General features: G+C 31.3%; 3 protein-coding genes and 1 non-coding gene across 4 annotated transcripts; 1 reads left to right on the top strand and 3 right to left on the bottom strand.

Annotated features, from left to right (window-relative positions):
• The first annotated feature begins 7,832 nt into the window (after positions 1 to 7,832).
• On the top strand, positions 7,833 to 12,477 carry LOC110640542 (laccase-15-like). The gene is made up of 6 exons (XM_021791878.2): positions 7,833 to 7,972; positions 8,191 to 8,342; positions 8,500 to 8,744; positions 8,996 to 9,124; positions 10,738 to 11,685; positions 12,074 to 12,477. The coding sequence occupies exons 1-6, from the start codon at positions 7,874 to 7,876 to the stop codon at positions 12,202 to 12,204; spliced, it is 1,704 nt and encodes a 567-aa protein (XP_021647570.2). The 5' UTR covers positions 7,833 to 7,873; the 3' UTR covers positions 12,205 to 12,477.
• A 7,413-nt stretch (positions 12,478 to 19,890) lies between these two features.
• On the bottom strand, positions 19,891 to 22,286 carry LOC110640545 ((S)-hydroxynitrile lyase-like). The gene is made up of 3 exons (XM_021791889.2): positions 21,877 to 22,286; positions 21,594 to 21,725; positions 19,891 to 20,435 (listed from the first exon to the last, which is right to left on the bottom strand). The coding sequence occupies exons 1-3, from the start codon at positions 22,234 to 22,236 to the stop codon at positions 20,154 to 20,156; spliced, it is 774 nt and encodes a 257-aa protein (XP_021647581.2). The 5' UTR covers positions 22,237 to 22,286; the 3' UTR covers positions 19,891 to 20,153.
• Positions 22,287 to 29,665: 7,379 nt separating this feature from the next.
• On the bottom strand, positions 29,666 to 29,773 carry LOC131171509 (small nucleolar RNA R71). The gene has a single exon (XR_009142169.1). It is a non-coding gene; the product is annotated as a small nucleolar RNA R71 (small nucleolar RNA).
• Positions 29,774 to 48,296: 18,523 nt separating this feature from the next.
• Positions 48,297 to 50,730, bottom strand: LOC131171339 ((S)-hydroxynitrile lyase-like). The gene is made up of 3 exons (XM_058131189.1): positions 50,301 to 50,730; positions 50,020 to 50,151; positions 48,297 to 48,855 (listed from the first exon to the last, which is right to left on the bottom strand). Exons 1-3 carry the CDS (start codon positions 50,658 to 50,660, stop codon positions 48,574 to 48,576), a joined length of 774 nt encoding a protein of 257 aa, XP_057987172.1. The 5' UTR covers positions 50,661 to 50,730; the 3' UTR covers positions 48,297 to 48,573.
• Between the last annotated feature and the right edge of the window lie 14,935 nt (positions 50,731 to 65,665).

Here is a 65,665-nt window from a genome sequence, read left to right as displayed (position 1 = left end):
GCGGTTGCTCTTCTACTTGAGCAGCTCTAGGTCTCCTACCCTGCCTCCTCGGGGCAGGCGCCTCATCCTGTGCCGACACCTCATCAAGCACATCCGGTTCTGGTGCAGTGGCAGCTCTTCTGCTTCTACGCATTTTCCTGAAATTCAGCAGCATTAGCCCACAAAATTTCAAAATAGCATGTTACACAGCTCTATAGACTTATATTTACACACAATTATATAAAGCAGAAACTAGAAGCAAAGATGACAATGCAAGACGAATATGGACCCTATTCTCCGCATGTGACTCCTATTAGACTCTTCCCAACACTTTAGACAAATATTCCCTATGAAACTGGAGCCTAAGCTCTGGTACCACATTTGTCACAACCCAACCTATGGACCAGACCGGCACTAGGATCTGGGCCAGCCTAAAGCCTCCAAGGCCTGTAGTAAGCCTAACTCTTCCTCAACCCAATCTAAGGCCCATTTGGGCCCAATTTCATGAATTCAACTGAACAGAGTCCGACCATAAAATGGACCGTTCAATGGGGAGTTTTTGACTCGCCCGACCTGTAAACACAATATATAATAAATTGGGGAGCTCAGCTCACCCTCCACATGCTCATGATATCAAAAGTCCAATGGGAGCTTAGCTCCCTCATCCAATCCAGTCATACATGCAGTTAATAATTTTATAGGTCCAACATAACTTTTATAATACAGGCCCAAAATAAAAATAAGTACTTCCAGCACATGCAGAGTCTAAAATTTAACTCAATTGTACAAAGTATATTAAATACTATCAATAGACCTGCGAAGAAGAAGAGCAGGTTAGCCATAGTAAATAATCTTCCTGTAGCCTGGAAATATAGATGAACAGGAGTGAGCGTTCGACTCAGAGAGTAAAATACCAATTTTAATCATAATCTTTATAACTATCTAAAGCTAATGGACCCTGTGGAGTGAAATGCAATATCGTCATAATTTTCACATCATAGTAGCAAAAAGGTAAATTTGAAGCACTCACACACCCAACACTGTCAAGCAATACATATATGGGAGCTGATCTCCTATACAGCCCTCTTAATCCAACCTTTGCCAGCGAGTGTCTCTCAAGCCGGACTTTCGCTTAATAAACCAAATGCGGGGTCCCAGTGAGTGTCTCTCAAGCTGTGTCTACCCCGAAGGATCGGGTCCCAACGAGTGTCTCTCAAGCTGTGTCTACCCATCCTGTCCATATCCAATACCATACCACACGCATGCCAACGCACGCACACTGCTCCAAATTACCACAAACAACATCCATAACACTTCATCAATTTAAAAATGCAATATAAATCATGTCTAGTATTTAACTAATGGATATATTTATAAGTGATGCATGGACATGCTTAAACATATAATAATATCAAAATTACAATTAAAATTAATATTTTACTCACAAACTTAACCGAAGTCACTATGGCAGCTGGGCGGAGGAGGAAGGCTGTCCCGGCTCACCTGATAATTTTATTATAATTATTTAATACATTTGACTCAATACAAACTAAGAAAAGACCAAAGATGTCCTAAGTCGTACCAAAAATCCAACAGAGTCTCCCCTGTACCTAGGACCTACTCAACTTGCAAAAGGGCTTAAAATGAACTTCTATATCCACAAACCATACATCCAAAACTCAATCACATCACATAGGCCCTCCTGGGCCCATCCAAACAGTCAACAATCATAATATGAAAAATTACAGTTTAGTCCTTATTATTAACCATTTTGCAAAAACTACCCAAATAAGCTCTAAAAATTCTAAAACTTTTCCCTGCAGTCCTTAGCAATATTACTAAGCTAATGCAAAAGGAATTTTAACTTTCTAAGCTACCACGAATATTCTATGGATTTTTAATCCAATTCAAGCACTAGATAATTAAGAAAAAGTAAGGTTCGGGTTTACCTATGCCGATTCCGACCCCTGAAACGAGTTTGAGATGTCTGAAAATGGTGGGATACCTAAAATCTCAACCCAATTCTGAGACTTTTTCAGTAGCCTATCTACCTGGCCTGAAATTTACAGACCCGGGCAACCGTTGAATTTCCACGAATTGAAGGTACCTACATGAAGCCCACAACACGGGGTTTAGTACATAATTTTTACGGAATTTTCTAAGCTCATTTAGTGCTCGGAAAAACACTACGAAGTTTCGCGGGACCCACCGAAAAATGGTGTCAGAAAATTTTGAAATTGGTATTGCTGCGAAGCTCTCGACGAGTGGAGCACTCCGGTACTCTTGGTTTTCTCTTGGGTTCACAGTTTGCGAGAAATTTAGCCCAAAAGTCAAAATGGGCTAAAACTTCCCGAACAAAAATTGAGTAAACTGCTCGATAGATTTTGGTGTTCTTGGTGTCTATGGAAAGCTCTCGAGGTGTAGATGGGTTTTGGCACAAGACCCGATCCGATTAGTGACCGGATTGGCCGGAATCTATCCGGGAAGACGAAACGACTTGAGCGCGCACGCGGGACTTTGTGCGACTTTTTCGGTCGCCTGGAGCATCGATCGGCAGTGGGGAGGTTGCCTGGAGGTGCGCCTGCGTGTGGGGGAGGCTGGGGAGGTGGCTGGCCGGCGAGGGGTGGAGGGAGGAGAGAGAAAAAGGGAAAAGAAGTGGGAGTGTCAGGGCGCGTGGGGAAGAAAAAGAGAAGAGAAAGAGGGCCGGTCTGATTCGACAGGTCCGACTCGGTTCGATTCGATTCGGCCGATCCGATTCAGGATATAATATTTTGAATTTTTACTCTGCCTTGGGACCGAAAACGAGGCCCAAAAATTTCAAAAAAAATTTCAGAAAACTCAGAAAAATTCATAGAGTCCAAATATATTTTTAGTTTTACCATGTGGTCTTTAAATTAATTTTTAAAAATCATCCAAATTTTATATTTTTGAAAAATCGAACCCGATTTCTAAAATCCGAAAAATTTTAAATAATTTCCTAAAATTTAAATAAAAATAAAATATTAATACCACAAAATAATAAATTTAAAAATTAGGATTTTACATGCTAAATTAATTACAAATAGTAATAAAAAAAAGAAAACTATTGCTAAAATGCTTAATTAAATACTCTCAAAATTAGCAACCAATTATGCTATCCGTTGCTATTAGCAACGGATTTATGTTGGTAAATCGATGTTACTAGCAAAGAATTTTTTTTTTTTTTGTTAATATTTTTTAAAATTAATTAAATCGACATTAGTCATTATCCGTCTCTAATAGCAACATAAATTACAATTTGTTACTAATTGAATTAGAAACGAGTCTCACTGCAACTAGTAGAAATCGGTTGCAATGGATTTTGATGGATTAGCAATGAAAAAAAATATTTTGGTAATCCGCATTATTTTTGTAGTGTAATGAGTTTTAATTTAATAGTATTCAGGTCGTCTTAAGGTCAGTGAGATTTTGAATTTGAACCTGGAATTTAAAAAAAAAAAAAAAGAAATGAAAAAAGACTAAAAGCATTTTTTTGCGAAATGTCACTTTAAACTCTGGCCTTTAATTGTGTTTCATTTGACACTTGAGTTTTATAAAAGTCTAACTATTTAATCTTTGTGAATAATGAATGTGCAAGTGTGACTTGCACGCAGATTTATTTTTCATTTTATCTTCATAAAATTTAAGAGTTTAGCGGTTATACTTTTAAAAGCTCAGGTTTAATAATTACATTTTATAAAAAAAAATATATTAAATGAGATGCCATTAAAATTGAGGATGAAAACTAATTTTTTGTGCAAAACTAAAGCCCTGTTTGGCATTGAGTTTCAGAGCCTGAAACTGTTTTTTTGAATAAAAATATCATTTTAGATGCTATTGAGAAAAGCAGTTTGGAAAAAAGCTGTTTTGTTATTTTAGAATTTTTATGACTAAAACTGATCAAATTTAATTTTTAATTATTTTTTAATACCCTTTAACTAGTATATTTAAAAAAGTAATTTTCTCAATAGCAGTTTCAATAGTAATGCCAAACAGGCCCTAAGAGTTAAGAAGATATATTAAAAAAAATAAAATTCATCTTTATTAGTTATTGTAAAAACTAATTGGGTAATAATATTTATGGTCCTCAGTTTTATATTTATATTTCATATTATTTTTCATTTTAAATGATAAAAAAGAATCCTTTCTCTAAGTTTATATATATTTTATTAGATTATTTTTAATTTACATTCCATTTAATTTTATAATTCAAATGAACGTAATTAACCATTTATTAGCATAACAGCTGTTAAATCATTTTAGAAAAGTATATACCTGTCCTCTTTTAATGTAAAATTTTAATATTTTTTATTCTAAAAGCTTAACCATTGTACAATAAAAGGGAAAAAAGTCTTAACATTTGATTTAATTTTTCTTCTCAATAATTTGTTAGTTGCTATTTTAAAAGCCTAAATATTATATTTTTCTTACTTAATGTTTTGCATGGAATGAAAAATATTATCAATTGCATTGTAAGAAAACATAGAAAATTTTCTTTAAGAAAAAAGAAACTTAGAAGCTGAATTACTAGCTAATGCTAATGGTGTGGTGTGTGCTTTGTATAAATATCTTTCCTATTGTTTCATAAAAAATTAAAAAAAAAAAAAAAGTGGAGATTTTATTTTTTAAAAACATTGCTTCATAAAAAATATCTTTCGTTTTCATATTTTATCAATTTTATTTAAAATTTTCAATTTTGACAATTTATTTAAATTGTTAAAGATTATTGCAGTTTTATTCAATTTTTGCCGATCAAATCATCAACTCTATTATTTGACTTGTTTACGGTTACTAATGAAGAGCTAACCTTACAAGTATCACTAACATCTCTAAAACTTCATTTGGATACCCATAGATCATGCATCAAATAGAGACAAGATTTAATAGTGGTGAATAAAGAGAGTAAGCCCAGAAAAAAAAATTGATAAAATAGCTAATGATTTTGATACAATAGATGTCAAAATAGGTGTCTTCTGGTAGTTATTTACATAGTAAGTTTTAGGATAAATTATAGTTTAGTCTCTGTAGTTTTATATTAAATAATTTAATTTTTGATATTCTAATAAATTTATAAGTTAGTTCTTGTCATTAAAATTTCAGTTAAGTTATCATTAATTCTAGAAAAAAAAAAACCAAAATGCCTTAATTTAATTTTCAAGTTGAAAATAATTTAGTCCTTGAGGTGTTATTTTTATTAACAATTTGCATCCAAATTTATATTTATTTTTCTTTTTTATATATATAACAATATAATATATATATATATATATATATATATATCTAAAATCACAAATAGAATTTTACAAAATTATAATGACTTATTTGTAAATAGTTATAATATTTAAGGATCAATTTATAAAATATATGAATAATTTTGTAGTTAACCAAAATTTGTAAGGACCTTAAAGTAATTAATTAATATTAATAATTATAATTTAAATTTATAATTTTTTAATTTAATGAGACCCATAATTTAATTTAAAAATATAGAGACTAAATTATTAATAAAACAAAATCTCATAGACTAAATTATGGATAAAATAAAACCTTAGGCACTAAATTATTTTCAAATTGCAAAAAAAAATTAAAGACATTTTGATATTTTTACTAAAATTAACGGTAACTTATTTGAAATTCTAATGATAGGGGTTATTTATTAATTTATTAAAATATCAGGAATTAAATTAATTAATTTTAAAGTATAAGTACTAAATTATAGATTTAATCAAATTTGAGAGACTAAATTATAGTTACTCTAAATTTTGCTTTGTTAAACACAAGTAATCATAGATAAAACTTGAAAAAGTATAAATAGCAGTAGTGGGATTGGATCATTGTTAATGGCTATATATCAATCAAAAAATTGAGTTAAAAAATTGATAGGAAAAAGAAATTAGATAGAATTTCAATATTTTTTAGCAATTTATATTATTAAAATTAAAAAATTGTATATAAAATTAAAAAAAATAATTTTTTTGTTATTTTTTTATAAGATTTTTTTTATTCCTTTATAAGACTTGTTCTTCTTATTATTCTGTTCTCTGTCTGCCTAGCTAGAAATTATTATTATTATTATTATTATTATTATTATTATTATTACGAAGGAAGTTCATGAGAAGTTCATGCAAACTAGTAAATGAAGCGTATATAATGGAGGTCCAATGGGTCATCCAGAAACCAATAAGGGACTAAGGGCTATTCTCGTCCCATCCCCTGTTAGACATATAAATCTGTTTCAAATGGGCCTAATAAACAGACTGATATTGGGCCTTCTCAATATTAATGTTTTTATTTTTTTTAATTTTTTTAATAAAAAACTAAATCTGTTAAATGGGTGATTCACCTTCACTTTCAACTACTGAACAAGTGAGCTACGCATATTACTTTTTTTAATATACTTGGAAAAAAAAAAAAACATAAATATCTGTCGTTAGCAATGCAGTCCACTGTTTTAAAAATTCATAGTTTATGATTTCTTTAAAAATTTATAATTTTTTTAATTGAGATCAAATATTTTGTTGAAAGTGTAATAATTTAGTAGTTTGAGTGTTTATTTTTTAATACATAAAATGAAATTATTGTTTAATATTTTCCATGTAAAAGAAAAAACCTGTCCAGAATAAGACTCACAACTTGATGAGGTTTGCCTGCAAGAGTTAATTTTCATCACATATTGAGATAGGATTTTGGCTGATGAGCTAGGCAAAGAATGGGGTAGATATTATTGGATGTCCCACTTTTACAATAAACAAGAAAAAACAAGAAATACATGGCGTGAAAAAATTAAATTAAATTTACTTAAATGATTTTAATGGAAGTAATTCTAAATTTAATATATGAAATTTTATATAATATTAGAGAATATTATATTTTAAAAATCAATAAACGTAATAAATAATACAGTAACGAATCAGATCCAAATGAATCCGTAAGCTAATAAAAAGAATAAGACTGGTAGGTGTGTGTGTATATATATATATATTCATGTCTTGTCTTGCGTAGCTGCTATGTAAAATTCCAAAAGGTCCCTTTCTATTGTTTCTTGTGATTCACTCATTTTTACCATTGAAACTTTGACAAAATTAGGCAAGAAGAAGAAAAATAATTATAACTTAACCCACCACAGAAATTTGATTTTTGGCTCACAAGTGGCCTTCTTCAGATATAACTAATTAAAAGTGGGAATGTAATTTGAAAAATTGACCTTAATTGTCATTAATATTTTTTTATAGGAAAAATATAATTTTGGCCTCTGTGATTTTCAAGATTGTCTAATAAGTCTTCATTATTTAATTGTGTGCTATTGGGCTATTGGCCTATAAGTTTCACTTCCATAAAACTTTCAATTTAAGAACATTCATTGCTTATTTAACAAGAAAAATTTTAAAAATAAAAAAATGAGAAACTTATTAAAGTGCATCACTTTCTCAATAAACAAAATTCCAAATTCCACAGCTAATAAACACTTAAAAATTTCATTGGGAAAAAAGCAATATATACATAGCTTGCACACAATTAGGAAACAAAAGTTAATTAATTAATTAATTAAACAAAATTCGAACAATTAGGGCTTAGAAATAGATTTTTCCTTTAAAATAAGCCTGGAAAGTTATTGTCCATATCCTGATGAAAAAGAATGATGAATTTGACTGGAAATGGTATCAATTTGCAGGAAGATGCATAGGTGATTTCATGTGATTGCTGACAATGACAATATAAATATAAGTTTTGTGACTTCCAAGAGTTAATGCCTTAAATAATTATTTTATTTCTACTTCCCACGACCACACTTATATATAAATATATATGCATGTGGTTTATCCTGGTTAATTAATTGGAAAAGGAAGAAGAAAACAAACGCCCTTCTTGCTAAGAAATGTGGTTCGTCGTCAAGACCTTTGGCTTACCAGTTTTAGGGTTTATCCTGTTTGCCAGCGTCCTCCATGGCCAAGCCTTGGTTCGTTATAAATTCGTGGTCAGTATATAAATTTGAACTTCAGATCTTTTAATGACAGTCTGAATCTTATCAAAATCTATAATTAGTTTCTTTTTTTTTTCTTTATCAATCACTTGTTAATTCAGAAAATTTATGAATTTTAATACTTGTACGATATATATATATATATATATATATATATATATATATATATATATATATATATATATATATATGCAACTTAATCACCGTTGTAGCTGGAAGAAACTCCATATACAAGACTTTGCAGCACGAAGAACATCTTGACTGTAAATGGACAGTTTCCAGGACCGACACTCAATGTTACTAAAGGGGATACCATCATAGTTGATGTGTACAACAAAGGCCACTATAATGTAACCATTCACTGGTAATTCTCTCTACTCATGCATGTCTACGCGAGAGGGAATTTATTTTCGTTTATCGACAGGACTCGAACTAGAAATTTTACTGTCTGAAAACTACTATATTAAGTTAAAGCTCTTTTCTAGAGAGTTGTGTAATTTCACTAGATACAAATGTTACAGGCATGGAGTGAAACTGCCTAGAAACCCATGGGCAGACGGTCCCGAATACGTGACGCAGTGTCCAATTCAACCAGGAGCTAATTTTAGCCATAAGGTGATATTTTCTACAGAAGAAGGGACTCTATGGTGGCATGCTCACAGTAACTGGACGAGAGCAACAGTCCATGGAGCTATAATTGTTTATCCTAAGACGCCAACTAGCTACCCTTTTCCCAAACCTCATGCAGAAGTGCCCATCATAATAGGTAAACGAAACTTTCCATGTATATATAGAGCTTTTAATTAATTTAAATAGTTTGTGTTCTAAATTTAATGGGTTTGGACAAATGAATCCCTTTGACTCAACGATATATACAGACGATTAGTCTCCAAAATATGAGAAATTCCCAAAATATGAGGTTATTATAGGTTCGGAACTCAATACAAACCCATTTAACTTTAGGCCGCAGGTGATATTTGAAATGTTTGTAGCCTCTGAAAAAGAAAATTCTTGCAGGAGAGTGGTGGAAAGAAGGAATAATGGAGCTTTACGATGCATTTCTTCAGTCAGGTGGAGACCCTAATGTTTCCGACGCTTATACGATCAATGGTCAACCTGGTGATCTTTATCCTTGCTCAAAACCAGGTAACAAATTTTATACATAGAGAGCTTTTATACGTGGGTTTCATTTTATACGTTCTATCTCGAATCTTGAATTTTTCTTATACACCTAATAACGATCCATGTTTGATTTGTTCAAATATAATTTTTAAATACGAAATTGTTTCTAGTTTTTTTTTTTTTCATCAATTCATAATGCTTGCGTATAAAAATAAATTCATTTTGCTAAATACAATAATTTGGTATTTTACGGTTGAATTTTTCCTTTTCTAAACAGGCTATGAACTTGTAGCATTTTCATGCCTACTAATACTCAATTATAGATGTAGATTATGAATTTAGTATCTACTCCCTACCTATTATGAATTTAGTGTCTGCTTCCTACCTGCCTCGAAAGTGTTTATTGAAAAGGAAAGTTAAGCTCAATATTGGACAATTTTCCTTTCACAAAAGAAACTTGAAAATCATTGGGTAGTGATGTGTTTCTTAATTGTTGATTGGGAGTAACGTATCAGCATCATGAGGTGGTACTCTAAGATTATCTGAATAATTTTTCAAAAAGAGAAACTTTTTTTTTTTTTTAATGAAAACATGATGTTGTAGATCATCAACTTATTGAACCCCTAAGAGACGTGAAGAAAAACACCTAAAACAGTGGATAAAATATATATGCGTGGTACTTTTATATTTTATTTACTTTTTATTTGTATTTTATTATTTTTAATTTACTTAATAATGACTCACCATAACTTAAAATATAAAATATATAGTGAGAGATATTTATTAAATATAATAATAAAATAAAAAAAATAGTTTACGCATAAAAATAATATTATATATTATTAAAAATTAAAAACATAATATTAATATCTTATTATTAGATTCAACGCAATCTAATACTTAAAACTTATATAAAAAACACATTATCAAATAACTTAATTATAAAAGTTATTTATTAATTTATCACACGTACAATTATACCATTTTACCTCAATAAAGTTTATTTTTAAAAAGTTACTATAGAATTTTAATACTTTGAATGTACAATATACTTTTTTAATTAATTTTAAATTTAAAAAATATTTAATAATTAAATTTATAAAGAGTTAGCGTGCCTGTATATATATACACACACAAAAAAGGGTCAATTGACCCCTCATTTAGTAGTATATATTTACCGCTAATTAAATATATGGATGTCATATATTTTAACATTATTTACATATAAATTAAGTCTATATAAGAATTTTCATAAAAATGCATAATAAAATATTTTAATTATCATTAAATTAAACATTCTTATAAAAATACTCAAATTGGTCATCTAATTTTAATTTTGATATACGATTAAGGTAATCTCATATGATTTCGATAAAAATCTCATAAAAATTTTAGCATAAAATCAGCATCTTATATTATAACAATAAAAATGAGATGTAAACCAAAAATCAAATTGAGAAAGCCTTATTTTATTTTCTTTTTCTCTTTAAAAATCATACTCGAATTGAATGTTACCTCAAAATTTCACTTAATTTTCACAATATCCAGGTAAAAATACCCAATAAAAATTACAATTTAATGACTTATAAATTGCTAGGAACTGATCAATTTCTCTGGAAATGACTACTTGATTGCAGAAACTTTCAAGCTTATGGTTGATTATGGTAGGACTTATCTACTTCGAATTATCAATGCTGTAGTGCAAGATATGGTCTTCCTCTCCATTGCAGGACATAATTTTACAGTAGTTGGAACAGACGCCAGCTACACAAAGCCATTAACAGCTGATTATATCACAATATCCCCTGGACAAACCATTGATGTCTTATTAGAAGCTAACCAGCCACCTAACCATTACTACATGGCTGCCAGAGTATACTCCGCCGTCAATGGCCTCCCCATTGATAATACAACCACCACCGCCATCATCCAATACAATGGAAATTACACCCCATTCTCACCCCCTTTATTACCTAATCTTCCTTATTACAATGACACTTCTGCCTCGGTTAACTTCACTGCTAGTCTCAGAAGCTTGGCTGATAAAGAACATCCTGTCAATGTCCCCTTGAACATAAGTACAAGAATGTTTATTACAATCTCGATTAACACATTCCCTTGTCAGAATGATTCTTGTGCTGGACCAAATGGAACAAGACTGGCTGCTAGTTTGAACAACATAAGCTTTGTGCACCAATCGATAGATGTGCTAGAAGCTTATTATTATCGTAGAAATGGAGTGTTTGGAAGTAAATTTCCGAACTTTCCTCCATTGGTATTCAATTTTACAGGTGAATATTTGCCATTGTTTCTGGAAACGACAAGGCAGAGAACGGAGGTGAAGATACTAGAGTATAACTCTACAGTGGAGATAGTTTTTCAGGGGACGAATGTAGCTGCAGGAGCGAGCGATCATCCAATGCACCTCCATGGATTCAGTTTCTATGTCATTGGAAGAGGACTTGGAAATTTTGACAAGGATAAGGATCCTTTAGGGTATAATCTTGTCGACCCACCTCTTCAAAACACCATTGCTGTACCCATTAATGGCTGGACTACCATTAGATTCAAAGCGGACAATCCTGGTATGTGGCAGTTATTTTAAATATGATCAGTTCTGGGGCATTGGGAGTTCTAACTAGACCCTTAAAATGTGAGTTTTATAATATATATTGTGTTTTGAATTTACAATAAACGGAATTAAACCCTTAACATGAGTTTCATAATATATATATATATATTGTGTGTTAAATTTAAGTTAGACGGAATTAGATAAGAATTTTAATATAACTTCTGACCCAATTCAAAATATTTTTACATATTTAATTATATTCAATTGTCAAGTATATATATATAATTTGTTATGTATCGTTAAATCCTACCATTTTAAGAGGGTCTTAAAATTCTTGCATAAGAAGTAGTTAGTTATACAATTTTGAGTAAATGTAATGATGTGTTGTGTGTAAACGGCAGGAGTGTGGTTCATGCATTGCCATTTAGATCGTCACATGACATGGGGAATGGATACAGTATTCATAGTGAAAGATGGTGAAGCTCCACAAGCACGTATGCTGCCTCCACCGCCGGACATGCCTCCGTGTTGAATCTCTGGCCACTGAATTAATTTCCATCACGGAGCTTTTTTTTTTTTTTAGTAAGCACATATATTTTATTCAAATAAAAATTCAGAAAAAAACCTGGAGGATAAGAACAGACCATTACTACTCGTGTGTATTTATATTTGTCTTGTCTTAAATTACTATTACTGCTAAGATACTAGCAGCAATAATGTGATTGTGTATCGTAATCTTATGTTATAATTGTGGAATTGAATGTGTTTTCATTTTTTTTATAAATACTTTTTATGCTTCTAACAATGGATAATTTTTTATTTAAATCTGATTCATCATGGATCAAGATACAAGATAAATGTTGACACCCACCTATTAAATATAGAGATTTTATATATTTATACCTTGAATCTATAATATAATAGGTCTAGATAAGAATTTCTCCTTTAACAATACATAAATCTATTAACTTGAGGGAATAAAGGAATAATTAAGACCAACCTCTCTATTCTCCTTTCTTCAATTATTTCTTCATGGTACTAGAGTTTTGGGGTCTGATTTTTTTATTCTCCCTTCTCTTCCCCTTTTCATTTTCTGAGAAACGGTACTACTGTTTCTACTGAACGGCCTTTTGAGGGTTATTTAGCCTCGCTACCCATCCTAACAATTTTACCTGCTGCTAAATATCGGAGATTTGTTGGTAAGCTCAAATATCTCATGATCACATGACCTGATTTATATTAATTTTGTTGTTAGTATGATTAGTCAATTTCTCTAAACTTTATGTGATAGTCATCGTAATACAGTAATTCGCATTCTTAGATATATCCAATAAGGTCTAAAACAATATTTGTTATATGCACAAGTCATTGAATATTTTGACGCATGTTAAGAAGCACTTTTTGAGATATATCTAATTTACTTCAAGTTGCAATGTCTTGATTGAGGAAATTTGATATCTTGGAAAAGTATAAAAAACTTAAGATGAAGTGACTAGGTTAGATACAAAAACATAATACTAATCTATGACTTTAATAACTTGTAAGCTTTTCTGATTAAAACAATTTTTTCAAAAATTGATATGTGAGGGTATCAAATAAATGAAATTGATTTGTGACAATCAAGTATTAGGTAAAAGTGGAATTAGTGGAGTCTATGTTGGACCCGAATGTTGCTAAGTTGAAAGCTATTTTAAAAGCTTTGGAATTATCTCTAGTCACTCCTTGCATTTTAAATTATGGTGCTTAGATTATAATTGAGTTGGATTCAGAGATTGGAATCTCTTGATCAATAAACTTAGATGCTGCTCCTTGGCGTGCTAATGCTGTTGTTAACTCTATTTATGCTTGCTTAAATGCTCTTCCTTTAGTGCCATTTTCTCATTCTCTTAGGGAGACAACTCTTAGCAAAACTAGGAGTCTTTCAGTCTGATGATTTGGTTGCATTTCTTTGATTTTAGTTTGATATCTTGTAAAGGAAAAGGCTATTGAAATAGTTTTTATAAATTTTAAAATTTAAAATTTAAATTATAAACAAAATCAAAGTCAACATTATGAAATTTTTAATTCGAATTTTAATTAAAACTAAATACTTAAAAAATAAAATTAATTAAAATAATGTCATCATCTAATAAAACAAGTCCTAATTAGTAATGAAGCACGAGCATTGACAATATGAATAATGACGAATTAGTCTAATAGATTAACCCATAAAATCAAGCGGCTTACCAATAAGAGCAAAAAATTTTCTTGCTTAGAAGAAAGAGCAACCAACTTACTTAAGAAACCTTCCATTATTAGTAATCTTTTAGAAGTCTTGTTATTTATGATTTTGTTGTATTAAGACGAAATCTCAATATTAATTAAAAAAAAAGATATATTTAATTAATTAAAAATAAGTCAAATTTATGGAGTTGCATGCATGCACGCATGCATGCGATGGAACAGTTCAAGAAGACGAAGTGGCACCACAACTTCTGTTCTCTCACGTTACCTTCAATTAAAACGTTGACAATAGGAAATTTTATCTGATGAATACGTCACGATGAATGATTATAACGAAATTATTATATATATATAGATATAGATTACATTAAGTAATGAATTAGTGATAATTAATTTATATTAAATTTTATCTACAAAATTAGGAGTTTAAGCTCCATTTATTTCATAAAAAATATTTTCTTAAAAAATATTTTCTATATTTTCAGACGTTTAGAACATTTAAAAAAATTAATCAACGAAAAATATTTTTTAGTCAATAAAAAAATTAAGTTATTTTTAAATAAAATGACTTTTATTTTTTAAAAGAGAAAATTATTTTCTATTTTTTAAATTTTGATAATTTTATTAAAACGTAAACAAACTTATACATGCATGAAATAAATAAATATCATTAATTTAATATTATAACCAAATAATAAAAAATATTTTCATAAAAAATATTTTTTTATAAAAATATATTTTTTATGTATAAATTATTTTTCATGAAATAAACAGAATCTAAATTTTAAAATTGTTATTATTGAAAATGTTTCATCTGAATATCACTCTCCATTTAAGCATGAATTAGTATCATCCATTTTACTATTTTGTTCCTACAAATTTTTAAAACTATGTTTTTAAATTTATAATTTTAAAAATATATAATAAAATAATAAATTTTATTTTATAATTAATTAATTAAAAATTAATGGTTTTATAAATTGAAAAGGAAAAATAATTATTTTTTTTATGTTCATTGTTTAAATTTTTTCCTTTTTTATTATTTACAAATATAAAATTATTTATTATTTAAAAGAAGAAAAATAATTTTATTTTATTATTTAAAACTTAGAAGGAAGTTGCAAAATACAGGGGGCAATTCAATTAAAAGGTTGGCTTAATTATATATAAACAAGTTGTAAGAGTGGAATTTAAAGCACAAAAATGTCCAATTAGAAGGCCCCAAATAACATAAGAATTGCTTACACATATAAGCCCATAATCAATAATGTGGTAACCCAATGCTTAGTGCTGAAATTTCAGAATCAGCGTGCTCTCCTCTCAATTTCGGCAATCAGCTGCAATGTTTAACTGATTAAAGCCTTTTTGTATTATTATTCAAATTATTGTTAAAAAAATAATTTTTTAAATATATTAATTAAATAATATTAAAAAATAATTTAAAATTAAATTTAATAATTTTTAATTATAAAAACATTAAAATAATAAAATAATTTTTTTCAAATTATTTTTTCATCAATAACTAAAATAATACTTTTACTCGTAAAAACAGTCTGAATTCTCCAAACTCAATACCCAACAATCTCTAAATTAATAAGGTCCTTAATAAAGTATACCATTTAATCAAAAGTTTATATTTTACTATAAGTATGTTTAGAAATTAAATATTTGCAAGAATTTAATTTAATTTATTTATTTATTATTAATTTTCATATTTAGAAATTTAATAATTAAAATAATTTAATTCTTTTAATATAAAAAATTAATTTAAAAAATAATGTTAAAATTAATATGAATTTTTCTAATTTATAAAACTTCATGACTTTTTATATCATTGGCATGATTGCATCCACTAATAAAAAATATTTCTTCTCAGAAAGTTAAATGAAAAATAATAAAAAAAATAATAGCTTATTATACTAATAGTATTACTAAAACAGCCGACACTTTTACTTATGTGAAGTAGGGGAGCATTCGGTCGGTTTGGTTTTGAACCGAACTGAACTGAACTCAAGAAATTGAAAAATCGAATAATTTAAAAAAGTAAATCGAATTAAATCGATTATTTAAGAATAATTGAATCGAACCAAATCAAAAAATAAAAGTTTGGTTCGATTCGATTTCGTTATATTAAACTGAAAATATTTTAGGTTAATTTCTATTCTCTGGGCTGAGCTTGAATGAATAATTGAACTGGATAAGGACTTCGAGATTAATGCACCTTGAGCTGAAAAATTACTTGAGCCATTTTACTATTCGTTTTTACCGATTTTAACAGATAAAAAACAAGCCGAATCAAAAATCGAATATACTAAAAGTTTTAAATCAAATCGCACCGATAGAACTAAAAAATCAAACCGATAGAATCGAAATAGCTTGATTCGATTCGATTTTCAGTTCACACCGAAAACTGCTAAGGCCTAATGTGAAGGACAGTGAAAAGAACCTTTCGCTCATCTTAAAATCATATCCCAGAAGGTTCGGTTTGAAAGTTTCCAATCTTCCTTTCTATCTTATTTTTTTTGTTTCACTTATCTCCATTAATTCCCAGCAGACCTCTGGAATCAATTATGAGTAAAAGAAAGGCTGGGCTGGGCTATGGCTTTATGGCAGAAGTGGGTGAGACGTTTGCCTCACGCTCAACCTCTGGATTCAATTATAAGTGAATTTTTCTTTTACTTTTAAAATATTATTATTTATTTTTTATATTTTTTAAAAAATAATTATTTAATTTATATATTTTAAAAAATATATTACTTTTGTTAGTCTCTTTCAACACATTAAAAGCGGATTTGATATTATTGCTCGAATTGTTTAAAAAATATATATTTTTAAAATATATTAATTAAAAATATTAATAAATAATTTAAAATTAAATTTAATAAAATTTAATTATTATAATATTAAAATAATAAAATAATTTTTAAATTTTTTAATAATATTTAAAATATTATATTTTTATAAAAAATAATTTTGACTTGTAAATACTATAAAGAAAAAAATTCTCATAAATTTCCTATTGAATTTCGTCATATAATCGCTGGGCTATGAAGGGTAAGAATTTCATACTTAAATATTGATCAGTTCGATTTATTTAATTTAAAATAATTAAATTAAATGAAAAATTAATTTTTTTTAAAAAAAATTAATTAAATTAAATTAAATCAAATTAATTAAAATAAAAAAAGTAAACCAAAAAAATTAACTATCTATACTCAGCTCTACTTTCAAATCATTAATAGAAACTTACCATCTTGAAGGAAATAATTCAGAGGCTTGTAATCTATGACAAGCCTTTTCTTCCCTCTTAGTCCTTCCGATAGAAATAAAATATTATTTGCAGCTATATATTATAATATATATGTATATATTGAGCACTATTTTATACTAAAATGAAAAGAGTGGCATTATTTGTTTAACGGCGATAGAATTTTTTTTTTTAAGGTTTAAAATTAAAGGCACATTATAATTAAAGAAAATCATTTTTTAAGGATTTGATAATCAGCAACAGCACTATTGTCACATCATTTTTTCTTTAATATTTGTATTTTTAATGTTATGTTATTAAATCATTAGAGTATCTTGTTTAATGTGGTCTAATATATATATATATATATATATATATATATTATTAATTAGATTTTATTATTATTAAAATTTAAAATCTTTTCATAGTTTTGAATATAGTTACAACATCATTGAGATAAATCTTATTAATTTTTTTTTAATTTTAAGTTATTAAAATATTATATTATTGAACTTATTAAATATTTACCTAAAATTATAATCTCATTTAAATGTTTTTCATATGATTTAAATAATATCTAATTAAATTATCAATTGAATGTATAAAACATTTTTCATTTTTTTCCAATTAATAAATACCCTAGCAACATGAATTTAGAAAACACAATCTTTTAACTCAAAATAAACAAAAAAAAAAACATATGCTATATAGATTAACAAAATTTTTTATAAATTTAATTTTTAAAATTTTAAAATTAAATTTATTTGTTTATTATTAAGACTTAAATAACTACTCAGCTTTTTTTAAAATGTTTAAATGGTTATTTTTAATTAATTAAGAAACGAAAATTCTATTAAATTTTGAACCTTATTGAATTATTTTAAAAAAAAATTAACTGAACATCTGATGACTTAAGTGACTTTGACCATTTTTCCAGAACTTTGGCTTTTAATAAAGTGCAGGATTTGTGTGAAATGTTGCTGTTGTTGTGCTCTGGAAGAATTTGATAATGGAACATGAAGCAGCTGGCACATATGGCAGGAAGCAAAGCCGTCCCCACTCCCCCTGACCCCTTCCCCTTTCAGTCAGCTGGCTTATTTAGAAAAATTATTTTTTAAAATATATTAATTAAATAATATTAAAAATAATTTAAAATTAAATTTTATAAATTTTAATTATAAAAATAGTAAAATAATAAAATAATTTTTTAAGCTACTTTTTTAACTGTATTTAAAATAAAATTTTTATTAAAAAAATAGTTTAAATGATCTAAATTTAATACCAAACAGTTACTAAATACGCTGCTAAAAAAAGAAAACATGAATTGAATTATTGGTTTGGTTTAGCACTGTTTTGGCAGGGAGATTGATCTATAAGCACTTCTCCATATTCTTGCATATAAAAAATTATTTTTCATAGCAAAAATATTTTTATTATTTAATTGGAGTTTAAAATTAATAAGTATTTTTATATTCTAATAAAATTATTAAAATTTAATAAATAATCTATTTTGTTAAAACGAAGAAGTTATTTAAAAAAAATATTTATTTTTCTTTAAATTAAGAAAATATTTTTTTTGTTTGTTATTTTTTAATATTTAAAAATTAAAAATAATAAAATATTTTTAAAAAAATATTTTTCGTAAAATAAATTAGCTTTATATTAAAAAACTATGTATCAAAGCAAAAAAGAGAGATTTTGCTAACAATGATTTCTTTTTTATTTTCTTTATATATTTATATATAAATTTACAACCTGTCTTATATGTAATGTACAAATTCAAGCTAAAAATAATGCTTTGCTAAATATGGAGATGTAGTTAGAGTTTGTTTAAGAATTAAATTAAATTAAACTTTTGATATAGTATTAATTTTACTTTTTCATATTTCGATTCTTATTTGGTTTGATTTTTAATATTTTAAATTCTATTTAATTTTATTTTGATTAAGTTTTAATTTTTAAAATAATTTTATATAATTAATATCATAAAAATTATACATAAATTACTATAAAAATAATATATATATATATATATATATATATATATATATATATATATATTCAATAAATATTTCTAACTTAATGAATCATGACTAATTTTATTCGTGCCATGCCAATTCACTGAGAGATAAAATACTTTTAATGAATATTGTCTCTATTTACGAGAATTGAACACTTAATCTTATTTAAACATTTAAGGGATAAGAAATTATTGTTTTGATAAAGAAAATTATTGAAATTGTTATTAAAATTATAAAATTTTAAATTTAAATTTAGATTTAAATTAATTATAAATAATAATAAAAAAACTTATGCCTACAAAACCTAAGTTATTATTATTTATTAGAATCTTTTTGCAGATCGGATCATGTCAAATCACAAGCCACATCATATATTCTTGTTCAACAAATTGGAGTTCGCATAAAATATCTTTCATGAATTTTTTTTTTTAAATTGTATATAAATAATTTATGATGGGCGACTTTGATATAAAGATAAAATTATTTCATTTACAATCTAGAGGTAACAGATTCAAATTACGAAAATAACTTCATTACACAGCAGAAATAAAATTGTGAACATCAATTCTCCCTAAAGCTCACAAATGTATAATATTTCATACAATAACAAGTATGGCACTTGCTTTGGCATTAAATTACACTCTTCTTAAGATCATTCTTTACCCATAATTATGTATATGACATTATAAACTAAATTTAATATTTTTAAAAAAATTGCTAGCAAACATTAAATAAGTTTTATTTATTTGATTCAAAGAAAAGCATGATAAGCTACACAATAGGGGTAGCTTTCCCTTAAATACACACTTACATTATATATATAAATAAAGAGTCTCGAAAGCGTGCGAGACTGTCCCACTTCAAATGAAAAAAAAATTACAACACAATAAACAACTTTATTTTAGCACAACTTAATTCCCACTTGAAAATGTGAGATTATTAACTCATAGTTGCTCCCATACTTAATAGTAACAAAAAGCCTCAAAGAAGTCAATTATAGGTATCAGCCACCTCTTGGAGAATTTCAGCGATCTCCTTAGTCTTTGTAAGCTGCAATTTATGATCTCCACCTTCGACCTTATAAACCTTGTCTGGTTTATAGTTTTCTATTTGCCAGAGTTGAAATTCAGGTAAAAATATTTCGTCTTGGTCGGTCCACACATAAATTTTCTTAATCGATCCGTAACCTTCCTTAGTGAAGAATGGTCGCTTAGCTAAAATATTTTGAAATAATGATCCCTTCCTTGTCAACATCTTCGCCAGTTCATATTCCTTGAAAAAATAATGCAATATCTATGTTGGTTATATTGAGAGAGAGAGAATCATCAATGGTTTTGAAGGAAAAGTATACTTTTTCACTTCTTTCATTAGTGTGGATCTCGCCAGATCCAAACAAATTCAAGATTCCTAATATATATGAATCCCAACACAGTATAACTTTATCGAAAAAAATTTTTAATCATAAGCAATTTTATTAAAATTTTCTTTTACCTTGATAATTTTAAAAAGGGATAGAGGTTATTTCAAATTTGAAATCTTGACCTTCTTTATTATAAAGTAAAAACTCAACCGACTAAAATTAGTATATAGCCTAATGACATTAAGGACATGCTTTCTTGAAAGGAAAGCAGGAAAGCGGGGGGAAAAGAAAGATGGATTAGAATTATAAAGAAAGTAAAATTTTTATGGAAAAGAAAAATTATTATTTTATTTATAAATTTTTCATATAAAAAAAGAAAAGAAAAAAAAGTAATTTATTTATTTTTTATGTTTTAATTGATAGAAAAAAAATTAGGATAAAAAATTATTAAATTTTTACCATTATACACATATAGAATAAATAAACTTATATTAAAAGAACAATTACTGAAAGGAAAAAGGGCATAAAGTGAAAACATAAAAATATATATATTCTTTTTCACTCTTTTTTGTCCAATTTGGATGAAAAATAAAATGACTCAAAATACTCTTTCAACATTTTGTACACAAATCTTCACGATTTTTCTTATATTTTTCTTTTTTTCCTTTGAATAAAATAAGGAAATTGTTTTTTTTTTCTTTCGTTACTATTTTTCTTTTTTTTTCAAGGTAAAATAGACCCTAAGGATTAATTTTATTAATGTTTTTCACGTTACCACTTAATTTTAATTTGTAACTTAATTTAAAATCGCTATGTTCAAAATTTGGCCAAACTTACCATTAGAATATGGTCATAACGACCTTATTATAGTTTGATCAACTCTTCTATCTTCTAATTATTTTCCGTATTCTCTTTCTTTATAATTTTAAGGTTGAAAAATAAGAAAAGAGAAAGAAATTGATTAAACCATATAAGTACAATAACGATTTTTTTATTTAGTTCCAATTGATTTTTAAAATTAAAATTTTATAGTTTTGGAAAAGTTAAGGAAACTAACTCAGACAATATACCTCAGGACCGCAAAGGGTATATAAATTTTCCCTCAGAAGCGTGAAGCCCAGTTTCAATCCAGTTATCTCCTTGCCATCTTTAGTGTACGTAAAATACGTGGTGTCTTTCCAGTCGGGAAACACCTCCATGAGCTGTGCAATGACACGAGAGAGAATTAAACAAAGTAATTGGCAAATTAATGATCAAATATGATTGAAGATATAAAACTACTCTTGGAGTCTTATTTACGAGATTAAACTTTTGGATTAAATGGTTTTTTTTTTTTTTTTGACAAATACATACCTTATCCACGACGTAAGATGGGCAGTGCTCGGTGTCTGGCAATACTGAATTGTGGAAAACAGCAGCTGCAATCTTTTCACAGTATTTATCAGCAGCAATTGCTATATTGAGTCCTCCACAGCTCTCGCCAACCAGAATCACCTTTTCCCCTGGAGGGAGTGCCTCCAAGAACGTCAACAAGGGTTCAGAATACTCATCAAATGAGCCAATCTCCTCAATTTGCCTTGGGTCAACGCCGCTTGCTGCAAGGTCCAGTGCAGTAACCTTGTGGCCAAGTGCCTCAAGGAGGGGTTTGAGCTTGTGCCAAATCCATGCACCGTGGCATATGGTATGAATAAGAACAAAATGAGCGGATGCCATTTTCTGATGATATCTTACTCTTTACTATCGATATGTGCTCTTCTCTGTGAATGGTGCAGGTAGCGTTGCATGTGTTGCTATTTATAGAGAAAGAGTTCTGAATGCTAATACATGTTCGCCACGCCACATGTACAAGATGCTTTTCTTTTTTTGAATTTTATTTATGTCAAATAAATAAAATTCTTATAAGAAAAAAAAAACTTAGACACAAACTTATGAACTCATTTATTTTACATATTAATTTCATTATACATATTATATATTGAACTTACAATAAACTGAGTAAAAACAATAATTTCCTATTCTAAGTAAATGTTAGGTATCTTAAAGAAGTTTGTTCGCATGTCAGCTTTGATTAACAAAAAATTATATGATACATCAATTATTCCATGTAAGTTAACTTACATGAAATGTCAAATCAATGGTGAATATACATATATGTATTGTGGGTTCTCAAAAATTGTAACCGTAATTTTTTTTTTTAAATTTTAATAACTAAATTTGTTTATTTATCAATCTCTTGTTATTCTATTATTCCATGTAATATAATGTGCAATACATAGTATAGCCGCTTCACTGCATAATTTCTCCTGGTTAATGGATAGTTGAATTTAATTCAGATGTCGAGACTATGGCCTTTTTCTTTATGTAATTAATTTTAGGATAAGTGGAAATGTAGAATTAATAGCTAATTTTCTTTTATAGAAAAATTTTGTTGCTAATTTTCTTTTATAGAAAAATTTTGTTCTTTTTATTACAAGCAATATGTTAAGCAGTTTAATTATCATTAATTACTATGTCAAAAAATAACCACTTTTTTTTTCCTTTTTTTAAACTTTGGGCAATTTTTATTTAAATATCTTTTATTGGGTTATTCTATATATTATTAAAAATAAGGAAAAAAAATAAGTAAATAATGAACACTATTACTCCCTCCATCTTCTTTTATATTTATTTTTTCAAAAGTTATTTTATTCACAATTATATGTTCTTTTAAACATATTGTGAGTATTAATTATTTGTTTTCACTTTTACCCTTATATCTACTAAACACAATAATTATTTGTACAATTTCTTAAAACTCATCTTAACACTTTTCTCTCTTTTTCTTAATTAGGTAAGATAAATAGTAATTTAATAAAATCAAAGAATATTTTATTATAATTTATATAATTTTTCTTAATTAGGTAAGATAAATAGTAATTTAATAAAATCAAAGAATATTTTATTATAATTTATGTAATTTAATTATTTCCTTAATCACTATACAAAACCCTTAAATAATAAAAAAAATGGACAGAGAGATAAAATTGATTATAATCATCAATTTTAGGATAAGTGGGAGACGACTTCTTAAAAAAAAAAAAAAAGGACAAGTCGGAGATTTTAGGGCATTAAATGTTTTTCAATTTATAAGTGCACCTGGGCAAGCAAGCTGTCCATCAATTTCATGATTTTCAGACTTGGGATTTAATTGTTTTTGTTGTTTTGATAGTGTTGGGTTGATTTCCTTTGTGATAGACTTCTTTCTGGTCTTTATTCGGCTCCTATTCTCTCATCAGCAATTTGATTTTGGTGTCTTAGCCTCTTAGATTTCCTCTTGGTAGAAACGTCTTGTATCCATTTTCTGTTCTTAATAAATTTCTTCTGCTAAGCTCTTGTAAATTAAAATTAATTATATATAAAATCCTATTTTTTTTCAATAATCAAAAGAGACAGAGGGAAAAAAAATACAAATCATTTTACTACTAATTAGTGATTACAATTTCCCTTGGGATATCATGTATCATTTGTTTACAATTCCACAAATAGTTACTGCCATATATGGGCCGGTTGTAGAAATGCAAATCTTTAACAAAACGAACTTTAGTTTAGTGTTATTAATGTCAAGTTTGAATTTCAGTCTAAACCACTTGTATCAAACAAAAAAAAAAAATAGAAACTTGGGAATGAGTACATTTTCTAATTTCTACCACTAAAGCTGAGCTTGCTTGAGATGGAGAGGCGTTGGAAACGTGGTTAGGCGGAGTCAGGATTTGGAGTCATTGGAGTTAATTTACAGGGAAAAAATATTGTATACAATAATAAATTATTTATTGAGAAAAAAATAATAATATACATAAATTTTCAATATATAACAATAACTAAGCAGAAAAATTAAAATAATTTCATAAATTATAAATTCTCATTATAATCTTAAACTTATAATTATCCTTGACGAGTTTTTTTTTTTTTTTTTTTTAGCTAAACATGTCCCATCTGTTTCCCCTACAGTTCAAACAACTATTCCTCTCCTCCTTTGGGTCGCTTGAAAGAGATGTATTTCTCAAAATAGAGAGTTTTCATTTCCCAAAAGGGTTGATGATTACTTCATTATCAATACTATCAAAGACATCTTTCTCAATATATGCAATGAAATAATCATTCAATAATTGATCTCCCATTCAATACCACAATCGAGTTTTCACTATAGAAAATGCTCTTTAAACACTTGCAGTTGCAACTGGTAATATCAATACTAATTTCACACGCAAGCAAATTAATGGATATACTAAATTTTTATTTGTTTGGACAAGTTTTTGTGCAAGACCAGCAATTCTCTTAATTGTTGAAAACTCATCATTAGAATGCACATCAATAATATAAGTCTCAAGTTGATTATCAAGTGTCATGAGTTTCATTGATGAAAAGTCACATGGATAGAATTGAGTAAGACGAATCAATTTTTCTTTATTAAAAGATGAAAATGAATTATTTGAATTTAGGCATGCCACACAAAGAAGCAATTCAACATTCATCTCAGTAGAACAACTATTAGACTCTTGAAGTTGTAAATTTATGACTACATAAAATAACTCCACTTGATAATGGTGGAAATTGGTAACTTGATGAATTTTATCTATGATCTCTCTTTCATTTGAAACACATCATCCATGTTCAAAATAATTATATTGTGTTCCTCACAAAATGAACAGACTTCAGCTAATAACTTATCCCATCCTTCAGCTCTTATCATTTGTAACCTTTGTTTTCATATTTTAACCAATGCCATGGCATTAAGAATATCTTGCTCTTTTCTTTGCAAGGCTTTTGATAATTCATCTGTAATTCCTAACACACCTTTCATCAAATGTAAGCTAAACACAAAATCAAAAGATTGCATTACTTCTAATAAACTATATGCTTGTGCACTTTGCTCTGAACTTGTACCATCCTCAACAATGCTATCAAGTACCTCTACCACAGATGATAACATAATGATGAAATTTAGAATTGTACCCTAATGTGAACCCCAATGTATATATGTTGCTCTTTTAAGACAAGTTTCTTAATTTAATCCACAACCACTTATCAATTTACTAGTTTTTAATGTCTTAGAAACTTTAGTACTTGACTTCTTTGAAGAATATCTCAACGCTTACATGAGAATTCAACAACATTCAATAAATTAGCAATCATATTAAAAAGCGATGCAATATGAATATCACTTTTTGCAATAGCAGCAAGGGTTAATTGAAGCTAATGAGCAAAACAATGAACATAATATGCAGTTTCATTCTCCCTCATAACTAAGCTTTTCAAACCATTGAATTTACCTCTCATATTACTAGCCCTGTCATAACCTTGGCCTCATAATCTTGCCATGCTTAATTCATGCCTAGTGAACAATGACTCAATTGATGATTTAAGAGACAAAGCACTTGTTTAAAAAAAAAATGCACAATTTCAAAAAAATCTCTCAACCACAACCATTTTTATTAACATAACGTAAGACAACAATCATTTGTTCTTTCACAAACACGTCACGAGACTCATCAACTAAAATTGCAAAGAGATCATCACCCAAATCATTAATGAAGGCATTTAAAGTTTCAATAGTAATGGCATTTATAATGTCATTTTGAATATCACGAGCTGTTAACTTCAGATTAGCAAGAGCATATTGTCCAACAACACTGTTAATTGTCTCAATATGCTCAGCTAGGAACTTCAAAAGTTCAAGATAATTTCCTGATTTTTTGAATCATTTGATTCATCATGCTCATGAAAAGAAATCTCTTGCCACAAAATAAGTCGTAGACAATCAATTGATGCACCTAATCAAGTTCTATATTGCATTCTTACTTGAACAAAATGTCTATTAAATGCAACTTCATGTTGATTTTGTATAATTAATGCTTCACATTTTCTCCAAGCAACATTGTGAGCACTATTTGGATAGTCTCTCTTTTTAATTTCAGGCACCAAAACCTTAAGTAACAAATGAATCTTAACTTCCTTACTTGCCAATTTCAGGTCTCAAAAGATAGCAACATAAGCAAAATGCAAACTCCTTTACTATATTGTACTCTAACCAATTACCATATTCTTTATATCAATTGGGATTAAAATGGCGAATGATATTACCAATATTTCATTGTTTAAAATTATGGTTGTGTGATGTGTGATGTATTTGCAAGTATACGGGCCATATCAAGTAATAAAGTGATAAGTCAAGTATCTTTCTTACAAGGATTTGCGTTTGAATACCAAACTATGAACGAAGATATTATTTGGGCTAATGAAAATAGAAGTAAAGTGTAATTGCAAGTAAACTTAATGAAATTAATAAATCTAAGCAAAATAAGTAAATAGCAAAGCAAATAAATTCTTAAACTAGATACAATTAAACTAAATTAATGATGGATAATTAAAATCAAAGATTAATTAATGGTGAAATTGAGGTATATGCATAAATTAATTGAGATTTGTTTAGGTTCATCCAATTTTAAGAAAAGATAGAGTTTGAAGGTGATTGATTCTAAAATCTTTTGATATCTTTTTCAAGCAAACCAAAGAGTATTTTAAGAGAATCAAACCTACTTTCGTATGATATTTAATTCACTTAAAACCCATTAAGTTTTGTAATCAATCAATGAATTTTCTTAAATCCCTAGTTTATTTCTAAATATAGGTGTTTTTAAGTTATAATCCTTGATTATCTATCAATAATTTTCACCTTTTGGTTTTTCAATCAAAGATTAAAAATAATACCCAATGGGTATCAACATTAAACAAGTAAAATAGGCACACAAGTGATGCATACATTTTGCATAGTCATTTAGGTTTAATTTCATAGCCATTTTATTTGATTATTAGTCACTTTTAGCTAATTTCATTAGTTATTTAGTTAGTTTTTCATAATTGTCAATTTTGGATTAATTTGTATCTTTTACTTTGTTTTGTAGGAAAAATGGTGTTTTTGAAGGACTGAAGAGAAATTTTGCCATTGAGGAGTGACTTCTACAGCCAAAGATGTCAAAAACAAGTTTTCAAGCTGAAATATGCATTGACCAAATTGTGCATAACTTGCCGCATAAGCTATGCAGATCTGCATAAGGAGAAAAATCACTGTTCCAATACCTGCCGAAATGTGCATAAGGAGACTGCACAGCTTATGCACATTCTCGCCTCCCTTATGCACCTTCACGGAATTGTGCATAGCCTATGCATCAAGTCATGCAGTTTCGCATAAGTGAACCAGAACCACCCGAAAATTGCATAAGGGACTGCATAACTTATGCAATCCACTTATGCAGTCCCATAAAGAGTTCATTAATGAGCTGGCAGAAGATTCCCTCAGATAATTCCTCCTAGAACATACCATTTTAGGGCTCCATGTCAAAAAAATGCTATAAATAGTCTCATTTTCCCATTTTAGAGGAGAGCAAAAGGAGTAGAAAAGGAAAGGAAGAGGAGAGGCAGAATTTGAAGAGTCACTTTCACCTTCCACACCATTTTCAACCAAGATTTGCAGATTTCTTTCTTTCCTTACATTTTTCTACATTTCTAGTGTTTAATTTCTTATTTCTTAGCTTAGATTAAAGCTTTATTTCCTTATAAACTCATAATATCTTGTAAGCATTATGGATAGTGAGTAGTTTACTTTTGATTCTGGAGTAAGGGTTGTAATATTTGAGATATCTTGTGGATTTTGATTGGGTAATCCATATTTTGTGGTCTTAATGAGTTTTATTCATTTCTTGTGTGCTTAATGACATGCTTAGTGTAGGATCCCATTAAGTGATGTTCTTAATGCATGGTCGAAGCACCGAAAGGAGAAGGCCCTATGATAGATAATCAAGAAATTAGACTTAATTAACTTAGACCTAGAAATAGGCTAAGGATTAAGAGGATTCACAGATTAATTAAAGAACTTAATGGGTCTTAATTAATTCTAAGTCCACGAAAGTAGGATTAGATTGATTAAGGCACTCTTTGTCTCACTCGAAAGGGAATTCAAAGGATTTAAGAATTAATCTCCTTAAAACCCATTAGTTTCATAAGATTGGATAACCAATTTAAAATCTCAAAATAGCTCGGATATGAAATCCCGAACTCCGGAATCGCCTTTTTACCATTGTTAATTTCTAATCGAATTTAATTGCTTGCCATTTTGAATATTGCCATATTTGAACTTGCTTATTTCAATTTGATGCAATTTTAGTTAAATCATTACATAGTTGAATAGACTATTAATTTTGCACATATAAATTTCACACTCCAATACCCATTCAATCTATTGTTTTAATTTTGAAATTAGTTCAATTCAGTCAACTTTTTATATCAAAAATTCAATCATTAACACAACTCCTCGTGGGAACGATATCTTTACTGTATTACTTGAACGACCCGTGCACTTGCGGTTGGGGCACATCAAGTTTTTGGCGCCGTTGCCGGGGATTTGTTTGTTTAATATTGAATTCTTGATTATTTTAGTTGTTTATAGTTTTATTTTCGTTATCTTTTCATTTTGTGTTTGTTTGTTCTTTTTCAGGTACTTTTAATCTTTTATGAGAAGAGCTAGAAGCATAAGTGACACATCCTTATTATTCAATCCTGAAATTGAGAAATTTTGTAAGGCCAACAAGAAAGAAACCAGAAAAAGAAAAGAAGCCTTGAGAGAAACTGAATTAGAAGAAGTCATGGCTGATGAAAGAATGAGAATTGGTGTTAATGCTGGAAATGATCAAAACAATGAAAATGCAGCCCAAGGTGAAGAAGTTGTTAATTCTAATGTGCCTAGGGGAAGTATGATGGATCATGCTTTTCCTCGTTTTGATGACTTGAGAGAGAGCATAGCAAGACCAAGAATTGATGCAAATAGTTACAAGATGGATTTTGGAGTTCTTCAAATGATTCAAAATTCTCAATTCGGAGGACATTCTTCTGAAAATCCACACACACACCTGAAGAAGTTTGCTATGATCTGTGATATGCAAAAACAACCTGGAGTGTCTGATGACGCAGCAAGATTGAAGCTATTCCCGTTCTCTTTGAAAGATAGAGCATTGGATTGGCTTGACTCTTTACCTCACAACTCCATTACAAATTGGGAGCAACTCACTGATGCATTTCTTGCACAATATTTTCCACCTGGAAAAACTCAAGAATTAAGGAATCAAATGACAGCTTTCAGACCAAGAGAAGATGAAACTCTCTATGAGTCATGGATGAGATGGAAGGAATTAGAGAGACAATGCCCACATCATGCCATTCCGAAATGGATGATAAATCAGAATTTTTACACGAATGTCACTCCTGCAATCAGAGGGATTATTGATGCTCAAACAGGAGGAGAATTTATTATGAAGCATGAAGATGAAGCTTATGAGCTATTGGAGAAAATTGCAAAGAATACTCATCTTTGGAGTAGTCCAAGAGGACCAGCTCCAACTCAAAAAAGGCAAGCTGCTGGAATGTATGATCTTGATCCATTCAACATGATTAATGTAAAGTTTGATGCACTTACAAATGTCCTTGCTAAGAAGATGGAAGACTTGAGTATGTTGGTTAGTTCATCATCATCATCTGGAAGTTCACAACAAGTGGCTTATGCAGAAGGAACTACCAGCTGTGGAGTAGATTATGGAGAACAAGCAGCATATGTTGGTAATTATGGAAACAAGCAAATGGGGAATCCTTATTCTCAAACTTACAATCCAACTTGGAGGAATCATCCCAACTTTTCATGGGGAAATCATCAAATTCAAGTTCCAAATCAGAATTTTCAACCACAACAGCAGCAAGGAGTTCCATATCAGCAAAATAGGCAACCATTGCCTAATTTTCAGCAGAAAAATATGAATCCTCAACCAAAACAGCAAGAACAAAGTTCCACCACAGAAGCTTTATTACAACAGATTCTTGCCAACCAAAATAAGCATGATGAGGAGATGAGAGAGATGAAAGCAAGGCTAGAACAGATGCAGACACATAACAGAATGCTGAAAAATCAGATTGCACAACAAGCATCTTCCTCAGGTACCAAGTCTTTTGGAAAACTACCAAGTCAACCAGAAAACCCAAGAGAGCAGTGTCAAGCTATTACTTTAAGAAGTGGGAAAGTTATAAATGATGAGAAGAGTGAAAACATTGAGAAGAGAGAAAATGAGAAAGAAACTGATGAGAGTGAAAAACAAGAGAGTGCAGAAAAATGTAAAGAGAAAATTGAAGAGAAGGAAGAGAAGTATATACCTCCTGAGCCCTACAAGCCACAACTTCCCTTTCCACAAAGATTTCAAAAAGCCAAGCTTGATAAGCAATTTGAGAAGTTCTTAGAGGTTTTGAAGAAACTTTACATAAATGTGCCATTTGTTGATGCTCTTTCACAAATGCCCTCTTATGCAAAATTCTTGAAAGAAATTCTCTCAAACAAGAGGAAACTTGAAGATGATGAAACTGTAGCTTTGACAGAAGAATGTAGTGCTATCCTCCAAAGGAAACTTCCTCCAAAGCTCAAGGATCCAGGGAGTTTTTCAATTCCATGCCACATTGGGGAATCATGTTCTACAAAAGCCTTATGTGATTTAGGGGCTGGTGTTAGCCTCATGCCCCTCTCAATTTATGAGAAGCTCAATATGGGAGATCTAAAGCCAACCCATATTTCTCTTCAGTTAGCTGATAGATCAATCAAGTATCCTGAAGGGATTTTGGAAAATGTGCCTTTGAAGGTTGGAAAGTTCTATATACCTGTTGACTTTGTCATCTTGGACATGGAGGAAGATTTTAATATCCCAATCATCTTGGGAAGACCCTTTCTAGCTACAGCAGGAGCATTGATTGATGTTAAGGGAGAAAAGCTGACTCTTAGTGTTTGTGTAGATCAATTGGTTTTCAATATTAATAACTCTATGAAGAAGCATCATTCTGAAGCTGATACTTGCTTGAGAGTTGATATTATTGATGAGCTGGTTGAAGAACATTTCAGAAAGAAATATCCAGAAGATCCACTTGAAAATTGTTTGGTTCATGGAGGAGGCATAGACTATGACAACCCTCATGTGGCTGCATATGCCCAACACTTAGAGGGAAGTCCACCATTCATTTCTGCTCCAGTTTTTCAACTCACACAAAAGGAAATAGCAGAATCTAAGCAACCATCATTCAAGGAAGAAGATGCACCTAAGGTAGAACTTAAGCAACTTCCTTCTCAGCTCAGGTATGAATTTCTTGGCACTAATAACACTTATCCAGTAATTATAAATGCAAACTTGAGTACCTTAGAGGCTGATAAGTTGTTAAGAGTGTTGAGACAATTTAGGAAAGTCTTAGGATACACCATAGATGACATTAAGGGAATAAGCCCACACTTTTGCATGCATAGAATCATTTTGGAAGAAAATTGTAAGCCATCTATTGAACATCAGAGGAGGTTGAACCCAAATATGAAAGAAGTTATTAAAAAGGAAATTTTGAAGTTGCTTGATGCAGGGATCATATACCCTATCTCAGACAGTACTTGGGTGAGCCCAGTACATGTTGTCCCAAAAAAGGGTGGAATGACAGTTGTCAAAAATGAAAATAATGAATTAATTCCCACTAGAACGGTGACTAGTTGGCGAATGTGCATAGATTACAGAAAATTAAATGTTGCCACTAGAAAAGATCATTTTCCACTTCCCTTCATTGATCAGATGTTAGAAAGACTGGCTATGCATTCTTACTTTTGCTATTTAGATGGATATTCAGGTTTTTTTCAAATCCCTATTCATCCAAATGATCAAGAGAAAACCACTTTTACTTGTCCATATGGAACCTTTGCTTATAGGAGGATGCCATTTAGGTTGTGTAATGCACCAGCCACTTTTCAAAGGTGCATGATGGCAATCTTCTCAGATTTCATTGAAGACATAATGGAGGTTTTTATGGACGATTTTTCTGTTTATGGATCTTCATTTGACATATGCTTGGCTAACCTTTCTAAAGTTTTGCAGCGATGTGCAGATACTGACCTTGTGTTAAACTGGGAAAAGTGTCATTTCATGGTTCAGGAAGGGATAGTGCTTGGACATTTGGTGTCTAACAGAGGAATAGAGGTTGATAAAGCCAAAGTTGAAGTGATAGAGAAGATGGCTCCTCCTACCAATGTCAAAGGAATTCGAAGTTTCCTAGGACATGCCGGGTTCTACAGACGCTTTATCAAGGATTTTTCTAAAATAGCCAAACCTTTGTCTAATTTGTTAAGTAATGACACACCATTTGTATTTGACCAAGAGTGTTTGGATGCCTTTTGCAGGTTGAAGCAAGCCCTTATCACTGCACCAATCATGCAACCACCTGATTGGAGCCTACCTTTTGAAATTATGTGTGATGCTAGCAACTATGCAATTGGGGCTGTTCTTGGTCAAAGAAAGGACAAAAAGGCTTATGCTATTTATTATGCTAGTAGAACACTGGATGAGGCTCAATCAAATTATGCAACAACTGAAAAGGAATTTTTAGCAATTGTCTTTGCATTAGAAAAGTTCAGACCTTACATTATTGACTCAAAGGTAGTTATATTTTCAGATCATGCAGCCATCAGGTATTTGCTCCGTAAAAAGGAGGTTAAACCTAGGCTCATTAGGTGGATTCTGATGCTACAAGAGTTTGACTTGGAGATTAGAGATAAGAAGGGAGCTGAAAATGTAGTTGCTGATAATCTTAGTAGGTTGAAATTGGATGATGAAGAATTGGATGAAATCCCTATTGATGAGTTTTTCTTGGATGAACAACTTTTCTCTCTTGTTGCTAAACTACCTTGGTATGCAGACTTTGTGAATTATCTATCTTGTGGAGTCTTACCTCTAGGAATGACATGGCAACAAAAGAAAAAGTTTTTACATGAGGTGAAATTTTATAGATGGGATGATCCTTTACTCTTTAGTAGATGCTGTGATGGTCTAATTAGAAGATGTATTCCTGATGAGGAGACACAGAGTATTATGCATCATTGCCATGCTTCTGATTATGGAGGACATTTTGGAATCTCTAAAACAGCTAGTAAAATTTTGCAAGCTGGTTTCTTTTGGCCAAATCTTTTTAAGGATGTGAGGAAATTTGTGTTGGATTGTGATAAATGTCAAAGGAGTGAAAATTTGGCAAAAAGAGATCAAATGCCCCTAAATGGTATTCTTGAAGTAGAATTATTTGATGTCTGGGGAATAGATTTTATGGGGCCATTTCCTCCTTCATTTGGTAATAAATACATTCTAGTTGGAGTTGACTATGTGTCAAAGTGGGTGGAAGCTATTGCAACTCCAACTAATGATGCTAGAGTGGTAGTGAAATTCTTGAAGAAATTTGTCTTGAGCAGATTTGGAGCTCCTAGGGCTGTAATTAGTGATGGGGGTTCCCATTTTTGTAATAAGCAATTTGAGAGCTTAATGAGGAAGTATGGTGTAGTGCACAAGATAGCTACCCCATACCACCCTCAAACTTCAGGACAAGTTGAAATTTCTAACAGAGAGCTCAAGCATATTTTGGAGAAAACAGTGAACAATTCTCGGAAAGATTGGTCTATCAAACTAGATGATGCTTTATGGGCATATAGGACTACCTATAAAACCCCTATAGGAACTACTCCCTTTAGGTTGGTGTATGGTAAGTCTTGTCATTTACCTGTAGAGCTAGAATATAGAGCATATTGGGCCATTCAGACCTTGAATTTTGATCTTAAGCAAGCTGGTGAAAAGAGACTATTGCAACTTAATGAGCTTGAGGAACTGAGGATGGATGCTTATGAAAGTGCCCGCATTTACAAAGAAAGAACTAAAGTTTGGCATGATAAGCATCTTAGGAAAAAGGAATTCAAAGAAGGTGATTTAGTTTTGTTGTTCAACTCAATATTGAAATTGTTCCCTGGAAAACTTAAGTCAAGGTGGACTGGTCCATATAGAGTTTCTAAGGTTTTCCCTTATGGAGCAATTGAAGTTTGGAGTGAAAAATCTGGGAATTTTAAGGTCAATGGGCATAGATTGAAACATTACATAACTGGAGACCCAATAAAGGGAGCAAGCTGTTATAAGCTCTCTAATCCCTCACCTCTTTTTCACTGAAATTCATGAAGAGTCTAGCTAAGGACTATAAATTAGCCCTCTTGGGTGGCATCCCAAGTCCTTTTATTTTGCTTTTGCTGATTTACTTTCATTTTCATTGATTTTTTTTTTATCTTAAATCTCCCCAAATTCAATTTTTGACATTGTTGCATTTTGTCCCCTGTAGATGTATTTCAATGGAGGAAGGTTGGTGAATTGCTGGGGAGTGATTCTTAACTTGAAAATTTTGTCTTTCAAACTCTCCCAAAAATTGATTGATTTTTGCTGCATAACCTGTGCAGGAGCTGCTATCTGGTTTATGCAGAGGAAAAGTAAAATCTGCAGCAAGGAAAAGTCTGCAGCAGATAGATTCTGTCCTTGGGCTGATATCTGGTTTATGCAGAGCAAAAAAAAAAAAAAAATGGAATCTGCAGCAAAAAGGGTGTCTGCAGCAAATGGCTTGTGTTTTTTGATAAGGTTGGGTGTGTGACTTTTAAGTAAATGTGCTTTTAATGTTAATATGGTGGTAAGTGAGCCATTTTTGCAGTTATGAAATTATTTGGGTTGTGGGATTTAAGGTGGAAATGCTGCATTTTTCTTGGCATGACTTGGGGAGTTCATCATTTGTGAATAGATATAACTTTATGCAGATTTTATTGAGTTTTAATGTGCTAAATGTTGATTTGCAGAATTTGAGTTAAAATGGCATGGGTCACAAATGCCTTTTATGCAGGATCCATCTTCTACAAGCTTGTGTGATGCATTTTTTATGAACTTTGTATATATTGATGTGTTTTTGATGAAAATTTCTCATGATTTATGCTTTATAGAATTACATTTCTTCATTTTATGGTATTTTTCACACTTGCAAATCATGTTCCATTGCAATCTTAATCTTGTTGAATTGTGCATAAGCAACTGCATAGCTTATGCAATCCTGCATAACCATAATTTTTGCCATTTTCATCCCTGTTGCAAAGTGCATAAGAAGAGTGCATAGCTTATGCAACTCTGCATAGCCTCATTTTGTCAAATTTCATATCTGTCAAAACTTGCATAAGGTGAGTGCATGACTTATGCACATTTGCATAACTTCAAATTCTGCATTTTCTCTCTCTGCCGAAGTCTGTATAAGGAGGGTGCATAACTTATGCACTTCCGCATGACCAAAAATTCTGAATCTCCAAACTTGCCGAGGGGTGCATAAGCAGAGTGCATAACTTATGCACTTCTGCATAACCAGAAACTCCAAAAATTCAAACCTGCCGAGGGGTGCATAAGCAGAGTGCATGACTTATGCACTTCTGCATAACCAGAAATCCGAAAATTCCAAACTTGCCGAGGGGTGCATAAGCAGAGTGCATAGCTTATGAACTTCTGCATAACCTCACACTCTGAATCTCAAAACCCACCAAAGAGTGCATAAGCAGAGTGCATAGCTTATGCACAACTGCATGACCACCAACCCCAAACACCAAAATCTGCCGAGACCTGCATGAGCAGAGTGCATGACTTATGCACTTCTGCATAACCACATTTTCCAAACACCAAAACCCACCGAAATGTGCATAAGGAGAGTGCATGACTTATGCACAACTGCATGACCACCAACCCAAGATTTCAAAACTTGCCGAACAGTGCATAAGGACAGTGCATGACTTATGCACTTGTGCATGAGCTATTTCTCTGAAGTTCAAATCATTCTGAAACATGTATAAAAGAGTGCACAGGTTATGCATAAATCACTTTTTACTTATGCAGTTTCTACACAAACCCGATTCAAACCAAATTTTTTTTTTTCCGGCAATTCTCTCTTCCCTCCTCCACCTCCCGATATCCCTGCTCACCCCTTTTCCCCCATGACCTCAATTCCGGCATACCCTTTTTCTCCACTCGCATTCTCGTCGGATAAACCCTAACTTCTCCCTGCATTCTCATTTCCGCCCTCACCTCCTCCATCTTCACTATCAAGAACCATGGAGTCGCCTCCCCATTCCCGTCTAGCTTCTCCTCTCGAGGTCTCGCCATTGTCAACGATACCTCCCAATCCCGATTCCCCTCCACAAGCAACACTCCCACCACCTCCCACAACCACGTACAAATGAAAAATCTGGTCGAAATCTGTGCGACCCATGTCCTCTGCCCCTCCTCTATCCGAACGCAAAGAACCACCCACCCCATTGTCGGAACCACCACCCAAAAAGCCAAAAACTCCAGCCTCCACACCCTCTTCCAGCAAAAAGACAATTTCAGTAGCTTCACAGGTATCAAAGCTACCTTAGCCTCTTCCTGATACAATTCAAAAGGCAGCTTTTAAGAGACTCAAGGATAGGAGGGTACAACCCACTAGGTATATTTCTGCCGATTCTCTACAATCTCTTGGTTTATTTGACAATGTAGTTGCATATCTTGATGGTATGGGTTGGATGGAATTTGTGCATAAGCAGGAGATTGTTTACCCAGCTCTAGTTTTGGAGTTTATTTCTTCATTCTCTGCTACCCTTAAATTGCATGATGTAGACCATAAGCCAATTATGAAATTTAGATGTTTGGGGCAAAATAGAGAGCTGTCATTGGACCAATTTCATAGCATTTTTGGTTTTGCAATTGATGGGTTATTTCGGGTGCCACATACTGGAGTAGAGGTAGCCAACAAGGGTATTTGGAATGCTGCCCAATTTTGGAGAATTATCACAAACCAACCTCAAACTTTCTCTGCTGGAAGATCAAAAACCTCCCAAATACTTGACCCTGCACTTAGGTTTATTCATAGGCTGATTGCTAGCACCATATTGGGCAGAGGGACTAGTTCTGGTGCTGTGGGGAAATCTGAATTATTTATGTTATGGTGTGCATTTCACAAGGTCAAGGTTTCTCCTGGTTATTTCTTTTGTGAGCATGTGTTGCATATTGCCACTAAATCCATAGGTGACATTGTCCTGGGTGGGCTTATAACAGTTATAGCTAAGCATTTTGGTTTTAATCCTGAAGAGCACCCAATACCAGCACTTGTGGACACTTTATATTTTGATACTGCACACCTATCCAAAAGAGGGTTCAGTTTGCCACATTCTGACATTGCACAACCAGAAACCCAACCTTTTCCATCACCCCCATAGCACTCCACTGAACCTACCCCACCCCCTCAGCCTGCACAGGACACCCCAGCAGCCTCTGCTTAGCCCATACCTCCTACAGCTGAACCTTCCTCATCCACAGCCCCTCCTGCATTCAACACTAAAGCCTTATTCACCTATCTTGAAAGGCTTAGTGATGATATATACTTTGTGGATAGGAAGCTTGACACTGGTCTTGATACACTCAAGGATCGTCATGATCAATTATTTGACCTTGTCATGGAAACCAGGGACAAGCAGAAAGAATTGAAGGAGATGGTGAAGCAACTCATGATCTTTCTGGGCATGCCACCCCCACCTCCGTCACCTCCTCCAGCACCATCATTTCGACAGCAGGCAACAGCCACCAGCCCCTTAGGTTATCTTTGGACAAGGGCAAAACAATAGAACTAGATTAGCTTCTGTTTTACTTTTGTTCAATCTTGTAGGACCTTTTCTCTGTAAATATGTTCAAACATTTACAGTTTGTTTTGAATTATGTTTGTTTGTTTTGAATTAGTTTGTTTTAAATTTTGTTTTTCCTGAAGTTTCATTGGATAGCTATTACATTAGTTTTCTTTGATTTTCATTGCACTTATTGCCCTTCTGTACATATTTGCCCATACTCTGTATATATTTCAATGCTTCTACTGCTGGTTGTACATTTCCCCTTGCTAATCATCATGCAGCAGCTTTTGTATACACTACACAGGCTATGAATTTCCTTATGCAGATATTTTGCACAGCCTGTGCAACCCTTTCTGCTACTTATGCATAACTGCACAGGCTGTATTCCCCTTATGTAAATGTCCTGCATAGCCTATGCAACCCATATTGCCACTCATGCAGAACCGCACGGCTTATGCACCCTACTTATGCACATGTTCTGGACAGCACTTAAATCTGCATAACCTGTGCAGCTTCTTATGCATCCCTTTATATCTTGAATTCTCTTCTGCCCCATACCAGGTAACTCTTTCTTTTTGTTCTTAATTTTTACAATTCCTGGTCAATATTATTTGCTTTGAGTTTTGGTTATCTACTACTTGAGACATTGAGGACAATGTCCAATTTTGAGTTTGGGGGTGCACATTTTGATTTTTGACTTTATTTTTCATATTTTGAGTATAGGAACATCTCATCCCATTCCATTTACATATATTGTAAATATTTACATACACATCCATACATACATATACATAACACATTTACACACACATTATACATCACTTAGAAATTGTACACATTGCATACAAATAGACTTCCTCCATTTAGTTAACGCATTACTCATTTTTAGGAATCATGCATCATGCATTAAAATCTTTTGCCAAATCCCTTGAGTATTGAAAATGTGCCTATGAGAGTGATTTGACCCACCTTTTAGTTGGGTTTGTGGATTGAAAGTTTCCTAAAAGGTGCAAGGTTTTGAAGTGTCTATCCCTTGCCTATATCTTCTTAGCCAAAAAGTCACCCAACTAGTCATTTGGAGAAGGAAGTGTTTAGAAGGAGTTATTGGATATAAGGTAGTCAAATGATGTCTCACCAATCCTAGAACAAATTTTCTAAACCTTTCAAGGCGAAATACCAGCTTATACTTGAAAAGAGAGATGATTAGGCATTCTTTGATTTAAAACCTTCTCATTTTAAACCTTTGGCCCTTTTTCCTAATTAAAATTTACCCTTGCAAACCCCTTTGAGCCTTTTTATTCCTAATTTTTCTTGAAATCCTTATTGTTACCTAGCCAATAAACCAAACACTCCAACCCTTTTCATGAGAATAATATTGAATATTAGGTACACTTTCTAAAAAAATAATAAAAATAAAAATAAAAAAAAAGAAAAAATATACAATAAATGGAAGAAGAAGTGCTTGTCATATTGTAAAAGTGCTAGTATATGTGCTTTTCACTATTGCCATTCAAATTGAAAGAAATCCACCCAAAGTATTAAAAGAAATGAGTTTGGGGGTGGCATTTTTAGGGACAATCATCAAAAGAAAATGCAAAATACAAGTTTAAAGTATCAAAATGTCCCTCCATTTCTATGTAAACTATGCTAGTACTTGACAATTCTCATTGTGTACTTCTCTCCTCCACATATATAAAAAAAAAAGAGAGAAAACAAGTATAATAAAATAAGAAATGTACCTTATGTTGTCAAGATTGAAAATATTCTCATGCTTTGAATCCTTTTTACCCATTTTTCTTCTTAGCCTCATTTTTGAACCCCATGGCCCCATTACATCCCTAAAAAGACCTTTGATCTCTTGATAGTATTTGCTACATTAGTGGAGATAGGAGTAGGGAATTTGCCTATGGGATTGGAAAATTATCCATTCATTCATTTAATTCCATCATTCTATATAGAGACACTTTGACTATTGATTGTTCTAGAATTCCTTTTGAGCATGACTCTCTCTTTTGATTGGTTGGTTTGGGGATTTTAAATGATAATTGACTTGATGGCTAAGCGGTGAAAGCTTGGAGAAGCATTAAATTCTTTGCATCTTGAAGGATGGGCATATGGATTGCTGGTATGGCTAAAGGGGTGTTAAGTTACTTTAATAGGTAATTTTCATAGCTCTTTGGATAAGGCACCCCTAAAAATTTTGCATTACATTTTAAAGTTTGCTTGAGGACAAGCAAAAGCTTGAGTTTGGGGGTATTTGATGCATACATTTTGCATAGTCATTTAGGTTTAATTTCATAGCCATTTTATTTGATTATTAGTCACTTTTAGCTAATTTCATTAGTTATTTAGTTAGTTTTTCATAATTGTCAATTTTGGATTAATTTGTATCTTTTACTTTGTTTTGTAGGAAAAATGGTGTTTTTGAAGGACTGAAGAGAAATTTTGCCATTGAGGAGTGACTTCTACAGCCAAAGATGTCAAAAACAAGTTTTCAAGTTGAAATATGCATTGACCAAATTGTGCATAACTAGCCGCATAAGCTATGCAGATCTGCATAAGGAGAAAAATCACTGTTCCAATACCTGCCGAAATGTGCATAAGGAGACTGCACAGCTTATGCACATTCTCGCCTCCCTTATGCACCTTCACGGAATTGTGCATAGCCTATGCACCAAGTCATGCAGTTTCGCATAAGTGAACCAGAACCAGCCGAAAATTGCATAAGGGACTGCATAACTTATGCAGTCCACTTATGCAGTCCCATAAAGAGTTCATTAATGACCTGGCAGAAGATTCCCTCAGATAATTCCTCCTAGAACATACCATTTTAGGGCTCCATGTCAGAAAAATGCTATAAATAGTCTCATTTTCCCATTTTAGAGGGGGAGCAAAAGGAGCAGAAAAGGAAAGGAAGAGGAGAGGCAGAATTTGAAGAGTCACTTTCACCTTCCACACCATTTTCAACCAAGATTTGCAGATTTCTTTCTTTCCTTACATTTTTCTACATTTCTAGTGTTTAATTTCTTATTTCTTAGCTTAGATTAAAGCTTTATTTCCTTATAAACTCATAATATCTTGTAAGCATTATGGATAGTGAGTAGTTTACTTTTGATTCTGGAGTAAGGGTTGTAATATTTGAGATATCTTGTGGATTTTGATTGGGTAATCCATATTTTGTGGTCTTAATGAGTTTTATTCATTTCTTGTGTGCTTAATGACATGCTTAGTGTAGGATCCCATTAAGTGATGTTCTTAATCCATGGTCGAAGCACCGAAAGGAGAAGGCCCTGTGATAGATAATCAAGAAATTAGACTTAATTAACTTAGACCTAGAAATAGGCTAAGGATTAAGAGGATTCACAGATTAATTAAAGAACTTAATGGGTCTTAATTAATTCTAAGTCCACGAAAGTAGGATTAGATTGATTAAGGCACTCTTTGTCTCACTCGAAAGGGAATTCAAAGGATTTAAGAATTAATCTCCTTAAAACCCATTAGTTTCATAAGATTGGATAACCAATTTAAAATCCCAAAATAGCTCGGATATGAAATCCCGAACTCCGGAATCGCCTTTTTACCATTGTTAATTTTTAATCGAATTTAATTGCTTGCCATTTTGAATATTGCCATATTTGAACTTGCTTATTTCAATTTGATGCAATTTTAGTTAAATCATTACATAGTTGAATAGACTATTAATTTTGCACATATAAATTTCACACTCCAATACCCATTCAATCTATTGTTTTAATTTTGAAATTAGTTCAATTCAGTCAACTTTTTATATCAAAAATTCAATCATTAACACAACTCCTCGTGGGAACGATATCTTTACTGTATTACTTGAACGACCCGTGCACTTGCGGTTGGGCCACATCAATAAGAAAAAGAATCAAAACTCATATTTATATACAATCTTGAATAACCAGTCTAAATCCACAAGTTAATCTAAAACATGGTTCACAACTCTGAAATCTAAAGATTCTACTCACTTATGGTAATATATACAAGAGAAAATGATGAAAAAGAAGAAAGAAACATGAAAATAGACTAAAAATAGAAAAACTCAGGTAGGAGAATCCAAAATCTCTGAACTCTGTAGCTTCCAGATGTTTTCAGCAGCTATTGATATCTAGCAAATTAATGGCATCCTCTTTCTTTTTTCTTTTCTTGTGTTTTTTTTCTTTCTTCCTTCTTTGGGAAAAAACTAGAAAAAGATCCTTTTATATGGTCCCAAAAGTTGCCCTAAAGTAGGTCTAAAAATGGATAAGGACAAATGAATGGACAAGAGATGAGGTGTATAAATTTTTAAGTTAGCACATATTTTCACATTACTGAAGTGCCTGCTGACAGAGTTACTTTACCCTAAGCAACATCTTAAACAAGGTTCCAAGCACTTGTTCCAAGCACTGCACTATCTATCGCCATAGGGTAAGTAAGTTCTTTAGCAAATCTCGTTAGATTTTGTGTTGTAATGGATTTTTTTGCCGCGCTTGACTTTCAACTTAATCCGAGCCACATCTTAAGCATCGCGACATGCTATAAGCAAGATCTTAAGTAACTTCTCAAGAAAATCTTAGCAAGTTTTATGTCGAAATTCTGAAGATGCTAAAATTTAGCTGCGCTTGACTTGCGACTTGCCCTATGTCATAGGCTAAGCAATATGACATGCCATAAGGAATATCTCAAGCAATATTTTAAGCAAATCTCGGCAAGCATGATTTCCAAAACTTAATTTCTTTAACTTTTTCCATTCTTCAAGACTTTAAATTGCTTCAATCATCTCCTAATGCATCATTTACCTTTAATTCCCCACAAAACCTATTAAAAATACCAAAATTACAAAAGTCAAATATCAAATAAGTAATATTAATAATTAAGCTAAAATAAAGCTAAAAACACAAAAACAAATACTCAATTATAAGAGCAAAATGGATGTAAAATTACTCTAAAATGTCTATATAAAATGAGTGTAATATTGTGTGGTTAGCAAGGACCCTTTCACAAATATGCCTTTCTTATTCTATCTTGGTCATTAGGATGATACTTTGAAATTTTAATCCTTATTTCAAGATTAGTAGGGAGATTTTCTAAGTCAATCTCATCCGGGGGTTGCCTTGAACTGCTCTTTGTAGTTTTGTTAAGACTACTTTCTTGATCTTGGTCAATCGATTATTCAAATGATGATTTTCTTTTAATTAAAAACTTATCCTAAACTTGTTCAAAAATAAGAATTTGCATTAAATTTAATTTTACAATATAAGTTTAACATATAATAATGATATTTCTATTTTCTCCATATATTACATGTTGATTGTCAAAACAATAAGTATAATAATTATCAATCTAGCTACTAAATATAAAATAAGATACTAAAACAATATAAAATTAGATGAAAATCAATTTGAATATATATTTATATATACACACACCTGATCATGAGTTTTCGATAACTTGCCCTCAAACTTAAAAGGGAAAATAATTATTTAGTCTTTGTATATTAATGAAACTAATTGTTTAGTTCCTATATTTTGCTTTTATAAAATTATTTAGTCCCTTCATCAAATTTTCTGTTAGTTATTGCATGTCAAACTATTATTAAATTCTTCAATTTTAGTAAAACTAATTAATTGATCTATGTATTTTGAAAAATATTATTATCTAGTTGCTCTAATTTAGTGAAATTAATTAGTTTGTCCCTGTATTTTGAAAAACATATTCTTGGATGAAAATTTGTACTAAATCTAAATTTACATTTTTTTTAAATTGTTCAAATTATTTTTATTCAACTCCCTGAGCATCATCTTTCTATTTTATTAAAAAATAAATTTCCTAGAATATCACCTTAATTACTTGGAAATCTAGGAGAATTAATTAAACTTTTATACCAATTTCTATCAAAAAATTAACAACAAAGAGAGAATGACAGAGAGAAGAGTGTGGTGCAAAGGGGAAGAAATAAGGGGAGGGAGAAATAAAGGAGGATAAGAAACAAATAAGGGGGATAATGAACAAATAAGGGGGATAGGGTCAAAGCAATTTGAGTATAAAAAAAAAAATAATCGAAGAAATTAAAGAATTGTCAAAACTAAATTACAGGAATAAACTAATGTATTTTTCAAGATATAGGGCTTAACTAATTACTTTCACTAAAATAGGTAAACAAAATAGTAGTTTGATTGGCATTAAACTTTTGACTAATAAAAAATTTGATGAAGAGACTATGTAGTTTAACGGAAGCAAAATAGAAGAACTAAATAATATATATTTCAAAATACATGAACCAAGTAGTTAGTTTTGTCAAAATATATAAATTAAATAATAATTTTCCTGATTTAAATTTTTTTTTAATTTTCTGCAAAAGAAAGTTGCATAGCAAATTTTGTTTATTTTTATAAAACTAAAAGTTGTTTTGCCTTTTCCTTAAAGGATTAGATAATTTCTCATGCATCCACAATAGACTTGAATCCTTAGCAAGTAAGGATTTGTGGGGTCTTTAAACTTTTTCCTTTACCAACTCATTTTAGGAATTTTTTTTTTCCCTTAAAAGAAAATTCAGTGGTGTTAAATTGACCCGCTCACATGCATTTATGCTTTATGTCTTTACTATTTGTAATATATGCAATGGGTCAATTGACCCACTTTAAAAGAGGTGGCTCTGCCTGTACTCCTAGCGTGCGAGTGTATTAGTATGATCAAGCCCATGTAGTTAGTAGTCAATTTAAAACAGCTACATGTTTTTTCGATTGCATTCATTTTCATCATTCACCTTCTTCATCAACAAGAGAGATTAACTTCTATTCTTGCCAGTTTTGAGTGAAGAGAGATTCATTTTCTAGTTAGTTTTGAGCTGAAAATGGAGCTGCGTTAACTTCGCTGCACTAAAGTTAAACGGACTGACTAAATCAAATTAATTTAATCCAATCCATTTACGCAAACCAAGAACCATTGTTTTGATATTTCAATGGTTTGATTTGGTTTTAAATATAGATAAAATGATTTTTTCGATTTGATTAAGATTTTAAGCTCAACAATTAGACTATGTCCAACAATTTTCAAGTCAAAAAATTTCACAATATGCTTAAAGCTATGCTGTATTTGTGGTTTTTTCTGGTTTTACAAAGTCCGCATACTCTTAATTTATATGTTGGTAAAACCAGTTTATAAGTTCTAAAAAAAATTTACTTATTTGTTTATAATATTTTTTGGGCTTATAAGCAAAATAATAATAATAATAATAATAAGCTAAGGAAGGCTAAGTATTTTATCACATTATCCTCTTTAATTTTTAAAATTTTATCACAAATTTCATTAATATATTTTTTAAGCCGTTTTAATAATAAATGTGTTTATAAGTTATTTTTTATAGAACACATCAATTATTTATCAGTCACTTATAAATATTTTAATCAAACACATAATTACTTAAAATTTTAAATACTTATAAGTTTAAATTACCTTAGTATTTATAATCTATTTTTCATAAGTTAAGCTAAACACTTTCTTAGATATATCAAGCAGTATTGATTCTAACCATTTGTTTTTTGTTTATATTTATTTTATTATTTTTACTTTTTCAAGGAATAAATATTATTTGCAGCTATATATACTAATATATATATATATATATAGAGCACTGTTTTATACTAAAATGAAAAGAGTGGCATTATTCGTTTAATGGTGCTAGAATTTTTTTTTTTTTAAGGTTTAAAATTAAAGGCACATTATAATTAAAGAAAATCATTTTTTAAGGATTTGATAATCAGCAACAACACTATTGTCACATCATTTTTTCTTTAATATTTGTATTTTTAATGTTATGTTATTAAATCATTAGAGTATCTTGTTTAATGTGGTCTAATATATATATTTTTTTATTAATTAGATTTTATTATTATTAAAATTTAAAATCTTTTCATAGTTTTGAATATAGTTACAACATCATTGAGATAAATCTTATTAATTTTTTTTATTTTAAGTTATTAAAATATTATATTATTAAACTTATTAAATATTTACCTAAAATTATAATCTCATTTAAATTTTTTTCATATGATTTAAATAATATCTAATTCAATTATCAATTGAATGTATAAAACATTTTTCATTTTTTTCCAATTAATAAATACCCTAGCAACATGAATTTAGAAAATACAATCTTTTAACTCAAAATAAACAATATATATATATATATATATATATATATATATATATATATATATATATATATATATATGCTACATAGATTAACAAAATTTTTTATAAATTTAATTTTTAAAATTAAATTTATTTGTTTATTATTAAGACTTAAATAACTACTCAGCTTTTTTTAAAAGGTTTAAATGGTTATTTTTAATTAATTAAGAAACGAAAATTCTACTAAATTTTGAACCTTATTGAATTATTTTTAAAAAATTTAACTGAACATCTCTTGACTTAAGTGACTTTGACCATTTTTCAAGAACTTTGGCTTTTAATAAAGTGAAGGATTTGTGTGAAATGTTGCTGTTGTGCTCTGGAAGAATTTGATAATGGAACATGAAGCAGCTGGCACGTATGGCAGGAAGCGAAGCCGTCCCCACTCCCCCTGACCCCTTCCCCTTTCAGTCAGCTGGCTTATTTAGAAAATTTATTTTTTAAAATATATTAATTAAATAATATTAAAAATAATTTCAAATTAAATTTTATAAATTTTAATTATAACAATAATAAAATAATTTTTAAGCTACTTTTTTAACTGTATTTAAAATAAAATTTTTATTAAAAAAATAGTTTAAATGATCTAAATTTAATACCAAACAGTTACTAAATATGCTGTTAAAAAAAGAAAACATGAATTGAATTAATGGTTTGGTTTGGCACTGTTTTGGCCGGGAGATTGATCTACAAGCACTTCTCCATATTATTGCATATAAAAAGTTATTTTTCATGGCAAAAATATTTTTCAAAAAAATATTTTTATTATTTAATTGGAGTTTTAAATTAATAAGTATTTTTATATTCTAATAAAATTATTAAAATTTAATAAATAATCTATTTTGTTAAAACGAAGAAGTTATTTAAAAAATATATTTATTTTTCTTTAAATTAAGAAAATATTTTTTTGTTTGTTATTTTTTTAATATTTAAAAATTAAAAATAATAAAATATTTTTTAAAAATATTTTTCGTAAAATAAATTAGCTTTATATTAAAAAACTATGTATCAAAGCAAAAAAGAGAGATTTTGCTAACAATGATTTCTTTTTTATTTTCTTTATATATTTATATATAAATTTACAACCTGTCTTATATGTAATGTACAAATTCAAGCTAAAAATAATGCTGTGCTAAATATGGAGATGTAGTTAGAGTTTGTTTAAGAATTAAATTAAATTAAACTTTTGATATAGTATTAATTTTACTTTTTCATATTTCGATTCTTATTTGGTTTGATTTTTAATATTTTAAATTTTATTTAATTTTATTTTGATTAAGTTTTAATTTTTAAAATAATTTTATATAATTAATATCATAAAAATTATACATAAATTACTATAAAAATAATATATATATATATATATATATATATATATATATATATATATATATATATATATTCAATAAATATTTCTAACTTAATGAATCATGACTAATTTTATTCGTGCTATGTTAATTCATCAAGAGATAAAACACTTTTAATAAATATTATCTCTATTTATGAGAATTGAACACTATAAAATTTTAAATTTAAATTTAGATTTAAATTAATTATAAATAATAATAAAAAAACTTATGCCTACAAAACCAAGTCATTATTATTTATTAGAATTTTTTTGCAGATCGGATCATGTCAAATCACAAGCCACATCATATATTCTTGTTCAACAAATTGGAGTTCGCATAAAATATCTTTCATGAATTTTTTTTTTTAAATTGTATATAAATAATTTATGATGGGCGACTTTGATATAAAGATAAAATTATTTCATTTACAATCTAGAGGTAACAGATTCAAATTACGAAAATAACTTCATTACACAGCAGAAATAAAATTGTGAACATCAATTCTCCCTAAAGCTCACAAATGTATAATATTTCATACAATAACAAGTATGGCACTTGCTTTGGCATTAAATTACACTCTCCTTAAGATCATTCTTTACCCATAATTATGTATATGACATTATAAACTAAATTTAATATTTTTAAAAAAATTGCTAGCAAACATTAAATAAGTTTTATTTATTTGATTCAAAGAAAAGCATGATAAGCTACACAATAGGGATAGCTTTCCCTTAAATACACACTTACATTATATATATAAATAAAGAGTCTCGAAAGCGTGCGAGACTGTCCCACTTCAAATGAAAAAAAAAATTACAACACAATAAACAACTTTATTTTAGCACAACTTAATTCCCACTTGAAAATGTGAGATTATTAACTCATAGTTGCTCCCATACTTAATAGTAACAAAAAGCCTCAAAGAAGTCAATTATAGGTATCAGCCACCTCTTGGAGAATTTCAGCGATCTCCCTAGTCTTTGTAAGCTGCAATTTATGATCTCCACCTTCGACCTTATAAACCTTGTCTGGTTTATAGTTTTCTATTTGCCAGAGTTGAAATTCAGGTAAAAATATTTCGTCTTGGTCGGTCCACACATAAATTTTCTTAATCGATCCGTAACCTTCTTTAGTGAAGAATGGTCGCTTAGCTAAAATATTTTGAAATAATGATCCCTTCCTTGTCAACATCTTCGCCAGTTCATATTCCTTGAAAAAATAATGTAATATCAATGTTGGTTATATTGAGAGAGAGAGAGAATCATCAATGGTTTTGAAGGAAAAGTATACTTTTTCACTTCTTTCATTAGTGTGGATCTCGCCAGATCCAAACAAATTCAAGATTCCGAATATATATGAATCCCAACACAGTATAACTTTATTGAAAAAAATTTTTAATCATAAGCAATTTTATTAAAATTTTCTTTTACCTTGATAATTTTAAAAAGGGATAGAGGTTATTTCAAATTTGAAATCTTGACCTTCTTTATTATAAAGTAAAAACTCAACCGACTAAAATTAGTATATAGCCTAATGACATTAAGGACATGCTTTCTTGAAAGGAAAGCAGGAAAGCGGGGGGAAAAGAAAGATGGATTAGAATTATAAAGAAAGTAAAATTTTTATGGAAAAGAAAAATTATTATTTTATTTATAAATTTTTCATATAAAAAAAGAAAAGAAAAAAAAGTAATTTATTTATTTTTTATGTTTTAATTGATAGAAAAAAAAATTAGGATAAAAAATTATTAAATTTTTACCATTATACACATAGAATAAATAAACTTATATTAAAAGAACAATTACTGAAAGGAAAAAGGGCATAAAGTGAAAACAGAAAAATATATATATTCTTTTTCACTCTTTTTTGTCCAATTTGGATGAAAAATAAAATGACTCAAAATACTCTTTCAACATTTTTTACACAAATCTTCACAATTTTCTTATATTTTTCTTTTTTTCCTTTGAATAAAATAAGGAAATTGCTTTTTTTTTCTTTCGTTGCTATTTTTCTTTTTTTTTTTCAAGGTAAAATAGACCCTAAGGAATAATTTTATTAATGTTTTTCACATTACCACTTAATTTTAATTTGTAACTTAATTTAAAATCGCTGTGTTCAGAATTTGGCCAAACTTACCATTAGAATATGGTCATAACGACCTTATTATAGTTTGATCAACTCTTCTATCTTCTAATTATTTTCCTTATTCTCTTTCTTTATAATTTTAAGGTTGAAAAATAAGAAAAGAGAAAGAAATTGATTAAACCATATAAGTACAATAACAATTTTTTTATTTAGTTCCAATTGATTTTTAAAATTAAAATTTTATAGTTTTGGAAAAGTTAAGTAAGGAAACTAACTCAGACAATATACCTCAGGACCGCAAAGGGTATATAAATTTTCCCTCAGAAGCGTGAAGCCCAGTTTCAATCCAGTTATCTCCTTGCCATCTTTAGTGTACGTAAAATACGTGGTGTCTTTCCAGTCGGGAAACACCTCCATGAGCTGTGCAATGACACGAGAGAGAATTAAACAAAGTAATTGGCAAATTAATGATCAAATATGATTGAAGATATAAAACTACTCTTGGAGTCTTATTTACGAGATTAAACTTTTGGATTAAATGGTTTTTTTTTTTTTGGACAAATACATACCTTATCCACGACGTAAGATGGGCAGTGCTCGGTGTCTGGCAATACTGAATTGTGGAAAACAGCAGCTGCAATCTTTTCACAGTATTTATCAGCAGCAATTGCTATATTGAGTCCTCCACAGCTCTCGCCAACCAGAATCACCTTTTCCCCTGGAGGGAGTGCCTCCAAGAACGTCAACAAGGGTTCAGAATACTCATCAAATGAGCCAATCTCCTCAATTTGCCTTGGGTCAACGCCGCTTGCTGCAAGGTCCAGTGCAGTAACCTTGTGGCCAAGTGCCTCAAGGAGGGGTTTGAGCTTGTGCCAAATCCATGCACCGTGGCATATGGTATGAATAAGAACAAAATGAGCGAATGCCATTTTCTGATGATATCTTACTCTTTACTATCGATATGTGCTCTTCTCTGTGAATGGTGCAGGTAGCGTTGCATGTGTTGCTATTTATAGAGAAAGAGTTCTGAATGCTAATACATGTTCGCCACGCCACATGTACAAGATGCTTTTCTTTTTTTGAATTTTATTTATGTCAAATAAATAAAATTCTTATAAGAAAAAATAAACTTAGACACAAACTTATGAACTCATTTATTTTACATATTAATTTCATTATACATATTATATATTGAACTTACAATAAACTGAGCAAAAACAATAATTTCCTATTCTAAGTAAATGTTAGGTATCTTAAAGAAGTTTGTTCGCATGTCAGCTTTGATTAACGAAAAATTATATGATACATCAATTATTCCATGTAAGTTAACTTACATGAAATGTCAAATCAATAGTGAATATACATATATGTATTGTGGGTTCTAAAAAATTGTAACCGTAATTTTTTTTTTAATTTTAATAACTAAATTTGTATATTTATCAATCTCTTGTTATTCTATTATTCCATGTAATATAATGTGCAATACATAGTATAGCCGCTTCACTGCATAATTTCTCCTGGTTAATGGATAGTTGAATTTAATTTAGATGTCGAGACTATGGCCTTTTTCTTTATGTTATTAATTTTAGGATAAGTGGAAATGTAGAATTAATAGCTAATTTTCTTTTATAGAAAAATTTTGTTGCTAATTTTCTTTTATAGAAAAATTTTGTTCTTTTTATTACAAGCAATATGTTAAGCAGTTTAATTATCATTAATTACTATGTCAAAAAAGAACCACCTAATTTTTTTTTCCTTTTTTTAAACTTTGGGCAATTTTTATTTAAATATCTTTTATTGGGTTATTCTATATATTATTAAAAATAAGGAAAAAAAATAAGTAAATAATGAACACTATTACTCCCTCCATCTTCTTTTATATTTATTTTTTCAAAAGTTATTTTATTCACAATTATATGTTCTTTTAAACATATTGTGAGTATTAATTATTTGTTTTCACTTTTACCCTTATATCTACTAAACACAATAATTATTTGTACAATTTCTTAAAACTCATCTTAACACTTTTCCCTCTTTTTCTTAATTAGGTAAAATAAATAGTAATTTAATAAAATCAAAGAATATTTTATTATAATTTATGTAATTTAATTATTTCCTTAATCACTATACAAAACCCTTAAATAATAAAAAAAATGGACAGAGAGATAAAATTGATTATAATCATCAATTTTAGGATAAGTGGGAGACGACTTCTTAAAAAAAAAAAAAAAGGACAAGTCGGAGATTTTAGGGCATTAAATGTTTTTCAATTTATAAGTGCACCTGGGCAAGCAAGCTGTCCATCAATTTCATGATTTTCAGACTTGGGATTTAATTGTTTTTGTTGTTTTGATAGTGTTGGGTTGATTTCCTTTGTGATAGACTTCTTTCTGGTCTTTATTCGGCTCCTATTCTCTCATCAGCAATTTGATTTTGGTGTCTTAGCCTCTTAGATTTCCTCTTGGTAGAAACGTCTTGTATCCATTTTCTGTTCTTAATAAATTTCTTCTGCTAAGCTCTTGTAAATTAAAATTAATTATATATAAAATCCTATTTTTTTTCAATAATCAAAAGAGACAGAGGGAAAAAAAATACAAATCATTTTGCTACTAATTAGTGATTACAATTTCCCTTGGGATATCATGTATCATTTGTTTACAATTCCACAAATAGTTACTGCCATATATGGGCCGGTTGTAGAAATGCAAATCTTTAACAAAACGAACTTTAGTTTAGTGTTATTAATGTCAAGTTTGAATTTCAGTCTAAACCACTTGTATCAAACAAAAAAAAAAAAAAAAATAGAAACTTGGGAATGAGTACATTTTCTAATTTCTACCACTAAAGCTGAGCTTGCTTGAGATGGAGAGGAGTTGGAAACGTGGTTAGGCGTAGTCAGTATTTGGAGTCATTGGAGTTAATTTACAGGGAAAAAATATTGTATACAATAATAAATTATTTATTGAAAAAAAAATAATATATATAAATTTTCAATATATAACAATAACTAAGCAGAAAAAATAAAATAATTTCATAAATTATAAATTCTCATTATAATCTTAAATTTATAATTATCCTTGACGAGTTTTTTTTTTTTTTTTTTTTAGCTAAACATGTCCCATCTGTTTCCCCTACGGTTCAAACAACTATTCCTCCCCTCCTTTGAATCGCTTGAAAGAGATGTATTTCTCGAAATAGAGAGTTTTCATTTTCCAAATGCGTTGATGATTGCTTCATTATCAATACTATTAAAGACATCTTTCTCAATATATGTAATCAAATAATCATTCAATAATTGATCTCCCATTCAATTCCACAATCGAGTTTTCACTATAGAAAATACTCTTTAAACACTTGCAGTTGCAACTGGTAATATCAATGCTAATTTCACAAGCAAGCAAATTAATGGATATACTAAATTTTTATTTGTTTGGACAAGTTTTTGTGCAAGACCACCAATTCTCTTAATTGTTGAAAACTCATCATTAGAACGCACATCAATAATATAAGTCTCAAGTTGATTATCAAGTGTCATAAGTTTTGTTGATGAAAAGTCACATGGATAGAATTGAATAAGACGAATCAATTTTTCTTTATTAAAAGATGAAAATGAATTATTTGAATTTAGGCATGCCACACAAAAAAGCAATTCAGCATTCATCTCAGTAAAACAACTATTAGACTCTTGAAGTTGTAAATTTATGACTACATAAAATAACTCCACTTGATAATGGTGGAAATTGGCAACTTGATGAATTTTATCTATGATCTCTCTTTCATTTGAAACACATCATCCATGTTCAAAATAATTATATTGTGTTTCTCACAAAATGAACAGACTTCAGCTAACAACTTATCCCATTCTTCATCTCTTATCATTTGTAACCTTAGTTTTCATATTTTAACCAATGCCATGGCATTAAGAATATCTTGCTCTTTTCTTTGCAAGGCTTTTGATAATTCATCTGTAATTCCTAACACACCTTTCATCAAATGCAAGCTAAATACAAAATCAAAAGATTGCATTACTTCTAATAAACTATATGCTTATGCACTTTGCTCTGAACTTGTACCATCCTCAACAATGCTATCAAGTACCTCTACCACAGATGATAACATAATGATGAAATTTAGAATTGTACCATAATGTGAACCCCAATGTATATATGTTACTCTTTTAAGACAAGTTTCTTAATTTAATCCACAACCACTTATCAATTTACGAGTTTTTAATGTCTTAGAAACTTTAGTAGCTTGACATTTTTGAAGAATATCTCAATGCATACATGAGAATTCAACAACATTCAATAAATTAGCAATCATATTAAAAAGTGATGCAATATGAATATCACTTTTTGCAATAGCAGCAAGGGTTAATTGAAGCTAAAGAGCAAAACAATGAACATAATATGCAGTTTCATTCTCCCTCATAATTAAGCTTTTCAAACCATTGAATTTACCTCTCATATTACTAGCCCCGTCATAACCTTGACCTCATAATCTTACCATGCATAATTCATGCCTAGTGAACAATGACTCAATTGATGATTTAAGAGACAAAGCACTTGTTTAAAAAAAAAATGCACAATTTCAAAAAAATCTCTCAACATATGCACAATATCATTTAGTATGTATCTTGTACATGTTTTATTAATAAAAAGGCATTTTCACTTTTCCGTTTACATAATATATTTATGTGTAATAGAAAATGTCCATTGATATTTTATTAAAAATTCTATTCTTAAGTTGTTAAGAATATGAGTGACAGTATTTCTAGCACAAAGTATCATAAATTGGTTTACAATCGAGGATACTTCACAATAAGGACATGACTTATCCAGAAAGATTGTAATCATGTTTGTTCCCAAGTTATTTATATGATATGTAAATAAGATGGAATTATGAGTCATATGCCATATAACAAATATGATAGGCACTTATGCATAATAAGTAGGCCGAACCAGTGACACTTATAACAAGCACGCGGAGTTTACTCTTGTTAATGCATTGTCATAAATCATATCAGTGTATATAATTTTTAGACCTGAGATAGCACAGTTATATTGTATATAGGTAGTTTCAGTTTGATACTGCTTTTATACTTGTACTGTGTATGGGTATATGGGCATGTGTTGGCTCCTACTAGTGATATATGGAGGTAGGTATTGATCAAGATGAAATTTGTTACCCTAAGTAAATAAGGATAAAGACCTATGTTCATTTAATTATTCTTGATGTTTCAAGTTCCTGGCCAGGATAGACAGATTTAGTCAGAAAAGAGTTTCTGACAAGAAAATATTTTTAATAAAGAATTGGAATTAAAAGAGAACATAATATTCATAGCAAATGGAGTTTGACATTAACCATGACTCCAGCTGAAATTGAGATTTTGTAACAGAAAGATTCTAGTGCATGGTAACATATGATTATAGGTTCATTTAAGGTATTCCTTATTGCTGAATGGGTGGCCATGGCATGCTATGCTAGGTATGAACCCTGGTCTATGAGGTGCCTAAAATGATTTAAAGAAATCATTTATGGTAAAAAAAAGTTCTGATGATATCAAGAGTTGATATCATGTCTTATTGCCAATTAGTGATGAGCCTAGTGAATCACACACATACACAAATAATCACCAAGTTAAATATGATTTAATTAATTTTAAAGAGTTTAATTGATTAATTAAGTAGGTTTAGTTTGCAATAAGATTGCAAAGTCCCTAGCATGGCTTGAAATCAAATCTAGGTTATTAGATGTATAGTATAAGTTAAATTTATATTTAAAGTGTTTAAATATGAATTTAATTGTGAGAAATTAATTAATGAAGATTAATTAATTAATTTATATTTGATATAAATTGATTAAAAGATGAGAAATAATTATTTTGAGTTGAGAACTCAAAATTACAACACAAGGGTAATTTAATCATTTCACCAGGTGACATGTGGCACCATATAAGCTTCCCATTTGTCTTCCTATCATGCAAGATGATCAAAGTCAAGATTAAGTCTAGCTTTGACACTTGGCTTAATGTGATTAGGTCAATTAAAATTAAGATGCAATCAGGTGATGACATGTGGCTAGGGTTTTAAGTGATGACCTAATTATAAAAGGGAAAGAATGAAAGAATAAAATACACATTCTGATTTTTCTCTCAAAGGTGCCGCCACCTCTATGCCTTCTTCCTCTCTTCTTCTTTTTTTTTTTCATCAATTCAAAGAGAATTGCCCATATTCTCTTGAATTAAAATTGCTAGAAATTGTTTCTAGTGTCCTATATACATCTACAACCTCTCTAAAGGCAAACTCCTAATTTATAATTGGTTGGCAAGGCTTGAGAAGCTGGTTTAGGGGCTGCCATTAGTGATTTTAGTGTGGACAAGCTAGAGGGACAACACTTAGGATCCTAGGTGCTTCCCAAAGGTACCAATCGCATCTACAGTGCATCAAAAGGTTAGTGCACATACTCTTGTATTAATCTAGGATTCTAATGAATTAATTTGTTAATTCAAAAATCTTAAATGGAAAATGTAGATGCTAATACATATTAAAAGAGTTTTAATATGCAATTGAACATTGAAATCAATTAGGTACATAATAGATATGGCATGATGCATGAAACCCTAGAAGAAAATTATGAATTTAATGTTCTAATCTAACAATTTTCACGCTTCCGCTCCTTCAATTGGTATCAAAGCCACTATATTTGCAATTTAGATTGTTCAAGATGAAATTTAATTGTGTGTTCTGATCAAATTTGATTGATCTATTGCTGGTTGCAATCATCAATGGTGGCGGCAAGGTGTTGAAGCCATATATGGTGGGCATGTTTTTGGTCTTCAATGGTGCGCATGGTTTGGGCTTTGAATGTGTAATTGTTGTATGATCTAAGGCTCATCCCATGACTAATTAAAATATTTAATCAGGAGTATTAATCACACAATTAAATTTTGATTCAAATCTTAATTTTTAAATTTGTTTGAATGAAATTCAAATCTGAATTTTTAAATTTATTTGAATGAGATTCAAATCTGAATTTTTAAATTTGTTTTGAATAAGATTCAAATCTGAATTTTTAAATTTGTTTGAATGAGATTCAAATATGAATTTTTAAATTTGTTTTGAATAAGATTCAAATCTGAATTTTTAAATTTAGTTGAATGAGATTCAAATCTGAATTTTTTAACTGAATATGAGATATTTAATTTAATTTTAGTATGTAAGTTTTATTTAATTGTTAAATGGTAATATGCATGATGGATGATCATGGACAATAAAAGACCAATGTGATTGGATTGATTTCTTTTATTTTTCTTTGGGTTGTAAATTAATTAATTTATTTTGGTGGCATGTATTATAAAGATTGTAATAATTTTGGTTGTAATTTCATTTATTTGAGGACTTTAAAGTCCATGTTCTTGTAAATTCACCTTGGTATGCCAAGGATTACTATGTAATTGGATTACAAGAAGATCAAGGAGGTCAAGAGCATTGGTGGGACCAGTGGAAGGAATTCAAGATCAAGTGTTGATTATGTACTCCTTCAGCAACTCTTGTAATATAAATGAATGAAATGCACCTAGGAATGCCCTGATTCAATTCTTAGTGGCTCAGAATTGAATCCCTTAGAAAATCTATGATCATACCATATTATATGTTTATCCATGTATGTATGAGATCTATGGGAATGTATGCAAGTATATGATATATGCATGCTAATTGGATAATGTGCAAAGTGAGACCATAATAGTAATTAGGCCTACCACTAAATCTTCTAAACAAATGATTAAGTTGGAAATGGTATAATTAAAGTAATTATATCATGGGCCCTCCATTGATGCAATTATTTTAAGAAATTTTAAATACTTGCATATGATGTAATTAATTTAAGAGATTTTCTTAAGAATAATTGTTAAGCATGAGATGTTGTAAATATGTAAATGGTTTGGTGGCCAATAATGGATGTGCCTGAGGACATTAAAATTATTTGCATGTTTACTAGCTCAATGGGATCAACTTAACTAATGCAAGATAAGTCAATAATGGATGTGCCTGAGATTTTGAGCATTAGGGTCTAGGTAAAGGATTGAACCTCACATGAGATGTGATGGGCAAGGAGTTGATCACTTACAGTTTATTGTAATTCCAATAATGGATGTGCCTAAGGATGATCAATAAGACTATAAGAATTTAATCATCCACTAGAAATCCATCCAACTAGGATTTTCGTTTCCTACTTTGGAAGTGTAGGATTCGATAAGTTAGTGGGAGGACCAATTTGATTAAAAGATCATAATCATTTTGGTTAATTACATGATATATTTATTAATTAATCTAGTTATTTGCTGCAGTTATTCTTCTGATAATAATGAGCACACAACAACCACCAACATTCAATATCCTTGCGAGCATACTTGATCATAATAGGTTGACAGTACCTAATCTTTCTGATTGGTGTCGACACCATATTTTGGCCGACCCCCAGAATCAATAAACTTCGAAACTGATCCCCAGCACTAAGTCTCCCTTTGCCAACTAATTACATTTCCGACCTCTCCTTGCCATTTAACCACATTTCCGATCTCTCTTCACAGAGAATTGAACCAATGCTAAGCCCTCGTATCAGTTAAAGCCTCACTGGTCTATTAAGTCACTTACCGATCTCTCAAACCCATTGCCGAATTTTCTGACCAGTCAAGTGTATTCTTGATCTCTTTTCACAAAAGAAATTGAACTGAGGCTAGATCTTTGTTACCAGTTTGCCGATCTCCCTTTCAAAAGTTTAGGAATAATCAAAGGTTCCGTTCCGGTTTAAGGAAGATCCCGATCTTAAATGTCCAAGCCAAATTTTCAATTTTAATCAAGTTGGTTCTCTACCGATCTCATGCTCATTGTGTTTTCCGATCTCTCACACTTAGGTTAATAATCACTTTCATTTTTTTCAACATACTCAGACAATCAAGTGTTCAAAAAATTTTTAGAAACTTTCCGATCACAGCTATTCATCGAACAAAAGAGGCATTTCATTTCATTTCATTTCAAGAATTTGTACAAGTCATTCGGCTGGAGGATCACCCCCAGCCTGATCTACATTTTGTTCGCCTTCTCTCTCACCTTCAGCCTCCTCCTCACTATCCTCACCTTCATCCTCGGGAGCCAGGTCGGCCATCCAAGAGAAGTCCTCCTCAGGGTAACGCTTCTTGAGCTCAGCGAGGAGATCTCTGTGGGCATTCACATAAACGCCGGCCACTCCAGTCACCATCTCTTCCTCTTTCGCTTTGAGCTCCTCAGCAAGGTGAGCAAGTTGAGCAGTTTCATTAGCTCGAAGCGCCTGAACTTCTTCCAGAATACGAGTTCGCTCAGCCAGAACATGAGACTGCTCGGCTAGCTTATCCTCGTAAAGTTTCATCTGCCCCTTGATATCGGATATATAGTTTTGAGCGGATAAGAGTTAGGATCGAAGGGAAGCCACTTCCTGACTCTTCTTCTCGACCTCCTTACCCAGGCGGTGAGCCTTTTCCCGAACTATGTGCTGATTCACCAAGCACTCCACGTTCAGGCTCATGGATCTGGTCAAGATGTTATCAAGAGTATCCGGAGACAGCCTATCCCGGTCTTCCCGAAGACAGATGGATGACCCCAGGACCTTAGCGAAGTCTGGATTTTCTCGAACCGTCCGGTTCTTCTCCAGTGAAGTGACCAACACTTGAGTGCCACGAGAAAGGGGCCTCACAAAAGGTTGAGAAGGACCCCCTTCTGCGCTTGGAGCAACTGGAGGTGGTGGAGGCGGCTCTTCTCCGCGAGGAGGAGATCGGACAGCTTCTACGATCGGCGGTCCCAAAGGTTGAGGCGGGCCTTCTCGTATTTCCCCGGGCTCATGCCTGGGTGTCTGCATTTCCTCAGCTTGCTTCATCTCCCGTACTTTCCGGGAGATCTCCCTCTTTCTCTTTCGCTTCCGTTTCTCCTTGGAGGCTTAGTCTCTTGTCATACCTGCACAAAAGAGAGGTCAGTGAGATTGCTAAGGTCCTGAGATCTGAGATGTAGAAAATACCGATGCCGAGGTCAGAGAGTTGAAGCCCCCGATCTTGACCAGTAATCAGCTGCATCGTCCAATGATGCAGTTCGGCTGTCACTGCATCCAAACAAGAAAACTTCTCCCTAGCCGCTTGATCTTTCAATTCCATCACCACGGCTCCCTCTTCCCTATTCAGGGCGAGATGCTTCGGACGCGAAAGGGTCCAGATGTAGCCAGCTTCGAGGGAAGCCCTCAAAGCCGTTCGGAATTTTGCTCCTCAGAATAAAGAAGCGGTTCTTCCAATTTTTCAGGGAGGAAGGCAGATCAGTAAAGAGCCCACAATGTGGCTTCGCCTGAAAGAACCAGTACTCGTCATCCTTTCGGCGGGTCAGTCTATGTAGTTCGGCAAATACTTTGGCTGTAGGATAGAGCCCCTTGGCACAGCAGAGCCCCCTGAAAGCCACCAGGATCCGCCATGAGTTCGGGTGAACTTGGGCGATGCACACTTGGTGAAATTTTAAGACCTCCTTGAAGAAATCGTCTAGAGGGAACCGCAGACCGGCTTTTAATTGTTCTTCGTAGACCATGATCATATCATTCTCTTCGAAGAAGTGATCAGCACGAAGATCGCCGTGGCACTTAATTAGCTCGTACGAATCAGGCCGAATGTTGTATTCTTGGCTAAATGATTGTAGGTCGGTTTCTTGAAGGATCGACAGTAGCTCGTCTATAGGAAGACTTTCCCTCCCTGAAGAATGTACATGCCTTGAAGGTTCTGCTCGCCCCCGAACTGGAACAAAGACCCTAGGAGGTTCGGGTTGCGCGCTTGGTCCGACCACCTCCCCTTCGTCGGACGACCATGAAACATGGACGGAAAGTGGGCTTGCCGCCCTCTGACCTTCGGTGCCGCTCATTTTCAAAAGAAATAAAGAACTTAAAGCTAAAAGAAGGATTAAAACCCTTACCGGAGTTTGATCGGTGTCGGAAGAGCTTGAAAAATCGGGAGAATTTTGGAATTGTTTGCGAGAGACAGAAAATGGCATAAGTGAGCAACTGGCTAACCCCCACCCCTATTTATACTCGTCCGAGCATTTAATGCTCACGATGTTCCAGGCAATGCATCGGTAAACGGGATTCGCCAGCTGTTCTGACGCGTCTCTCGAATATTCCAAAATTACATAAAGAGATAGGTTAACTGGAGATCGGCATATTAAGATGAATATTTTGAATAAAGGATCAGTTAAGGGTTGTTCAGTTGGGAATCAGATCGGACGAATACATCAAAGATCGGAAAATAATCAATAAAATGATAATTGACAAAATAAGATTTTTATTTCCAAAAGATCAAATTACATCATTTGGGCGATCTCAAGGTCGGTTTACATTAAATATCTGATTACATCAAAAGGCCGATCTCTAAAGATCAGCAGAACATCCTAATCAAAGAGGGTCTATGTCACAGCCAACATTGTGACTGATCCAAAGGGTGTCACCGACCCGGACCGAGCCGCTGTCGGAACACCCAATGTGGAGGAAAGCCGCTGTCGGAACACCCAATGTGGTGAGAAGCCGAATAAACTTGGAAGAGCAACCGCCAAGGGTCGGCGGAACTTTAGCAATTTTCTCGACCGAAATCGATTCGCCAATTATACCGGTCGAACGACTCGAGATCGGCACGATCGAGGTCCCTGATCCAGATCGGCTAATTGGTCCAGTTCTCTCAGATAAGGTTATCACGATCGTTCGAGCACCGGGATCATAAATTTTCAGTCGGGGAAGGAAGAAGTCCATCGGAAAGGGATCAAAAGCCACAGTCGTAGCCGGAACTATCGCCGGAGCAGCTAGAACAGGAAAGTAAGAAGGGAGAGAGGAAAATCGAATGAGGAAAGTTTCCTCTGTCAGGGGTATATATAGGGGAAAATCAGGAATTTATTACTAAGCAGAAAACAAAGCGGGCGCTTCGAGAATCGATGGGAAAACGCTTCGAGAATCGGGGGAAATTAATGCTTTGACCGGATCGGGCCTGACTAAGGAAAGGATCGGGATGATAGAGATCGGAAGAGGGGAGACCGGTATGAACGATCGAAAGGGGCGCGTGTCAAGAAGATCAGAAAGTGGGGAGATCGGAAGGTAAAAAGAATAAGACAAATCCCAATAACCGTCGTCAGAATCAGAACCAAGGTAGTTAAAGCGTTGCAGACGAAATCTCCACCGCACGCCTGAGAATCGCCCACAATGCTGACAGGTGCCAGAGTATGTCATGACAGTTCTGTACATCCCAATCTCCACCGTTGATCTCACTTGCAAGGACGAGTCCAGAGCCTTTAGATCGAAGGAGAAGACGACAAGACCGGCGCCTTTTATTCCCAGCCCTTGGATCGCCCAGGTCAACAAAGTTTCGGACTGTCAGATTAGAAGAAGAAAAGGACAAATATCCTGGGAATGATCTCGGTCGTTCATTTTGATTCTCCTTAATTCTCAAGCATCCGATCATGTCCTTTGAAATCCTGACCCTCCATCTCTCTCAAAATAGATCTCGACCCTTCATGGAGAGCACCCGGTTCCTATAAATACCTACATGAAAAACTGTTCAAGAAAACGAAAAAAAGGGAAGGTTTTTACTATAGTGGAAGAACTCTAAAATTTAATTCAGATCGTTACTCTGCTTTCATAAGAAGAGCTTTTGGAACCAGTTTCCTTAAGTGTTTTCTTAAGAAATTTTGAACACTGAAACTCTTCATTTTCGGCTCGTTCATTACCCTGTAGCGTTTACATTTTTCAGTCCCCGGTTATCTTATTTTCATTTTCGTCGTCCAATCTCATTTAAACTCGGGTATAATTCTGACTCGATTGCATTTAGTGAAGTACTCTCTGTTCCAAGGCGAACCTTAGTCTCCTGGCTATCAACTTGCGATTTCATTACGTTCTGTGATTCTGCAGTTAGCTCACTAGATTTGACTCCTTACAGGTCAGTGTTCATATTGCCATTTTATTAAGTTTAGTTCTTGTTTTACGTATTTCCTTTCTTCCTTTTATGCATGTTATCTTCTTCAAGGTCATATCCCACTTGAAAAATGTAAAGATAGGTCATATTTTTGTTGATCTTTAATATTTTTGAACGCAAGTCATCTAGTCCCGAATAATATATAAATGGTTAGGATGAAGCATAGGTAATTGTATTTTGGGGGTCTCTTTGAAAAAGAGGGTCTAAATAACACGTCAGGGGAAATAGCCAAATTGAATCACTAGGCTGACGTAGAAGGCGAGCCGGCATAACACCATAAGACGGAATAAAAATCAAATCTCAGATAAGTAAAATGGAACAGCTAAGATACGGGCAAGGCGACCATATGGGAGGACGGTAAAATTCAGTCCGGCATCCCTTATTTCGTCACAAAGTATCAATGAGTTAAAAGAAGTCTTATTACGACCCTTGGTATCTTTGAATACTAGGACTCTTAAACTTAGACTCTTATGATATGTAGCTGTGATCAAACTGGAAAGGAGATCGGAAGAGAGTTCTTATCCGGTTCTCAAACAAGATAAAAATTAAATAAGTATTAAAGAGATCGGAGGAGAGTTCTTATCCGATTCTCACCTAAAATTTTATCAAATAATTTAAAAGGGGTTGGAGGAGAGTTCTTATCCGGCCCTCAAGATAAAAATTTAATAAATATTAAAGGGGTCGGAGGAGAGTTCTTATCTGACCCTCAAGATAAAAATTTAATAAATATTAAAGAGATTGGAGGAGAGTTCTTATCCGATCCTCAAGATAAAACTTTAATAAATATTAAAAAGATCGGAGGAGAGTTCTTATCCGGTTCTCAATCCAAAACTTTAACGAATATTTAAAAGAGATCGGAGGAGAGTTCTTATCCGATTCTCAAATTGAATTTTAACCAAGTAGCCCCTTCAAACAAAATTAACATACAACAGTAACTCACTAAGGTTGTCTCATTTACTTATGTATCTGGGTAATCCGAATTTAGTGAAAAATCAAATTTTCCTTTTTGTTAAAAGGACTAACATTTCCATTCAAGCCCTCCTAACTAATTTATAAAGAACGTGAAATTAAATCTATTTACCCTTATTAAGGGACGAGGTGGGGTGCCTAACACCTTCCCCACCCGTTTATGGACCCCGAACCTAGAATCTCTGCCTTGAAGTGGTTTCATTTCAATTTATCTTCTCAAACGGTTTTCTTTAGTTTCCCTCAAAACTAAGGTGGCGACTCCTCACTCTTTCCCTCTTCGGTGAGGGTTCGTTCAGGCGACCGCAAAACTCGTTGCGACAATTGGCTAAGAAATTTAAAACTTGTCCTGAACCTTTAACATATAGGCTATGTTCTAGACTCAAAGGTTCCTGGTCCCTTACCTCCAGAGGCCACTCAAGAGGAACATGAAACTTTGGACAAATGGAAGGAGCATGATATGAGAGCCAAGTGTTACATGCTTGCTTCTATGAGTAATGAGTTACAGAAGCAATATGAAAATATGCAATATGCAAGTGAGATCCTCCTTCACCTGCAAGAATTATATGGTGAGCACAGCAGGAATGCTAGGTATGAGATATCTAGACAGCTATTCCGCCTGAGGATGTCTGAGGGACAGAATGTTGGGGATCATGTCCACAAGACGATTAAGCTTATTGAGCAACTGGAACATCTTGACTTTAACATGGATTTCCAACTACAGAAGGATTTGATCCTTCAGTCCCTACCTGAGTCATTTGAGAACTTTGTGACAAATTTTCATATGACTAAGCAGGAATACACCTTGGCTGGTTTACTTAACATGCTAGTTATTGCCCAAAAGAATATGCCGAGTAATAAAGGAAAAGAGGTAGCTTTGATTGCATCTTCTTCTGCTAGAAAGTCTAATAAGAAGAAGGGCAATAAGAAAAAGAAGCCTCAAATTCTTAGTCCTTCCAAGAAGATAGCTAAATAAAAAGGGAAGACCAAAGCTGATGGAGGCAAAGGAAAGTATTTCCATTGCTAAAAGGATGGACACTGGAAAAGGAACTGCCCAGAGTATCTTGCTTCTCTGAAAAACAAGAAGGATACACCTTCAGAAGGTATGTCTATATCTTATTATTTAGATACTTATGAAACTCATAGTTCATCTGCAGCTTGAGTTTTAGATACTGGTGCCAGTTCTCACATTTCTTATGATATGCAGGAACTAGCAAACAGTAGCAGCTGCGTTCTCGAAATGTTAGACTCCGGATTGGTGATGGCTCAACTATTGAAGCTTTAGCCATAGAATCTAAATCTTTTTATATATGTGGACATGTTTTGTGTTTGAATAATATTTTGTATGTGCCTGACACTTTAAGAATATCATTTCTATATCTAGTTTGACTAGAAATGGTTATGAATTTCAGTTCACAGATGATGTTTGCAATATTTATTTTGGAAATAAATATGTTGGCTCGGATTATATGCATGATGGTCTTTATTATTTGGATAATAACGATAAACACAAAATGAATGCAAGCAATCTAAAAGAATGCAATGCCATGGTGAAAATCAACTCAAGTTCAAAATATATTTGGCACTTAAGATTAGGTCATGTTGCAGAAGATAGGATTGCAAAACTGGAGAAAATGGAGATTTTATCCTCATTGGGTTCTGAACCTACTCCAACTTATGAATCCTGCCTTCAAGGCAAAATGACTAGATCACCCTTTGTTGGACAAGGACTAAGAGTTGAAAATATTTTGGAGCTAATACATAGTGATGTATGTGGTCCATTTAAAGAAATGGCTACAGGTTTTTTTCATTACTTTATTACCTTTACTGATGATGGGTATTTGTATTTGATGAAATATAAACATGAATCCTTTGAAAAGTTCAAAGAATTTAAATCTGAAGTAGAAAATCAAACAGAAAAAAGTATTAAAGCTCTTCGATCAGATCGTG

This window comes from Hevea brasiliensis, chromosome 12 (genome assembly GCF_030052815.1).
Source record: "Hevea brasiliensis isolate MT/VB/25A 57/8 chromosome 12, ASM3005281v1, whole genome shotgun sequence".
NCBI classification, from domain to species: domain Eukaryota; kingdom Viridiplantae; phylum Streptophyta; class Magnoliopsida; order Malpighiales; family Euphorbiaceae; genus Hevea; species Hevea brasiliensis.
Note: the sequence above shows the minus strand (reverse complement) of the source record. Positions and strands in the feature narration are given on the sequence as shown.

Excerpts from the sequence above, each read along its gene's own strand:
- LOC110640542 (XM_021791878.2), top strand. The coding sequence starts at position 7,874 with ATGTGGTTCGTCGTCAAGACCTTTGGCTTACCAGTTTTAGGGTTTATC. Across the intron at positions 8,745-8,995 it reads AGAAGTGCCCATCATAATAG|GAGAGTGGTGGAAAGAAGGA; the intron begins GTAAACGAAACT and ends AAATTCTTGCAG. Across the intron at positions 9,125-10,737 it reads TTATCCTTGCTCAAAACCAG|AAACTTTCAAGCTTATGGTT; the intron begins GTAACAAATTTT and ends ACTTGATTGCAG.
- LOC110640545 (XM_021791889.2), bottom strand. The coding sequence starts at position 22,236 with ATGGCATCCGCTCATTTTGTTCTTATTCATACCATATGCCACGGTGCA. Across the intron at positions 21,726-21,876 it reads CATCTTACGTCGTGGATAAG|CTCATGGAGGTGTTTCCCGA; the intron begins GTATGTATTTGT and ends GTCATTGCACAG. Across the intron at positions 20,436-21,593 it reads ATACCCTTTGCGGTCCTGAG|GAATATGAACTGGCGAAGAT; the intron begins GTATATTGTCTG and ends TATTTTTTCAAG.
- LOC131171339 (XM_058131189.1), bottom strand. The coding sequence starts at position 50,660 with ATGGCATTCGCTCATTTTGTTCTTATTCATACCATATGCCACGGTGCA. Across the intron at positions 50,152-50,300 it reads CATCTTACGTCGTGGATAAG|CTCATGGAGGTGTTTCCCGA; the intron begins GTATGTATTTGT and ends GTCATTGCACAG. Across the intron at positions 48,856-50,019 it reads ATACCCTTTGCGGTCCTGAG|GAATATGAACTGGCGAAGAT; the intron begins GTATATTGTCTG and ends TATTTTTTCAAG.